This window comes from Anabrus simplex, chromosome 4 (genome assembly GCF_040414725.1).
Source record: "Anabrus simplex isolate iqAnaSimp1 chromosome 4, ASM4041472v1, whole genome shotgun sequence".
NCBI classification, from domain to species: domain Eukaryota; kingdom Metazoa; phylum Arthropoda; class Insecta; order Orthoptera; family Tettigoniidae; genus Anabrus; species Anabrus simplex.
The window spans coordinates 208,264,787-208,336,875 of record NC_090268.1 but is presented as its reverse complement, the minus strand read 5'-3'; the positions used below and the strand labels follow the sequence as shown (position 1 = coordinate 208,336,875).

The 72,089-nt window shown below is 43.1% G+C and overlaps 1 pseudogene; it reads right to left on the bottom strand.

Moving 5' to 3' along the window:
• Positions 1-24,251: 24,251 nt before the first annotated feature.
• Positions 24,252-40,990, bottom strand: LOC137500479 (casein kinase I pseudogene; annotated as a pseudogene).
• Positions 40,991-72,089: the final 31,099 nt, after the last annotated feature.

Here is a 72,089-nt window from a genome sequence, read left to right as displayed (position 1 = left end):
TGGTGCGTCACCACATTCTCTATGCGGTCCGTCCTTATGCGAAATAGCTCCTTTGGGAAGAGCTTCCGCATCCCTCTCCATCCGCATGGTCGTTTGCAAGACTACTTTTTATTTATTTATTCTCTCTCGACTGCGCGTCAAAATTTCTTTTTTATTTTATAACCTTCTCCATTTTCTACCTTGAGAGCCTTGCAGGCGGCCATGTGCCGGGGGTGACAGTGGCTCTTGAGCGGCAGTGGTCTAGCGTCGGGATGTCTTGGTATGACCGCGACAGAGTAACCAGTGCCGAAAGGAGATATGGGATTGCCTGGTGGGTTTAGGTAGGTTTCTTATAACTTCTCCTTTACGGAGGGGTGTACGTAGCTGGCAAAAGACAAGCCTTTGCACCTCAAGTTATTCTGTACTCTTGTACTAGGCTATGTTCCTACGCTAGTACTCGCTTGTCGGTCATTTGTCGAAACAGGTAGGTCACCACGGGCTGTGAGGCGGGGCGGAGCCTCACGGCACCCCCCCCCCCCAACCACCAACCAAAAGACACACACTAACACAGCTCTAGTCTCTTTATTTCACCTAGAAAAAGGCAAACTTTGTCGAGCTGGGCTGAGCGATGACCAGGCTTCCTGTGATTTCCATCTCTTCGGATCGTTGATGAAGCACGAGGATGAGCGTCATGACGTGGCTTCAGAAACGCTTGTTGATGATGATGGGCTTCAGAAACTGGAAGCAGATTTCTGTCTTGTCAACATCGATGTCTTGATATAGAGGATCAAGAGCTTGGATAAGAATAGGAACACCAATGTAATATCCGTCTCAACCAGCCAGACAAATCATCAAAAGCTGAGCACGCCCAATCAACGGGTCATGATATGGCGTTCCAAGATGTTCAACTACTACTAACAGATTTTCAGTCCTTCCTTGAAGAAGGAGGTGAGCGTCTTAGACGTTCACGCCTTCTCTCAGACCAGGAGATGCTTGGTGAAAGTGAGAGGGTAGGCGTTCGTTGCCTATACTAGGAACTGTCTCGGCATTCCACTTAGTGCAGGAGAATGGAAAACTACATTCAAGACAGCCGAAGGTCGGGACCAGCCTCTCTCCGTCTCCCGAATTCAGAGGCGTAGAGCCGTGGCCATCCCTCCTCTGCTCAGTTGGCCGGTCGGAATGCAGAGCTGTCGGACCACGAAACAGCCGTGGCTACTTCTGGGCCCGGACTAACCCTGCATCCGCCGACCAGATGTTCGAGCTCTAACCCACACTAAACACTACAGGTCTGGGATTATACGGGAAGCTGTGGAAATACGTATTTCAACAGAGGCACTCTGTCACTTAACCCGCCAATGCACGGGTTGGGTCTGTGAGACCCATGCGCTGGTATTTCCAACATTTTCTGATACACTGTGATAGCTGCATACTTCCGGCTTCTGCTACCTTCCTTTTATCACCGGTGTAGTATTCCTGCAGACGAACATGGAAGTGATTGCTTTAGTACGTGAGCAGTGGTAAGTTAAAGTGCTCTGTAGGCCTGTGAGACCCAACCCGTGCAGTCGTGTAAGTTTTTTTTTATCATCAGCATTTTAGTCTTTCCATATTAACCGTATACATAAAGAAGATTATAGGGTGATTATTACTTAGCGTCTTGTCCAAATTCGTGGTTTAGCTAGCCTGGCTGTCTTTCACCTTAGTTCCTTGGGTTTTAAGTACAGAGGTGACACTGAAAATGGGTAGACCTAGGCTAATGAATTAGTTTCTTCGTAGGTCTAAGAAAAAGGAGTGTTATGATGTCAGCAATCCACGTGATATGGAACGAGTTGCCGCATTAGTGGAGGAACCATTATCAGATGATGAAATTTACTGTGGTTTTCCTCTCGTCGATGCACAACGACGATAAAACTGAGGAAAGTATAGAAGGAAAGAGGAAGCCTGTAATAGTCACATTCTATAATTCAGGTAAGGGTGGTGTAGGCTGTGTAGACGAAAGGACGGCTCGAAACACTATAAGTTGGAGAATGGTCGTCTTCTATGCGTTGCTGAATATTACAGGCTTTAACGAATATTTAATATTCAGAGCCAACAACACTAACTCTCCGGACGCAAGGAACAGAATAATTTTTTTGAAGAGACTCTTGTTTCTTCTAACTGAAGAACAAATAAGAGAAAGAGGTGTCTCAAGATATCTTCCTAAGAGCATTCGCGATACTGCAAGAAGGATATCTGGCTTGACGGCAGAAGCAGGGCGTGAAAATACAGAAAATAAAAGAGGACGTCGTGCATACTGCAAGTCAGAAAAGACCCGCTACTCGTGGTGTTTGTGCAGAAAGTAAATGTATCTTGAACCCTCCGTATTTGTGTGCAGTGAATGTAAAGCTAAAATTTGAATGTTCCAGTGAACATTCTGGATCGTGAAATTAGTTTATGACGACTTCATAAATTTTGACTTGGTAAGTTCTGAATTTTGTGATCAAATAAAATATTGTGTGTAAATTTGCAGTGGTTAGAGAATTGCTTTGTAAAATGTTAAGTAAGTGTTAATCATCAAAGGTTTTGTGACGGCAATGTGTTTATGATGTTATCGGAATAGGAGGGAATGAATACTGAAAATTAAAATATATTAGCATACTATAAAAAAGAAATATGATGATGGGTCTGTGAGACCCAACCCGTTTACTCATGTAACTTTTTGTGACCCGTGCACTGGCGGGTTAAGTAATACGCGGTTGCCAGTCATTGAGGATTTATACAGGTAGTTCTATTACCTGTCCTTTCACTATTATTAATTCTTTCCGATTTTTTCCAAATTTGTATTCTCATCACGAAAGCATTCTTAAGTTCAAGTGATTCAAACCTTCATTCATTTGTAGAGAAGTCTTGCTCGTGAACAGACGAGATTACCATTTGAAGACGCAGAGCAAAGTTAGCTGTGAAAAAATAGCCCAAAAGCTTGTTATCGTATCTACATACAAACTATTATTATCTATGTAATGTCATCATCATTCATTGTGCAAAATATGTATCACTAATATACTGTATTTCAAGGAAAGTGTGTCGGTAGATGCAGAGTGGGTCTCGACCCTCAAGTGGCCACGGCTGGTCCGTGGACTAACAGCTCTGCAGTCCGAGCGGCCAACCGAGCAGACGAAGAGTGGCCACGGCTGTCCGTGGCTCTACGCCTATGCATTCGGGAGGCGGGACAGGGTTGGTCCTCACGGTTGGCCGCAAACTTCGGCTGTCCTGAAAGTGGTTTCCGTGGTTTTCCATTCTCCTGCACTAAGGCGAATGCCGGGAAAGGCCGCCACCTCCCTCACCTTCTCCAGCATCTCCTTCACGGTCACAAATCTCCCGGCCTGAGAGACGGCGTCACCATCTAAGGGGATCACCTCCCCCTTCTGGGGAGGAATGAAAGCATTTTAGTCGTAGTAGTGGAAAGTGTGTGTTTGGTGATTACTTACGCTAATGCCTGTATTTCATGTACATCATCCTTTAATTGGTCAATTTCATTTGTAAATAGTCTAAAGGAATGCAGTATATCAAGTTTCTATTGACTCAAGAAGCGTAACTGGGCAACCATCCTAAGCAAAATATGAAAAATTCCAACAATGCTTAGAATGAATGTATTGTCCACAGAAATACAAGCACTATGAAGGGCTCGAAAATGAAACTTGTAAACTCCCATCTTCTACAGTTAAATGGCTCTAACATCGATTTGCTAGCTCACTCTCACGCACTAAAAACGAACCTAGAACTTCGGAAATTTCATTTTTGTTATTAGTAAATATTTTCTGAAAATTGTTTTTCTGGTTCCTCCTCTGCTCTAATCTAACAATCGGATGCTTGTAAATATGTTCTCTAGCCAATCAATTCCGTGGTTGTGTACAGAAATCCGGCCTATCAGCCAGTGTGGTTCAATTTAATCAGGAAGCTTCCCCTTACGGAACTACATAAGCAAGGCATTTTAGGGCCGTCTTTTCTGAATTTCTCCAGTGCATAGGAGTGTGATTTGGCCGAGGCCTGGGAGCGGTCTGCTTGAAGAATATCCAGCGATACAAGGTAATGGCAGAATTTTCCTAAACATATGATAGCGCCTGCGGCTAGTTTCAGGGGAAGGGTTTAGCCGTTTTATTTTAATGTAATTTTGTATACTGGTGGTTTAAATGTAGGATATTAGGTGAAGTCTGAGGACTCTGTTTCTATTCCCTACCGGGAAATATGTAATGTACAGGAAGGAAGAGTGGCGACCCTCTGCCGTCTTCCAATCAACCATCCAATTGGATGACTAAAGTTTTTAAACTCTAAATTTTGTAAATCACGTCTCGGCATTAAAGGTTCCTCCTTTAGTCACCCTCTTGATGATGATGATGTTGCTTGTTGTTTTAAGGGGCCTAACATCGAAGGTCATCGGCCCCTAATGGTACGAAATGTCAACCAAAAATATAAAACATCCACTGAACAAAATAAAAAAAATCTCATGAAGAATGAATGGATGGACATGAACCCGGAAAAAACCAACAAACAAACAAACAAACAAACAAAGAACAGTGGATCCTAATCGAAAGAAGATCAAAATATAAGAGTATTACTGACCAAGGGACTACTAACAAAGACAATCTTGGAAAAAAGGATGCTTTGTGGCTAAAGGGGTCTTAAATCCAGGTCTAAGGCCCTTCAGAATGGTACTTATCGCTAGTAAAGTAGAACCATGGTATTTGTCAAGTTGGGGTACTAATCAAAAGTAGCGAAGACTCACGGTGGTCCATACATGATGGTACTACTCACAAGTATTGTACGCCGTACAGGTAACGCAGACCTATGGTGTTCTCACACAATGGCGCCACTCATAGCCAACGCAAACCGATGGGGTTCCTCACCAAGTTGTACCAATCACGGGCGCCGGTATTCCCATGGTGCTCCTCACATAGTGAGTACTAATCACAGGCAACGCAGACCCACGGTGTCGCTCATATAGTGGTACTAAGCACAGGCAACGCCCAGACCCGTGGTGTTGCTCACAGGGGTACGACTCATGGGTACTGGAAACCCACAGTGACCCTCTCGCTGCTGCTACTAAGCACAAACCTATTGTGTACCTAACATAGTGGTACTACTCGCAAGAAAAGGCGACCCATGGTTTTCCCCGCGTGATGGAAATAATCAAAAGTAGTTTCATGGTTCTAATTCCGTCATCCCTTGGTCGCCCCTTTTACTCGCCTTTCACGACAGGCAGGGGATACCGCGGGTGTATTCTACATGTGCGTCCCCCACCCGCAGGGGGTAGTGTGTTTGGTCCGCGAGAGGTATTTTATTTCCCTCAAGTCCGCCGGCAAGCCGGTTAGGTCCCCCCTATCCGCCACCTGGGACGCGCCACGTGGGAGTATCACCTCTTCCCCTGCTACGCCAGCGTAGCAGGTTCGTGCAGTCACCCTCTTGTAGTATTGGATTAACCCCTGTATCTTTGGGCCGTAAGCCCACTTACGTTTTTAGTAATTTCTATAAGGAGTGTTGGAGTTTCGCCTCCTTGCCTTTTGTTAATGGCCGGTTATATGCAACGTTTTCTCTTTTAGACTTAAGGCCATATAGTATTGGTAATTGTAATTATGCCCCTGTTTATCCTGTATTATCAATAAGGCAACTGTTCTTCGTTGCAGCTCAACACGCTCAAAAGGCTTTACATTCACTAAACCAACCATCGCAAAGGGGTAACATAAGTTTTTTTTTTTTTTTTTTTTTTTTTTTGCTATTGGCTATACGTCGCACCGACACAGATAGGTTTTATGGCGACGATGGGACAGGAAAAGGATAGGACTGGGAAGGAAGCGGCCGTGGCCTTAATTAAGGTACAGCCCCAGCATTTGCATGGTGTGAAAATGGGAAACCACGGAAAACCATCTTCAGGGCTGCCGACAGTGGAGTTCGAACCCACTGTTTCTCGAATAATACTGGAAACTGGCCGCACTTAAGCGACTGCAGCTATTAGCTCGGTATCATTAGTGGTAGCCCATGTCTTGGACTCAGCATACGCCAGTGGTTTAGAGACGCTGAGGTGAAGGAATTTAGTTCCGCGGGAGTTCTTTTACGTGCCAGTAAAGCTACCGATACGAAGCTGACGTATTTGAGCACCTTCAAATACCACCGGACTGAGCCGGGATCGAACCTGCCAAGTTGGAATCAGAAGGCCAGAGCCTCAACCGTCTGAACCACTCAGCCCGCCCCGACATTAATTAGTTTTTGCCCTAATCATTTAAAGCCTTCTGCGGAAACAGTGTTAAACGGTCGAAAATTTTTGACACGTGAAAACATTCGCGATAATTATTGTACCGGGCGGTACACCTCCACACCGTTTATTTAAAAGTTGCGCCAGTTGAAACTCCTCTTCTGGAGGAAGTCTGAACTTTATCTACGGTCTTAATTTCCAAATTTCTCAGATGATGTCACTACCTGGAAAATTTTGAGTTTGTGAACTGTGTCATTTTCGACGTACTTTTGTCTTGCTTGTATTAAGAAGTGTGAACTTTCTCTTCTAGAGGACACTACTGAAGATCAACAATAGTGCACCCCAGTGCGGAGTCAAAGAACTATTTTGGTGGAGAAAATTTAATTTCAGGAGTTTGTTCTTTGTTAAATTTCTTTCTGTCATTGTTTAAGTTGGCAATATTTACCCCTTTCTTCCCCTTGTTTTGAATGTATCCAATCACGATTTTTTTCAATTAATTTCTGACCAATCTGGTGTATCTTTCCCCAACTTGAATCTGTTGCGGGGTCCTACCCAATAAAATCTTTGTGGGAGGGTGTTTTCTTTCCCCTAACGCCTAGAACTTTCTGCGAGAGTATTTAAACTGCTGATTTTAGGGTCTCCGAGCCACTTCTGTTCCATCTTTCAGTGTATTAAGTACATAGCGGGAGGCGGGAAGCGCCTCTTTCCTCGGCAGCGGTCAACAATAAGGTAATGGCCGATTAATAAATTCTTTCTTTGCTAGCTCAGCAGTTTAACTTTCGGGGCGGGTTCTAAGCGTTCCCCTATGTAACCTTTTCCTAAAATGTAACTTCTCTTTTCTTCTATTCTCTTGTAAAGCTACATACTGGGATAGAGAGTGCTAACCCTCTCGAGCTCCCTCTCACATTGTCTTGAGGTGAACTTATTTTCTCAATCAATTCTTCCGTAATGTAATGTAAATATTTCTTTTTTAAGTCACCTCTGTAGTATGGGATTAGCCCTTGCATCAGTGGCCTAAGAGCCAAAATAGGTCTTAAAGACAAAGTGTATTAGGAGTGCAAGTTCGCCTCCTCTCAAATTGTTACCTTAGAGGTCATTTAACTAACCCTTTTTTTATTTCCTAGACCTCAGTAGATTGGGTATTTTACCCCTGTGTTTAGGTCCGTTGAGGACAACTTGAAGGTTGAGTTTGGTGTGGCCTGGGAGAAGGCTTAAATTTGAGAGCGTGTGGCTCTTTTAAAAATCAATTGTGGTATGCCTCGTGGAGGCTTATCGGTGTAATTTGGAGCAAGGGCTCCGAGGTATGAATGGGGTTTTCTGCCCCTCTGTTGAAACTTGTGTTTTGGAGGTAAAACTTGGCTGATTGCCCAAGCATTGTGTTTTCGGGGCTCGAAGCCCAAATTATGTGAATATTGTGACTCCCCTTTGATTTGCTACCTTGTACCTGCCATACTTGTTATTTCTTTGTTTTTGAAAAGAAAATATAACCTTGTTAAATTTTACATTAACTTTGATTCCGTAGTTTGAGACTCATTCACGCCCGCACCTTCTTTCACCTCTACCTACCACCAAAACACGGTAACAAGTGGTAGCAGAGCGTGGTTGAATGGGTCTCAATTTAGCCCCTTTTGACGGCTAAGCTCTGTTTTGATCCGAACTCTAACCATTTTCTCAGTTGCTGGAAATTTTTTATTGAGGTTTTTCAAAATTTTTCTGTTATCATGCCCGGCCCTCGCGATGTTCTCCTTCTTAACTATTTGCGTAAGGAGGAGTTGATCTATGAATTAACTATCAGAAATGTGCAATCTGGAGGCACGGTTGCAATAGACACTAACAAACTTAGAGAGTCCCTTGATTTGCCCATTTCTATCCCCAATTTGGGAGAGAAAGAAATTGACGACTCTCTTTCCACGATCACGGAGAATATTACTGGGCTAGCTTCTGTAGTTAGTTTTTTTGATGAAAATGATCCGTCTCCTAATCAAATTAAGCGTGTGCAAGGCAGGCTATATCATTTTTCAAATAGAGTTAATGATCTGTTGTCTCTAAAGGTGAATGACGTTCAGAGGAAGGAAGCTAATACGCTCCTTGAAACTATTTCTGAATTGTCTAGTAAAGTCACTCAATTGTTAACTGGGGAAGTTCCTCCCAAATCTGATCAACCCACCATAGTAAATGCAGGTAGTGAGGAAGCGTCTCCTAAGGGAGAAGTAAAAAGGAAAACCCCCACTGCTCAAACTATCTCTGCCCCATTGGACAACGAGTCTGAACGCCGTGCATCGTTGAGTAACATCCGTTCTGAATTAACTTCTTTGCCCCTGAAACCTCTACCTACTATGTCACCCGGGTTTAGCAGCTTGCCTCATCCATTGGCAATGTTGCTAAGAGGTATCTCTAAGTTTTCTGTCAATACCACCAGTGACGTAATTTCATTTTTAAGATTTCTGGTGGAATTTCAGGATCATGCCCTTGTTTTTTCTCTTTCTCCATGTCAAATCCTGCAAATTATCTATCCGTATGCTATTGGTATTCTCTCTGATAAAATCGTAAGAGCCATTGCCGAGCAATCATCTATTGAGGATTTCCATGCCCATTTGCTAGCTAACTTCATCCCTGCTAGGGCCAGATCCTCCCTTATTCAGAAGTACTATTATCGTGTACAGCGCTTGGATGAAAACTTGGCTGATTTCATACAGGACATTAAGTTTTATACTAGGGTGTTTGCCCTTCATTTTCCTGAAGATCAGATTGTACAGGCTATTGTAGAGGGAATTTCACCTCCCTATAGGTCATATTTGTGTTTCGCGGCGTGCCCGCAAACTTTCTCGGAACTTGAAGCATTGGCCGTCTCAGCGGAAGGAGTTAGATACGCCGATTCTTTGCGTGTCGCGAAAGAACCCCCGCCTTCCATTAGTAATACTCGGCCTCCACCTCGCCGATCAGTCACCCCCCGTAAAAGTTATGCTTGCGGGTCGCCTGACCATCTGCGCAATAAGTGTCCTCTGATCAAAACTAGTAGGGCAAATAATGGAGCTGGTTCATCACAAGGCTGTTTTAAATGTGGGGCTTTCTCACATATCGCAAAGAATTGTCCCAATTCGAATAGCACCCCCTCCTGCTCAACTTCTGGTGTAACTTCCAACAACAATCAAAAGTGACTAGTGGCTTCGGCTGAGTCAACTAATTCATCTTCCCGAGGCTCAGCCCCTGGTAAGCAGATCGAAAATCCTGGGAACGTTAAATCTGCTAATCTGTCCTTTGAATGCCCCAAAGAGTGTCTTAGGATTGCGGCGGATACCCCCGCACCTGTTCCTTTTCTTAAGATTGAGTTAAATAACGAGCCTATAACAGCTCTCTTAGATTCAGGCAGTGTTTGTTCGATTATTTCGGCTGAATGGTATTCTAAATTGAAAGCTGTTTGTAAACTACCTGACTACGTCTCATCTTCTATTCAATATGTTTCGGCTAATTCATCTCCATTAGAAATTCTAGGTTCCGTACTGGTCAAAATTCGTATTTTTAAGTTTACTTGGAAAATTAAATTGTTTGTGGCTAAGCACCTGTCTTGCCCCATCATACTGGGAGCGGACTTTATTTCTCACACTGGTCTTGTGCTCGATCTCCAGTCTAGGTAGTGCACATTCAAATTTGCTTCTAGTTGTAAAATACCACTATTAAAGTGTAATTCTGTGTCATGTTCATCTATTTCGCCTACCCAGGATGAGATGTTGTTAGACCTTAGACATCTACCTGAGGAGCAGGCTGATAGTATTCGTAAATTATGTCAGTCATTTCCAGAGGTCTTCTCTGATACTCTTGGTGTTACTGACCTTATTGAATACAAAATTGAGGTCACGGATTCGATTCCTGTCCGTTTTCCACCTTATAGGCTATCTCCACCTAAAATGAAGGCTCTGAAAGAAATTATCGATCAGATGTTGAAGGATGGTATTATTAGGCCCTCTAAGTCGGCGTATTCATCGCCTATTTTCCTAGTCCCGAAACCCCAAGGAGGCTTCAGGCCTGCCATTGATTACAGGGCTCTCAATCGGAAGGTGGTGTTGCAATCTGTGCCCCTTCCTGACCTTCATTCTTGCTTTTCATGGTTTCGTAAGGCCACGTTCTTCACTATCTTGGACTTGAATCAGGCCTATAATCAAATTCCCCTTGCCGAAGAGTCTAAACACCTTACAGCGTTTGCCACGGACTGGAATTTATATGAATACAACCGCGTGCCTTTCGGGCTCCCCACGGGGGCAGCTGTGCTCACTAGGCTACTAGATAGGGTCTTCTCCGACATCAAATTCGAGTACTTATATCACTAATTAGATGATGTCGTCGTATTTTCAGAGACTTTTGAAGAACATCTAGATCATTTGCGAGAAGTTCTCGATCGCCTTCGTAAGGCTGGGTTAACTGTTAAGTTGTCCAAGGTTGCCTTTGCTAAGCCCTCTATGTCATTCCTAGGGCATATTGTGTCACCCGATGGTGTAGCAGTCGATCATTCTAGAACACAGGCCATCCGTGATTTTAAACCTCCCAAGGACATTAAAGGCATCGCCAGGTTTATTGGTATGGTGAATTTCTTCAGAAAGTTCATTCCTAACTTTGCTAATAGAGCGGCGCCCTTAAACCTTCTTCGTAGGAAAGGTATCAAATTCGAGTGGGGACCTTCTCAACAAGCCGCTTTTGAAGATCTTAAATTAGCGCTTTGTAATGCCCCTGTACTTGCTATGCCTGATTTCTCGAAGAAATTCATCGTCCAAACCGACGCATCGTCGTCAGCAGTAGCGGCAGTCCTTCTTCAAGAGACTGAACTAGGGAGGCGACCTATCGCCTATGCCTCTAGGACCTTGTCGGCTCAAGAAGCCAAGTATTCCATCTATGAGCTCGAAGGTTTGGCAGTCTTATTCGCCTTAGAAAAGTTCCGTCTCTATCTGGAACACGTCAAATTCGACCTGGAGACAGATAATCAAGCATTAAGCTGGGTCTTAGGTAGGCCGCGTCGTACTGGTCGTATAGCCCGTTGGGCTATTCGTATTTCCGCCTTCCAGTTTGATGTTAGACATATCAGAGGTACCGAAAATGTTGTTGCTGATGGACTCAGCCGTATGTTTCATAACGACGTCGAGACCCACGAACCGGTCGACAGTTCATCACCTCCCGAGTCCATACTATCTGGTGTTAATGCCATCTTAACAGATGCTCCCATGCTTTTTAGGGATATTGAGAAATACCAACGTGAAGATCCGACGCTGGCTCCGATAATGGAAACCCTTTCTTCTGGGGAACATGTTGTCCCTTATGTTCTGAGGAATGGAGTTCTATGTTGCCCTTCGAGGCATGATAAGATGATGAAAGTTGTTGTTCCAGCGGTTCTTGTACCTATGATCTTCAAGTATTATCATGAGACCCCATTAGGAGGGCATCTTGGTATCTTTAAAACTCGTGAAAAGATTCGTGATATGTTCATCTGGAAGGGTATGGACGGTGAAATCCGTGAATTAGTAAAGGCATGTAAATCCTGTTTGCTTAGTAAACCGACCATGTCCACCAAGGTAGGCCTTTTGTCTTCGCATCAAGCGTCCCGCCCCATGGAACGTCTGTATATCGATTATGTAGGACCCTTCCCCCAGTCAAAGGGTAATGCTAACAAGTTCATCTTTGTGTGCGTAGATGGTTTTACCAGATTTTCTTGGTTATTTCCGACTAAGCTGGCTACCGCTCAGTCTACCATTACCTGCTTAAATTCTATTTTTGCTTCTTTTGGTCCGTGTCAATATATTGTATCTGATAACGCTAAGGCTTTTACATCTAATTTATTTCGTAAATTCTGTTTTGACTTATCAATCTCTCATGTAACTACTTCTGCTTATTACCCTCAACCATCTCTGGCTGAACGGGTTAACCGTAATCTCAGGTCCGCACTTATTGCCTATCATCATGAAGATCATTCCAGGTGGGACACGTCCCTGCATTGGATAGCTTTTGCTTTGAATTCGGCGGTTCATGAATCTCACAAGTTTACTCCAGCTTCTTTGATGTTCAAGTTTGTTCCCAACTCGCCGCTCTCTAACCTCTGGTCTCTGAATGACATTCTACCCGAGACAATAGATCCGGATAACATTAAAGATCTTTGGAAGAAGGCTAAAGCCAATCTTAAAGTGTCTCATGAAAAGGTTAGGGAAAGGTATGATCGTGGACGGAGACCCACCCCTTTGAAGGTAGGTGACCAGGTTATGGTCAAAAATTTTGTTCCCGCGGGCAAGCTTGCCCCCAGATTTCATGGGCCTTGTATCATTCTCGATTTTCTTACGCCGGTTACCTTATTGTTAAGTAATCCAGCCACCGAGAGGATATTTAGGCTTCACCTGTCCCAGGTGAAACCGGTGTAATTTTGTGTTAACTTGCTTCATATTATTTTGAAAGGATATGAAGGTTATATTTTTTTTGAGTTTCACTTTTATGGCATTCTGCCCCTTCTATAATATTTTGGTTTTAGATGTAAGCCTTTTGTAAAACCCGCCCCGATCCGTTAAACTGCCATCCTGTTCTTGCCACGGCCATTACCACGCTCCCGTCTCCTGCTCCACCTTACACTGTGGCTTCATAAGATTAAATGCCACGGATATCTACACGCCGCTGGCCCCTCAACCTCTCCATAATGCCTGTATATGTTCACCGCGGGCGCGGCGTGTTTCAACACTCTGCTCCCCTCATAGTGCGGGCGAGCGGTATCTCAGGGTACTTAAGGGGTCCGAGCGGCCTCCTTTTGGACGCAAGCTGCAACGGCCGGTCCGGCCATCCAACTTCATCAACATCAACTACATGGACAGTTACTATAAGAGATAACTACATTTGGGAATTCAACAGCAATATCTGATGGACATTGCAAATTTTTCCTTCACTTTTAAGTAGTGATGATGATGATGATGCTTGTTGTTTTAAGGGGCCTAACATCGAAGGTCATCGGCCCCTAATGGTACGAAATGAAAGATGATGATGATGCTTGTTGTTTAAAGGGGCCTAACATCGAGGTCATCGGCCCCTAATGGTACGAAATGAAACGACAAAGTAAAAGTTCAAAATCATCCACTGACCAAAATAAAAAATGTCGTGAAGAATGAATGAATGAAAGAATGAATGAATGAACATGAATTTAAAACAATCAGTGGATCCGACCCAAAAAATTATCATAGTTAATAGTATTACTGACCAAGGGACCACTTCCAAAGCACAATCCTGAATCGAGGATGCTTGGTGTCTAAATGGGTCCAAAACTTATCGCTAGTAATGTAGAACCATGGTATCTGTACTGTTGCGGTACTAATCAAAAGTAGCAGAGACTTGCGGTATTCCACACATTATTGTACTACTGAGAGGTTATGACATTCGACGTATAATACAGACCTATGTTTTTCCCACTTTGCGGCGTCATTTACAGGCAACGCAAAACCTATGGTGTTCATCACATAAGAGTACTAACCACAGGGACCTCTCCCTATCCCGTGGTGTTCCTCATGTAGTGGGTACTAATCACAGGCAAGGCAGAACCATGGTAGCTATCATCCCATGGCCCCGCTCATATGGTGGTACTAATCACAGGTACTGCAAAAGCCGACCGCGCGGTGCTCCTGTGTGCTACTAATCATAAAACTATTTCGTACCTAATATAGTGGTACTACACACAAGTAAAAGCGACCCTTGGTGTTCTCCGCGTGGTGGTACTAATCACATGTAGTTTCATGGTTCGAATGCAATAATCCCTTGGTCGCCCCTTTTAGTCGCCTCTCACGACAGGCAGGGGATACCGTGGGTGTATTATTCGTCTGCCTCCCCCACCCACAGGGGGTGTGTGTTTGGTCCGCGAGAGGTATTTTATTTCCCTCAAGTCCGCCGGCAAGCCGGTTAGGACCCCCCTATCCGCCACCTGGGACGCGCCACGTGGGAGTATCACCTCTCCCCCTGCTACGCTTTTAAGTAGTAAAAGCTTATCTTCAGAAATTCAACTTCTATAAACCTAAAGACTTTACTTCACCTCCAACAACAAATTTTGGAACCGAATTAAGAAATTTCTCAAATACTTCTGCAAGTTATCTTAATAGCAACATCAAAACTTGGAACTTATTTTCAAACAAAAGTTTATGTTCTTCTGTGTTACCCCGTGGAGGAACTTTTGGGGGGGGGGGGGGAGGTCTGTACCGGGCGGTACACCTCCACACCGTTTATTTAAAAGTTGCGCCAGTTGAAACTCCTCTTCTGGAGGAAGTCTGAACTTTATCTACGGTCTTAATTTCCAAATTTCTCAGAAGATGTCACTACCTGGAAAATTTTGAGTTTGTGAACTGTGTCATTTTCGATGTACTTTTGTCTTGCTTGTATTAAGAAGTGTGAACTTTCTCTTCTAGAGGACACTACTGAAGATCAACAATAGTGCACCCTAGTGCGGAGTCAGAGAACTATTTTGGTGGAGAAAATTTAATTTCAGGAGTTTGTTCTTTGTTAAATTTCTTTCTGTCATTGTTTAAGTTGGCAATATTTACCCCTTTCTTCCCCTTGTTTTGAATGTATCCAATCACGAATTTTTTCAATTAATTTCTGACCAATCTGGTGTATCTTTCCCCAACTTGAATCTGTTGCGGGGTCCTACCCAATAAAATCTTTGTGGGAGGGTGTTTTCTTTCCCCTAACGCCTAGAACTTTCTGCGAGAGTATTTAAACTGCTGATTTTAGGGTCTCCGAGCCACTTCTGTTCCATCTTTCAGTGTATTAAGTACATAGCGGGAGGCGGGAAGCGCCTCTTTCCTCGGCAGCGGTCAACAATAAGGTAATGGCCGATTAATAAATTCTTTCTTTGCTAGCTCAGCAGTTTAACTTTCGGGGCGGGTTCTAAGCGTTCCCCTATGTAACCTTTTCCTAAAATGTAACTTCTCTTTTCTTCTATTCTCTTGTAAAGCTACATACTGGGATAGAGAGTGCTAACCCTCTCGAGCTCCCACTCACATTGTCTTGAGGTGAACTTATTTTCTCAATCAATTCTTCCGTAATGTAATGTAAATATTTCTTTTTTAAGTCACCTCTGTAGTATGGGATTAGCCCTTGCATCAGTGGCCTAAGAGCCAAAATAGGTCTTAAAGACAAAGTGTATTAGGAGTGCAAGTTCGCCTCCTCTCAAATTGTTACCTTAGAGGTCATTTAACTAACCCTTTTTTTATTTCCTAGACCTCAGTAGATTGGGTATTTTACCCCTGTGTTTAGGTCCGTTGAGGACAACTTGAAGGTTGAGTTTGGTGTGGCCTGGGAGAAGGCTTAAATTTGAGAGCGTGTGGCTCTTTTAAAAATCAATTGTGGTATGCCTCGTGGAGGCTTATCGGTGTAATTTGGATGGATGATGGATGGATGATTGTTGTTTAAAGGGGCCTAACATCTAGGTCATCGGCCCCTAATGGTACGAAATGAGACGAAATGGAATGACATATTAAAAGTCTAAAATTCTCCACTGACCAGAATTCAAAAACGTGAGAACGAAGAATGAATGGATGGACATGAATTTAAAACAATCAGTGGTTGCGACCCGTAATGTCTCACATTCACATAAACAGACGTGACAATATCGTATTACTGACCAAGGGACTACTGCTATAGCATAACACGGAATCGATTATGCGTGCAGTCAAAAGGGGGTCCTAAATCGAAGTTATCGGCCCCTCATAACGGTACTGATCGCTATCAAAATAGAACCATGGTAGCTGTCCTGTTACGGTACTAATCAAAAGTAGCAGAGACTTGCGGCATTCCACACATTATTGTACTACTCAGAGCTTATGAAATTCGACATTTAATACAGACCTATGTTTTCCCACTTTGCGGTGCCATTTACAGGCAACGCAAACCTATGGTTTTCTTCACAGAAGAGTACTAACCACAGGGACCTCTCCCTATCCCGTGGTGTTCCTCATATAGTGGGTACTAATCATAGGCAAGGCAGAACCATGGTAGCTATCATCCCATGGTCCTGCTCATATGGTGGTACTATTCACAGGTACTGCAAAAGCCGACCGCGCGGTGCTCCTGTGTGCTACTAATCACAAACCAATTTCGTACCTAATGTAGTGGTACTACGCACAAGTAAAAGCAACCCTTGGTGTTCCCCGCGTGATGGCACGAATCAAAAGCAGTTTCATGGTTCCAATTTAAGCATCCCTTGGTCGCCCCTTTTAGTCGCCTCGCACGACAGGCAGGGGATACCGTGGGTGTATTATTCGTCTGCCTCCCCCACCCACAGGGGGTGTGTGTTTGGTCCGCGAGAGGTATTTTATTTCCCTCAAGTCCGCCGGCAAGCCGGTTAGGACCCCCCTATCCGCCACCTGGGACGCGCCACGTGGGAGTATCACCTCTCCCCCTGCTACGCCTGCGTAGCAGGTTCGTGGGGTGTAATTTGGAGCAAGGGCTCCGAGGTATGAATGGGGTTTTCTGCCCCTCTGCTGAAACTTGTGTTTTGGAGGTAAAACTTGGCTGATTGCCCAAGCATTGTGTTTTCGGGGCTCGAAGCCCAAATTATGTGAATATTGTGACTCCCCTTTGATTTGCTACCTTGTACCTGCCATACTTGTTATTTCTTTGTTTTTGAAAAGAAAATATAACCTTGTTAAATTTTACATTAACTTTGATTCCGTAGTTTGAGACTCATTCACGCCCGCACCTTCTTTCACCTCTACCTACCACGAAAACACGGTAACAATTATGGTTTGCTTTGTATTACCGTTCAATACTGTGCGAGAAGAACAAGCATTAAATTTGCAAACGTGTTTTCTTTAATGAGTTGTACCAAATTTATATGCTAACAGTGCATTGCACGAGTCATAGGAAACATACCCTGTCTGCTGGTTGTCTGCAGTGACCACAAGCAGGAATTTCTTCCAAACATCAGGACTGAGCCCATATCTCTTAATTAGTTTATATTCGCTGCTTTGAATTTTAGCCACAACGCTGTCCGTCAATTCATGTGGCATGGTGAACTTCAGCTCAAAACTAATTATTAATTCAACCATTCAATCATCCATTTATGCCTCTGAATTCCTGGGCTTTGCTTTATGTAAACAAGGTCTTACTCATATCTGGATTAACTGTATTGCTTACAACGTCAGCAAAGGAAGCAAGGTCATCCCCGCTAGTCAGCAAACTTCGCTTCGAACATGCACTCTCGAACGAATTACAGCAAACTCGGGCATTTTAGCTTACACGCTCCACTCTTGCGTGATGGCGGTTGCATATGCAGCAAGGCACATGTTGCTTCGTCTTGGTTACCTGTCTCTAGTTCGAACAGTGCACGGCACTAGTAGGTATCGGTACTTCTATGTCTGATTTTCTTGTGTTTATAGGAGTTAGGGTTTCTAGGTTCTCACCTAGACGTTAATTCAACAGTTCATCAAAATATTGGGCCCATCTTTCCAGTATTGCTTCCTCACTGCCCAGCATAATGCCATCTTTATCTGTACACAAACTTGTTCTAGGGTGGAAATCCTTACGACTTTTATTTAACTTCTGATAGAAAGCTCTCACATCATTCAGCCCTTTCAACCGTTTCATTTCTTATATTTCTTTCCTCTCATACTATCTCTTTCTTTTTGTGCAATCTCTTTTCTTCTCTTCTGGAAGTTCTATATTCATCCACTGCTTTTCGGGCGTGATTCCTCTGTTGCATTCTCTCGTATGCTTAATTCTTAAGGTTGTTGCTCGTGCACACTCTTCAAACAAATTGTTGTGCCGGACTTTCTCTTCCCTTCCTAAAACTTCATCTGCAGTTTTTAATAGTGCGTCTTTAAGATTATTCCAGATTTCATCAATATTCTCACTATTAGGCAAATCGGTCAGGGCCTCTTTAAGCAAGCTAGCATATCTGAGAGCAGTTTCGAGCTCCTTCAGCCGAGCACTGTTGAACTTTCTTGCATTGGATCCATGCACCTTTCTTCCATTAGATATTCCGCTCTAATAGTTGCTACCAGAAAGTAGTGGTCAGAGTCAATGTTGGCCCCCCTTAAATTCTAACGTCCATCAAGTAAGGGAAGTGTCTTGCATCTATTAGAAGGTGGTCAATTTGGTTAAAAGTACTTCCATCTGGAAACTTCCATGTCATTTCATGTATGTCCTTGTGATTAAAAGTTGTACTTCCCACTACCATATTTCTTGAGAATGCAAAATGTATAAGCCTGATTCCATTACCATTAGAAATAATATGCAAGCTGTATTTTCCAATACAAGGTCTGTATTTGTCTTCCTTTCCTATCTTCACATTCAAATCCCCGAAGATTATTTTACAGCCTACTATTGGGCACTCATTACAAACTTCATCCAATCCATCGTAAAATGAATCTTTAACTTCGTCGCGCTTTTCTTCAGTTGGAGTATGTGCACAGATAAGACTGTAATTGAAGAATTTCCCTCTAATTCTAAATCTGCACAATCTATGCGATTTTGCCTGAAAATCCACTATAAGGTGTTTTATATGCTCACTGACAATAAAACCAGTACCCAGCATGTGACCCTTTGTGTGGCAACTATAGAATACCATGTAATTTTTTCTCTATACCACTCCTTCACAAATCCATCTCACTTCTTGAATAGCAGTAATATCTAGTCGATACTCAACCAGCTGATTGAACAACTTTCCGAAGTTTCCAGCTTGGTAAAGACTTAAAACATTCCACGAACCAATCCTCAAGTCCTTTACACATTTTTGAGGTCGTCATAAAAAAGTCAGGTCGGCTATTTCTCCTTCAAATATCTTAACGCGAGTTTCTTACAGATTGGGTTGTCAGCCCAACGCCAAACCCCAGCAATCCTGGAGGACCGATGTATTCTTTCGGGATTGTCTCCCTTAGCTGGTGGGTCCCTATTTTGAAGTGTCGGGAACTCGCTTTCTCGTCCTTACATGACTCAGCCGTGTACACGCAGTGTATCCGTTGTCCAGGGACCATGGCGAGGACGTGCATGTATCGGATTTCGTAAGAAAAAATGGCATTTTCTGTGCTTCATTAGTACACTTCCACCAGCAAGAATTGAACCCACAGGACCACATACTACCCCTCCGGCCCCCCATAATGGTACTTATTGCCAGTAAAATAGAACCATGGTATATGTCATGTTGCGGTACTAATCAAAAGTAGCGCACTCACGGTAATCCACACATTATGGTACAACTCAGAAGTATTGTACGTCGAACAGGTAAGGCAGACCTATGGTTTTTCTCACATTGCGGCGCCATTTACAGGCAACGCAAAACTAGGGTGTTCCTCGCAGTATCCCGTGGTGTTCTCACATAGTGGGTACTAACCATAGGCAACGCAGACCCACTGTGCCGCTCATAAAGTATTACTAATCACAGGTACTGTAAAACCCATCCTGATTCACACACTGTCACTACTAATCCCAAACCTATTGTGAACCTAATATAGTGGTACTACTCGCAAGTAAAGGCGACCCATGCTATTCCCCACGTGATGGTACTAAACACCAGTAGCCTAATGGTCGCCCCTTTTAGTCTCCTCTTACGACAAGCAGGGGATACTCTGGGTGTATTCTTCGTCTGCGTCTCTCACACATAGAGGGTTGTGTGTTTGGTCTGCGAGAGCTATATTATTTTGCTCCAGTCCGCCGGCATGTCGGTTAGGACCCCACTATCCACCAATCCACCACATGGGATGATGATGCTTGTTGTTTTAAGGGGCCTAACATCGAAGGTCATCGGCCCCTAATGGAACGAGATGGACGAAATGACATATGATAGTTAAAATTTAAAACGTAGCCACTGATTAGAGTTTTAAAAAAATGCGATGAAAAATGAGTATGAAATTAAAACAATCAGTGGATCTAATTCGCAATGCCTTATTTTGGAACAAAAGAAGAAAAATTAGAGGAGATAATGGAATAAGGCATTGCCTGCTAGTACAGATATATATACATACTTTACATTGGACGTTAAAAGAACACATTAAAATACGCAACACAAACTAAAATGAAGTCAATAGGATAAGAGCGTAATTGACACAAAGATACAAGCACAAAGGACATCATTACACACGATAAAACAGACCGCTATCCCTCATAAAGCGGATGACGAGGTCTGCTGACTGCTCGTCATCGCGCAAGATAAGGGAGATAGTACTCGGAAGGTTAAGACTACGGCGTAGATCGACCAGGTCCACGCACTCCGTAAGGATGTGTACCACGGTAAGATGGTCGCCGCAGGTACACACCGGAGGGGGTTCTCCTTTCAGTAGATGGGAGTGCGTCAAGATACCGTGGCCGATCCGAAGGCGACATAATACCACGGCTTCCCTCCGCGAAGCCCGAAGGGAAGTCCTCCATACCTTCGTTGTTCCTTTTATCGCTCTCAGCTTATTGGGAAGTGGGATGGCCTGCCACTCCATCTCCCAATGAGACATAACCAGATGTCTCAGCTGAGAGCGAATATCACTTGCTGGAACCTTGAAAGGCAACGGGGGCAGTGTAACTGCCTCCTTGGCAGCCTGATCTGCTAACTCGTTTCCCTCTATGCCCATGTGGCTGGGGAGCCACACAAACGTAATTCTGGTGCCGGCATCCGAACACCCGGCCAGCAGGTCCTGGATCCGCTGCACCAGAGGGTGTCGAGGGAAACAGGTATCAATAGCCTGAAGCGAACTCAAGGAGTCAGTACACACGAGAAAGTGTCGGCGCTCATTGTCTAGTGCGTACCGCAGAGCCTCACAGATAGCATAGAGCTCTGCCGTGTACACACTACAGGTTGCCGGGAGAGCAAAAAGAAACCGATCATTGTCGACAACGAACGCACAGCCCACCTTCGTATCTGTCCTTGAACCATCCGTGTAAACGACGACTGAACCTGGATAGCGGCCAAGAACGGACAGATAGATCCTCCGATAAATCGAAGGGTCCGTGTCTCCCTTCGGGCCAGTGTGCAAATCCAGGATGATTTCAGGTCGTCGTACAACCCACGGAGGTACCCCACTTGGTTGTCTGACAAGGCAAGGAATCGAAGGTACGTCAAACAATTCATAACTGCTATCCAAGCGTATCCCAACCGGCCGCGTCGCACGAGGATGAGCAACGTACAACAAACGGTTGCCATTGCTGAATACGCAGGGATAGCTCGGATGAAGTGGCATCTGTCGCAAATTTGCAGCATACATAAGTAGTAGTTGCTGGCGCCTCAGGTGTAAAGGCGGCACACCAGACTCAGCGAGCAGGCTAGCGATGGGGCTAGTACGAAAAGCTCCCGTCGCCAACCTAACCCCGCTGTGGTGGATACTGTTCAGCTTCGCAAGAACGCTTGGTCTTGCGGAGCCATATGCTGCACTGCCGTAGTCTAACCGAGATAAAATGTGTGCCCGATAGAATCGCAGGAGCACCACGCGGTCAGCTCCCCAATTAGTGCTGCTAAGAAACTTCAAGAGGTTAAGCCTCTTGGTGCATTGCACTTTTAGCTCCCGCACGTGTGGCTCCCACGATAATTTACTGTCAAAAAGGAGCCCAAGAAATCGGTAGGTGTCAACAACTGGAAGAACGACATTACCTAGATAAAGCTCAGGATGAGGGTGAAGTGTACGTTGACGACAAAAGTGGACAACGGAGGTCTTTACGGCAGAAAACCGAAAGCCATGTTCTAAGGTCCACTTCTCCACCCTCCTAATAGCTTGCTGTAACTGTCGCTCTGCGACTGCCATACTGCACGAGCTATAGTGCAGAGCAAAATCATCCACATATAGGGACGGTATTACGGCTGGACCAGCAGCAGCGACAATACCGTTTATGGCAATCGCGAACAGAGTGACACTAAGAACCGATCCATGTGGGACTCCATTTTCTTGAACGTGGTATTGCGAATATGTCCTCCCTACTCGGACACGGAATAGACGGAGGGACAAAAAATTCGCAATAAATACCGGCAAGTTACCTCGGAATCTCCATTGATGCAGGACTGAAAGGATGCCATATCGCCAGGTGGTGTCGTAGGCCTTCTCCAAGTCAAAGAAGACAGCTACCAAGTGCTGTTTGCGGAGAAACGCATCCTGGATAGAGCTCTCCAGGCGTACCAAGTGGTCTGTGGTGGATCGAGCGGCTCGAAATCCACATTGGTACTCGGACAAGAGTCCTTGTTTCTCCAGACACCACACGAGTCTGCGATTTACCATCCTCTCAAATAGCTTACACAGGCAGTTGGTAAGACAAATCGGCCTGTAACTTCCTGCATACTTAGGATCTTTGTCAGGCTTGAGGACAGGAATGACTATGCCCTCTCGCCACTGAGACGGAAAAGCACCCTCCATCCAGATACGGTTGAACACACGAAGGAGATAGAGTAGACTTTCATCACTAAGGTGCTTCAACATCTGGTTGTGGATGTTGTCCGGTCCAGGAGACGTGTCCTTGCAAAGCGCTAGGGCGCTGCGGAGTTCCCACTCCGTAAAGGGCACGTTGTAGTCCTCTGAAGCTTGAGAGGCAAAACTAAGGTGATGACGTTCTGCCTCTCGCTTCACAGCGAGGAAATCAGGATGGTAATTCCCGGAGCCGGATACATCCGCGAAATGACTGGCTAGATGGTCAGCAATCAGGAGGGATTCAGTGACGATATTACCTGCAATGGAAATTCCCGGTACAGAAGATGATCCATGGATACCCGAAATACGTCGAAGCTTAGTCCACACTTGAGATGATGGAGTATGTGACGTCATAGACGACACATATCTCTCCCATGAAGCCTTCTTACTTTGGCGAATAAGAACTCGCGCCTTAGCGCGGAGTTTCTTGAATGTTATCAAGTTGGCCGCAGTAGGCTGTCGACGGTAACGTTTGTGAGCGCGACGGCGTTCTTTGATAGCTGAGGCTATTTCTTCGTTCCACCAAGGAACGAGCTTTCGGCGAGGAGTCCCCGAGTAGAACGGAATGGACTCCGCAGCAGCAGCAAGAATAACTCGGGTTATATAAGTTATTTCCTCGCCGACGGTCTGCCTGATATCATCGTTAAAGACAGCTAATGATGTGTACTTTGGCCAATCAGCATGTTTCAAAATCCATCGAGGGGGAGCCTCGACGGATTTTTGGTTCATCAAAGTAAGAATGATGGGAAAATGGTCACTGTCACAGAGATCATCGTGTGTATGCCACCGAAACAGTGGAACCAACGTTCGGCTGCATAGACTTACGTCTATGCGAGAATATGTGCCGTAACGTACACTAAAGTGAGTTGGTTCCCCCGTGTTCAAAATACATAAATCCAGCTCTGTTACTAATGTTTCCAGCTCTCTCCCCCTGGGGCAAGGCGTCTCAGAGCCCCATATGGGGTGATGGGCGTTAAAATCGCCCAATAAGAGGAAGGGAGGTGGAAGCTGATCTATAAGATCAGTCACATCAGGTATGTTAAGAGCGTGACCTGGTGGAAAATAAACATTACACACTGTTGTTATGACAGGCAGCGGAACGCGAACAGCTACAGCCTCAAGAGGGGTTCTTAATGGAACCTCTTCGCTGTAGCTATCAGAACGTACAAAAATGCCAACGCCTCCGGAAGCCCGGTGAGCATAGTATCGTTCTGTCGAGTATAGTTTGAAATTCCTCAAAACCGTGTGATGACCAGGTCGGAAATTGGTCTCCTGAATACAGACTATACTCGCTGCGTACTCACTAATAAGCTGACGTAACTCAGCAAGATGCCTGTCATAACCGTTACAATTCCACTGTAACAGTGCCATAGTGTGGACTATAAAAGGAGTGTTAGGTTATGAGCGACAAAATGCTCGTAAGCCTAAACACTATCTAGTTCTACATCCGTAGATGTAGAGGACAGCGCGACATCCATCCCGTCATCAAAAGATGGCAGGGGTGCCGCCCAGAACTTTGACGCTTTTCGGGCGCGAGGGGGTCCCCTACGAGGAGAGCGCGCAGGTTTGGGAGCAGGAGTGCCTCCCGGCGCAGATTCATATCCCCCAGGTGGAGGGCATGACTTCTCCTTCGCAGGGGAAGTCCGAGAGCGCTCAGGACGGGCGCTCTTCTTCCCCTTTTTCTTTTCAAGTTTAGACGGGCTGGGAGATGGTTTCCCAGCCCTGGTCAACGAAGCCGCCTCCGCCGGCTGGGGCACGACTTTCGTCGACCTCCTAGGGGGGGGAGACTTAGTCTTCCCCCCTTGCTGTGCCGGCTGGCAGTTCCCAGCCGGCACAGACTTCTGGTTGGTCGAAGGTGGGGTGGTCCCCCCCTTCGAGCTTTGACTATTTGCGACGTTGCTGGGAGCAGCAACAGTCGCCTTGGGCGCAGCGGTCTGGACAGGTGTCTTGGTCGTAAATGACGAACCTGGAAGACTCTGAGCTATCAAGCTATAGTCAAGTGTACGGGCAGGTATATTGGTAGAATTAAACTTACGGCGCGCTTCCTGGTAGGAAAGACCATCCAGGGTCTTGATTTCCTGGATCTTCTTCTCACTCAGGTATGTCGGACAGTTCCGATCCCGAGGAGAATGAAAACCGGAGCAGTTAGTGCACTTGTATGGAGTTGTGCACTCCTCCGCGCCGTGAGCTACTCGTCCACATGTACCACATACAGCCTGATTCGAACAGCGAGAGACCATATGTCCGAATCGCTGGCATTGATAGCATCGCATAGGAGGCGGGATGTACGGCCTCACATCGCAACGATAAGTTGTTACCTTGACTTTCTCTGGTAACACTGACAACTTGAAAGAGACAATGAAGGCACCAGTGGCAACGTCTTCACCGTTGACCTTGCGCGTAATGCGCCGGACGTGTGTCACGCCACGGTTCTTCATGTCGTCCATCAACTCGTCGTCAGTGTTCAAAATAAGGTCGCGGTGAAAGATGACTCCGCGAACCAGGTTCAAGGACTTATGCTCCTCCACTTTGACGGGGATGTCGCCAAAGTGCTCGCACTTAAGCAACTGATCAGCTTGCAGTGCTGTACGAGTTTTTAGAAGCAAACTACCGTTGCGCATCTTCTTTAGATCCTCCAGTTCGCCATAGACGCCTTCGATGTGTCTACTAAACAGGATCGACTTCACCAGCTTAAAATCGTGCCCATCGGTTCTGGTAGCGACCAGAAACCTAGGGAAGCTGGATCCCATTCCTTCACGCTGCGCATGTTCCCAGGGAGTTGAACCTCTCAGGGAAGCAAAAGTTAAAGACTTAGGTGGGCGACCACCTTGGGAGAGCCGACTTCGTTTGGAAGCCATGCCCGATAGCATCCTCCCCGAATGCCACCCACTCCGATCAGGGGTCTCTGTAGCCGAACCAAGCAGCCAAGGCAATACCCACCTGGTCGTAGCAGGTATTGCCCGGGGTCCGATGTTGAACGATGCCTAATACGGGATGACTGAGGCAATGAGCACTAGGACTCCCTTCCTCCAGTCACCCGCAATAGCATGTACCCCATAGCGTGTACAGAGCACTAACAATAGGAAAAATAAATAAAAATAATTAATAATAATATGTCCTTCTGGCATTCGGCTGTGCGGGGACCTGCGTTGTCAGGCGGATACCACTGCCCGGGTACATGATACTCCCACCCGCCGCGTCCTGGGTGGTTGCTGGCACGGGCTTTCGAGCGTAATCGCACACATAGGAGCTCCATCGCCGGGCAGCACGCACATCAAATTTTGAATGGTCTCCATCTGACCCTCGGAAAAATAAAAAAAAAATAAAGAGGGGACCATGGCCACATGACCCTTTAAGTCGCCTTCTACGACAGGCAGGGATTACCTATGGATGTATTCAGCCTCTCCCATCCACAGGAGGTCCATCACATTATACCAAACCGCAATCCATGTCCACGCCAAGGTCGCCCCTTTTTGTCGCCTCTTACGACAGGCAGGGGATACCGCGGGTGTATTCTGCATGTGTGTCCCCCACCCGCAGGGGGTAGTGTGTTTGGTCCGCGAGAGGTATTTTATTTCCCTCAAGTCCGCCGGCAAGCCGGTTAGGACCCCCCTATCCGCCACCTGGGACGCGCCACGTGGGAGTATCACCTCTCCCCCTGCTACGCCACCGTAGCAGGTTCGTGGTCCACCACATGGGACGCGCCACGTGGGCGTATCACCTCTCCCCTGCTAGCAACCAATAAAAAATATTGTGGATATTTTGATGATGAAGTTGATTATTTTTGATGTTTAAAGGGGCCTAACAGTTGGCTAGTCGGCCGTTATTGGCATGAGATGTAAATAACGATATGACAATTAAAAATTTAAAATATATTCACTGACTGGAATTTAAAATATATGATGAAAAATATTACGAGATTACAATAATCAGTGGATCTAATTCGCAATGATTTTCTAATTAAATTATAGAAAATATAGATTACAATGGAATAAGGCATTGCCTTGAAGTACAGAGATGTATATCATTCAAATTATAAGTTAATATAACATATTAATACACGCAAAAACGAACAAAAATAGAGTCAATGAGATAAAAGCGTAGTTACCAAAAAATACACTAATACAAAGTATATTATTACAAGCGATAAAAACGGCCGCTAAGCCTTATAAAACTGGTGATAGGTCTGCTGATTGCTCGTCATCTCATGGGCTGAGAGAAAAGGCATTCGGCAGTTGAAAACTACGGCGCTGATCAGCCAGGTCCACGTACTCTGTAAGGATGTATACCACGGTTAGATGATCGCCGCAAGTACACACTGGGAGGGGGGGGGGGTTCAACTTTCAGTAGGTAGGAGTGCGTTACCACCCATAGCTAATCCGAAGACGACATAGTACGATTGCTTCTCTGCGAGAAGCCCGAAGCGAAGTTTTCCATACCTTCGTGGTTCATTTTACCAATCTTAGTTTATTTTGGAGAGTGGTGACCTGCCACTCCATCTCCCAATAGGACATAACCAGGTATCTCGCTGAGAGCAAATGTCACTGACAGGAACCCTGTAAGACAACTCGGGCAAGCTAACAGCCTCCTTGGCAGTCTTTTCTGCGATCTCGTTTCCTTCTGCGCCCACGTCGCTGGGAAACCATATGAACGTAATTCCGGTGCCGGCATCCGAACACCCGCCCAGCAGGTCCTGGGTACGCCGCACCAGAGGGTGCCGAGGAAAACACCTTTTTCTAGATTGTAGCGCGCTCAAGGTGTCGGTGCACGGCAGAAATTGATGGCGCTCATCGCAGAGTGCGTACCGCAGAAATTCACAGATGGCATAGAACTCGGCTGTGCGCACACTACAGATTTTTGGTAGAAGATAAAGAAACCTGTCTTTGTCAACAACAAATGCACAGCGTACTCCCTATTCTGCCTTCGAACCATCCATGAAAACAACGAAAACAACGACCGAATACGGTATCGGCCAACAACGGACAGGAAGTTTCTCCGATAAATGGAGGGGTCCGTTTTTTCCTTCGGGTCGGGGTGCAATTCTAGAATGATTTCAGATCGTTATACTATCCAAGGAGGTACCCTACTTGGTCGGCTGATAAGACAAGGAACCGAAGGTACATCAAATAAATGTGACTGCTATCCAAGCGTATTCAAAACGGCTGCGTTGCTCGAGGGTAAGCAGTGTACAGCCGACGGTTTATATTGTGGAATACACAAGGATAGCTCCGTTGAAGTAGCATCTGTCGCAAAATTGCAGCTTAGGGAAGAAGCATTTGCTGGCGCCTCAACTGTAAAGGTGGTACATCTGATTCAGTGAACAGGCTTGCGATGGGGCTTGTACGAAAAGCTCCCGTTGTCAACCTAACTCCACTATGGTGAATGCTATTCACTAGGGATAGAACGCTTTGTCTTGCTGATACATATGCCGCACTGCAATAATCTAAATGTCTTAAAATACGTGCCCGATAGTATCGTAGGAGAACCGCGCGCTGTGCCCATCCAAGTAGAGCCGCTTCACGATATTAAGCCCCTTAGCGTATTTTACTTTCAACTGCCGCATTTGTGTCACCGACGATCATTTGCTATCGAAAAGGATCCGGAAAAACGGTAAGTTTCAACTACCGGAAGAGCGACTATCCTTAAATAAAGCTCAGGGACTGTGTGAAGATTGCGCTACCGGCAGAAATGTACAACAAATATTTTGCAGTTGAAAACCGAAAGCCATGTTCTAAGGTCAACTGTTCCACTCCCCTAATTGCTTACTGTAATTGTCGCTCTGCGACGGTCATATTTTGTGAGCTATAGTGCAGAGCAAAATCGTCTACATATACCTACGGTATTAATGCTGAACCATAGCAGCGACAATACCATTTATGGCGATATCGAACAGAGTGACACTAAGAACCGATCCCTGTGGAACTCTTTTACTGAACTTGGTATTGCGAATATGCCCTTCCAACTCGGACACGGAATAGCGGAGAGACAAAAATTTCATTATAAATGTTACGGAGTTATCCGTGGTAGATAGAGGTGATGATGATGATGATGATGATGCTTGTTATTTAAAGGGGCCTAACATCGAGGTCATCGGCCCCTAATGGTACGAAATGAAAAACAAAAAGTTCAAAATAATCCACTGACCAAAATAAATAAAAATGTCATGAAAAATGAATGGATGGACATGAACCCAAAAAATAACAAAAACAAACAAGAAACAAACAAACAACAGTGGAACCGACGCAAAAACGGTCATAAATAATAGTATTACTGACCAAGGGACCACTTATAAAGAAAAATCCTGAATTGATTATGCTTGATGTCTGAAGGGGTGCAAAAACCAGGTCCACGGCCCCTCAGTATGGTACAAGTCGCGAGAAGTAGAACCATGATATTTCTCGAGCTGCGGTACTAATCAAAGGTAGCGGAAACTCACGGTGTTCCAAGCAGTAAGGTACTACTCACAAGTATTGTACGTCGTAAAGGTAACGCAGACCTATGGTGTTGCTCACACAATGGCGCCACTCATAGCCAACGCAAACCGAGGAGGTTCCTCACCTAGGTGTACTAAGCACGGGTGCCGGCATTCCCGTGGTGTTCCTCACATAGTGGGTACTAATCACTGGCAACGCAGACCCACGGTGTCGCTCGTATAGTGGTACAACGCCCAGACCTGTGGTGTTGCACACACGGGTACAACTCACAGGCAACGCCCAGACCTGTGGTGTTGCACACACGGGCACGACTCACGGGTACTGGAAACCCACACCGAACCCCCCTCGAGTGCTACGAATCACAAAATTTGGAGTACCTAACAGAGTGGTACTACTCGCAAGTAAAAGCGACCGATGGTGTTCCGCGCGTGATGGTACAAATCAAAAGTAGTTTCATGGTTCTAATCCAAGCATCCCTTGGTCGCCCCTTTTAGCCGCCTCTCACGACAGGCAGGGGATACCGTGGGTGTATTATTCGTCAGCCTCCCCCACCCACAGGGGGTGTGTGTTTGGTCCGCGAGAGGTATTTTATTTCCCTCAAGTCCGCCGGGAAGCCGGTTAGGACCCCCCTATCCGCCACCTGGGACGCGCCACGTGGGAGTATCACCTCTCCCCCTGCTACGCCTGCGTAGCAGGTTCGTGGAGATAGAGGTGAAAGAAGGTGCTGGGATGAATAGGTCTCAACCTACGAAATTAAAGTTAATTTAAAATTTAACAAGGTTATATTTTCTTTTTCAAAATCAAGAAATAACAAATATGACAGGTACTCAGTAGCCTAGCAACAAATCGAGAATGTACAATTACAGTTATTGCAGGATTTGGGCTCCGAGGGCCAGACACACAATTCTTGAGCAATAAGCCCAACTTCACTTATATACAAGGTTCAACACAGGGGCAGAAAACCCCAATCATGCCTAGGAGCACTTGCTCCCCTTTACACGGTAAAGCCTCCTCGAGGCACACAGAAACCAAATTTTAAGAAAGAGCAACTCGCTCTCAAAGTTCAAGCCCATCAAAGGCTACAGCAAACTCCACATTCAAGCTGTCCTCCAAGTACAATAACACAGGGGTGAAAAATACCCAACCTACTGAGGCCTATTAAGTAAAGAAACAGGTAAATGACATGGCCCCAAAATACCAATTTGAGTGGAGGCGTATTTGCACTCCTAATACACTTTATTAAAACCTAATTTGGCCCTAGGCCGCTTATGCAAGGGCTAATCCCATTCTACGGAGGTGACACGATAGGAAAACTTTATGACATTACGAGTAGAAGGGAAACTTATGAAAACGTAGTCACCTCAAAACAAAATGAATGGGAGCTCGAGAGGGTTAGGCATTTTCTATCCCAATTTGTAGTTTAAAGAGACAGAATTTACACCGAGAGTCTTTTACATGTTAGAGGAATGTTACATGGTAAAAGGTATCGAACCTGCCCCGAGAGTTAAACTGCTGAGCTAGCAAGAAAAGAAGTTATTAAAAGGCCATTACCTTATTGAAGAACTGCTGCCCGACGAAAAAGGCGCTTCCCGCCCCCTGCTACATAATTTACACTACGATAGATGTTACTGAAGTGGCGCAGAGACCCGAAAATCAGCAGTTTATATACCCTCGCGGAACATTCGAGTCCTTTCATGAATGATAACACCCGCCCACAAGCATTTTATTGGACGACCAAAAGATTACATGTCAAAAACTGAAGAAGAAAACCAGGATTGGTGGAAAATTAATTACAAAAAATTACTCATTGGTCGAATTCAAAACTGGCGGAAAGAGAAGGGTTATACAGCCAAACTAAACAATGACTGAAATAAATTTAACAAAGAACAAACTTATGAACACAAAATTTCTCCAAAAAAAGCAGTTCTTTCACTTCGCACTAGGGTGCACAATTGTAGTCCTTCAGTAGTGCCATCTAGAAGAGAATGTTCACACTTCTTACTACAGGGAAAACAAAAATACATCGAAAATGACACAGTTCAGAACACTTCAAAATTTACTAGTAGGGACATCTTCTGAGAAACTTGAGAATTAACACGGTAGTTAAAGTTCAGGCTTCCTCCAGTAGAGGAGTTTCAACTGGCGCTATGTTTGAATAAGCGGAGCGGAGGTGTACCGCCCGGTACAATAAATACCGGCAAGTTACCTCGGAAATTCCACTAATGCAGGGTTGAAATGATGCCGTATCGCCATGTGGTGTCATACGCCTTTTTTATTTCGATGAAAACGGCCACAAAATGCTGTTTTCGGAGAGAGACCTCCGGAATAGAGCCGCCAGACGTTACAAGTTGTCAGTGGTCGAGCGAGCGGCTTAAGAACTACATTGGTATTCAGACAAAAGTCCTCCTTTCTCCAGGCACCGCACAAGTCGGCGATTCACCATCCGCTCAAAAAGCTTACACAAGCTGTTTATACGACAAATAGGTCAGTAACTTCCTGCATATTTAGGATGTTTTTCAGGCTTGAGGCAGGGGATACCGTGGGTGTATTATTCGTCTGCGTCCTCCACCCACAGGGGTAAGGAGAGAGAGAGAGAAAAGAAGAAAGAAGGGATCCGTCACTTCGAAAGATGAAGTAACGGACGAAGAAAGGCAAGGGCCACAAAGGGCGTGAAATGAAAGACTCCCTAGGCCTCGAATGCTCTAATACCGTCGGGGTCGGAAAAGAACAAGAGTTGACCAAGGGAGATCGTACAGGATAGACGAAAGTGAGGAGCCTGGCACAAGTGGAAGCAATGCCAAGACTCAGCTAAGGGCCCCGTGGTTGCCAATCCACACTCCAAAGTTGAGAGCCCCATGGGCCTCTGTTAGTCGCCTCTTACGACAGGCAGGTGATACCGCGGGTGTATTCTGCATGAGCGTCTTCCACCCGCAGGGGGTCATAAATATATTTACGAGTCTCATGAAATGTGTAAAATATCATACATTCCACGAGTCGCATCGAGCAGTTACGCTGGATTCAGTGAAACAATTTGTTGTTATTCAGCTACTGGTTGAAGCAGCTCCCTCTTGGGTTAACTCCCACCTTGACTTGCGGTGCCAGCATCAACGCCAGTTGCAGCACCGGTACGGGATGTCGCCGCTTTCTGTTTCAGAATCCTCCAATCAAATGTGTAATCGTATTGTTGATTCATAGTTCGGAACAGGATGCGGCAAAATTTTTCGGAGGTACATGTAGTCGAGCCCCTCCTCAAAACGCAGACCTCTGCGGTAATTGAGGTACATAGCAAATTTAGCAGGAAAGCCTTTACAAAGCACTCGATCAGATGTTGACATCTTCTCACTAATATTCCCATATATCTGCTTCTTTGTTGCTGCCTTGAGACCTTGCAAGGCAAACTGCCCCTGCTGAAGTACATGACGGCATAGCCTAAGGACTCCGTATTACCTCGGTGACTTTGTTCGATACCTATGTGAGCATTTATTGAAGCATAAAGAGCAGCGCCAGTTATATTCATATCTTCCCGATACATAATATGCTGGCGGGTGCGTGTGTCGCGATATTTTTGGCAAGTCCGAAGTCTATCAGGAACAACTTGTTCTAACGCCTTCCAGTACCCACAAGGAAATTACCGAGTTTGATATCCCGGTGGATAAAGCTTTTGCAGTGAATATATTCCATGCGCCCAATCATCTGGCCAGCGAGCATGAGCACAGTTTTGATGGTAAAACGACGTGAACAGAAGCTGAACAAGTATTCCAATGAGAAACCAAGAAGATCAATGACAAGTACGTTGTAGTCTCGTTCCTTCCCATACCACATGATGTGGGGAATACGAACACCACCCTGGAGGATTTTATAAAGTTTACTTTCGTAAAAAAGCTTAGTGTGCCTTGCTATAATAGATTCCAACTTTACAGCTACTTCCTCTCAATTTGTGATGTTGATACCGAGATATTTATCATCAAAGGAACCACTACCGATTTTTCGCACTAAACGATACTCTTCTCTGACAAAAACATCCTGTTTGGTAGCAATTTTTAAATATTTTAGTGTTTAGGAGTGAGTAACTTAGATACCCTGCGAGTCGCTTGGGAACCACGACCTTCTCTAATATTTCTCGTCCACCACCTCGTCGATCCTTCTCTCCCCGCAAATTTCATGCGTGGTAGATCAGCGGACCACCTAAGAAATAAGTGATTATGATGACGATGATTATGACGATGATGATGATGATAACGATGAAAATGCTTGTTGCTTACAGGGGCCTAACATTTAGGTCATCAGCCGCTAATTGTACGAAATGAAACGAAATGACAATTTAAAAGTGCAAAAGCATCCACTGACCAGAATTAAAAACGTGGTGACGAAGAATGAACGGGTGAATATGAATTTGAAACAGTCAGTGGATCCGACCCGCAATGTCTCACATTCCCAGAACTATCGTAAAACAATAGTACTACTTGCAAAGGGACTATTGCTAAAGCACTGTCCTGAATCTATGACGCCTGACCTCTAAAGGGGTCCAAAATCCAGGTCCTCGACCCCCTCATAATGGTACTTATCGCTAGTAAAGTAGAACCATGATGTCTGTCATGTTGCGGTATTAATCAAAAGTAACCTAGTCGGAAACAACCTTGATGATGATTCTGGTTATGAACTTATTCCTGAAATAGACTCAGATAGTGAAAGTGAGAGTGATGAGGAAATTCCGATTCCCGAATGCGATAGTCCTATAGAAGAAAGTGTAGTGCCTGATACATATCATCCTAGTTATTGTCCACCTATTCCACCTTTTACTGGGAATTCAGGTCTAAACGTTCAAATAAAAAATGAGCAGGATATTATGAGTTACGTGAGTATCTTCATGAATGACTAATTTTATCAGTATGTGTGTGAGCAGACGAATTTATACGCGAGTCAAGTGATAAGTGCGGCGCCCCGGCCTTTCACAAAGAATTCGATTATGCAATCCTGGAAACCGATTGATGTCTCTGAGTTGAAAAAGTTTTTAGGGTTGATGTTCATCACAGGTATAGTACAAAAGCCTGATATAAAAATGTACTGGACCGAAGACCCTGTTTTTCAGACTCCGATATTTTCTAAAACAATGTCCCGAACACGCTTCTTTCGTATTCTTTCATTTATTCGCTTCAGTTACAGTAATCATTACACCGATAGTACAGATAGGCTGTATAAAATTTGACCTATTGTGGAAATATTGAGCAATCAATTTTCAACGGCATACACTCCAGGCAAAAAGATTGCATTGGATGAGGGGATGCTAGCTTGGCGGGGACGTTTGAAATTTCGAGTCTACAATCCTAGAAAACTTACTAAGTACGGCATTTTAGTCAGGATGGTGTGCGAGTCTAGTTGAGGATGTATTTGCACTCTCAAAATTTATGACTGAAGTGGAATTTCACTCAGAGACACAGTGTTGGAATTACTGAATTCCTACCTTGACCAGGGGTACGCGGTATATCTATATATATAAAATAAGAGTTTTGTCTGTACATTGCTCAGAATGTGAAAAGAATGGTATTTCTGTATCGGTCATGTTCACAGTAACAAGGAAATGCACTTTTCACTTTTCCGTAATGTCTGTCTGTCTGTCTGTCTGTCTGTCTGTCTGTCTGTCTGTCTGTCTGTCTGTCTGTCTGTCTGTCTGTCTGTCTGTCTGTCTGTCTGTCTGTCTGTCTGTCTGTCTGTCTGTACACGCATCACTAGAAAACGGCTAAAGAGAATTTAATGAAAATCGGTATGCATGGTCGGAAAATAAGTCGCTACAATCTAAGCCATAAATAATTTTATTCACACTGATAGAAGTGGTAGTTTAGGGGAAGACCTAAAATTTTATTCTCAAATATTTATGTTATTAATGGTCCTATCTTAACGAAAATCAGTATTCAAAGTCGGAAAATAAGTCGCTACAATGTAGGTCATAAATACTCTTATTCATGCCAAAAGAAATGGTAGTTTAGGGGAAGGGCTAAAGTTAAATTCTCGAATATTTATCGTATTAGTGGCCCTATCTTAGTGAAAATCGGTATGCAAAGTAGGGAAATAAGTCGCTACAATGTAGGCTATAAATAGTTTTATTCATGCTCAGTGCAATGGTAGTTTAGGGGAAGGCTTAAAATTTAATTCTCAAATATTTGTGTTATTAGTGGTCCTATCGACTAATACTACATTACTAAAGTTATATAGTATTAAATTTCCGATCATTTATGTCTTATATATTTTTACCGTACCGGCTATGATAACAGAGATATTCATGAATGTGGATTTTTGTTGCTAAGTCCATATCAGCTCCAAGTCACGAGAAAATGGGTAAACAGAATTTAATGAAAATCGTTATGTGAAGTCGCGGAATAAGGAACTACGGTCTACACTATAAGTAATTTCGTAAGATGCCCTAATATCACAGAGTCGAAAGAAAACTAAATGTGAAGGCCTGCAATACAGAATGCTCGTAACACTGAACGACAATAACATTACATTGACCATTGTTGTGATGTGCTTTGTGTCTTTTGTTGCCAGTAATGTCCGATAGATGGGATTACCGCTGTATACCGAGTATATTTTTAATTTGCTTTCCATCACACCGACACAGATAGGTATTATGGCGACGATGGGATAGGAAAAGGCTAGGAGTGGAAAGGAAGTGGCCCTGGCGTTAATTACCGGTACAGTACAGCCCCAGCATTTGCCTGGTGTGAAAATGGAAGACCATGGAAAACTATCTTCAGGGCTGTCCGACAGTGGTTTTCGAACCCACTACCTCCCGGATGCAAACTCACAGCTGCGCGCCCCTAACCGCACGGCTAACTCGCTCGGTCGTATCGAGTATAACAGCCTGCCTGAATATTGGCGGGAAGTAGCCGGGGAGTTAGATAACTTTCTTCTTAAGCATGCCATTCCTCTGGTTCATAAATTTTCTGATGCTGCAGGTACTTAACAAAATGGTTCATCATAGCAGTCAATCCCTACCATGAGGCACTGATTGGAATGCGCAGTGTGTATGTTTAACGGAACAATGACAGAGGAGTGTTCACGGCTGTCTGCGGCCTGGTCATTCCAGCACTGGAACTTTGGACTGTTAGATCGGCATCGTAGTACTGTTCGTTAAAAGTGAGAACCTGTGCGGTTTTTCATTTGAACGAGTATTTTATATGATAACATTGCTTTTAAATGCTACATTCCTACTGACGTTTTTGTAATGCCTAAGTTAACTGTAGTTAAGAAAACCACAAAGACATTCTTTCTGAGAATCCCGTAGCGAAGCACGGGTACATCAGCTAGTATGGATAATTTCTATAACAGTGTAGGGTTCGCTAAGGAGTTGCGTGAGCGCAACACTACTGTTTGTGAAACAATACGGCAAAACAGGGGATCCCTAAGGAAGTCAGGGAACGACAGGAAAGTCTGAAGAGGGGAGAAAGGAGAAATAACTTTTATTAGAGATGGCGAGGTTCTTCTTCTTTCATGGATGGCCAAGACGGTCATAACAATGATTTCAACAATGCATTCAGCAGAAATGGCGGAAGTATCAACCTGCAATGAAGCAGGAATGTATTGTTGATTATAACGCACACATGCATAGAGTGGATATTGCTGATCAGTATCTTGCAATGTATCCATTCATGAGGAAAACAGTGAAATAGCCCAAAAAAAGTTTTCTTTTTCATTTTACAATGTGCCCTCCCCAGTACATTTAGGCTTCATCAAAAGAACACTAGAAACAAATCCCTCTCATTTCTGTTGTTCGTGCAAGCAGTCTGTAGATATCTGATACAAGATACGCAAATAATTCAGTCAGTATCTCCAGTTCCGTCTGAAGCATCTTCATCAAGTAGGAACACCTCTAAATCCCCACCCCCACAACAAGCACCAACAAAGGACTCAGTTTTCCAGCTTGATGGAAAAAGGAAGCAGTATGTTCTTGTTAAATTTCCCCCTGTAAAAAGTAAGAGCACCCTCCCAAGAAAGTGTAGAAAGTGCACAAGTGAAACAATACGGTACTGCAATGAGTGTGGTGGTCCTCTCCACCCTGGAATCTGTGACACCAGATATCACACCCTCAATATCTACTAGAGCTAAGCACAAAGTAGCATTTATAGTTCAGGAGTAATGGTAATATTTATTAAGTGATGCATGTTAAGGGAGTCGGGCATGAAAATGGCTGGTCCAGGCATTCAAGTGTCCCGCTGAGAAGCAGGTACTAAACGTGTTAAGAGTTTTCTATAAGGAGTTTAAGTGTTTCGCCTCTTAGCCTTTTGTTCATGGCTGATCATGATAAACCTTTTCCTTTTACATTAAGGCCATTTAGAATGAGCACTCATTGCCCCTGTTTATTTGGTAGTTGTTTATAGACCAGTGTGTAACACACTGTTGAGCAGAAGTGACTGTAAACACATTATTTGAAGTTTGTCAGGCATAACTTTTTTAGAAACTTATGCCTCTGAGAGGCCAGATTATATTAACTTTTGGAGCTCAAACTCCTAGACGATGTGAGTGAGTGGAGCAAACATGCTCTTATAAAAGTGTACCTACTCAGCGCTACAATGCTCATCCCCTAGCATATTATTTCGTTGATAATTCTCTCTAATTCTTTGCCTTATTTTGGAGTTTACAGCGTTGTTGTTGTTGTTGTTGTTATTGTTGTTGTTGTTGTTGTTGTTGTAAGAGCTGACGAGCTCAATTGTTGTTTTTTATTCAGATTTTCTCTCTATCAAATTTTAAAACAAGGACGGAAAGAAATGAAATTTCATAATTTAGTGCTTTAACTTACTCGTTGGTCATTTCCTTGTCCGCCCATTCACCTCGGCGCCTTCTTACATCTCTGCGTTCCACGAAATTCCCGTAACACTATATCTTTATTAATTTTTACTTTATTGTTAACTACGTTTTCTTCTATGGACTCTATCCTATTTTACTCTTTGTGTGCTTTACTCTGCTATTTTAATTGAATTATATTATTATTATTATTATTATTATTATTATTATTATTATTATTATTATTATTATTATTATTATTATTATTACTTCATAGGCAATGCGTTATTCTATTCAATCTAATTTTGTATCATTTTATAACAAAATTAACGCATTGCGAATTAAATTCACTGATTTTCAATTCATTATCAATGATTACTTTTTTTTATTCTAGTCAGTGGATCAATTTTAAAATATTAAATTATCATTACATTTGTCATACCATTAAAGGCCGTTGACCTAGATGTTAGGCCCGTTTAAACAAGTATCATCATATCATCATCATCATCATCATCATCATCATCATCATCGCTTCTAAATGGTGAAGTAACATCTGTTCCCTGCTACTGCACTCACTGACCTTGTCGTCTGCGGTCTTGAAGGCTCCCTGGTACCTAAACTACGCCACTCATTCGTAGATGTCACCTGCATATTCCAGACCTCTCACACCATAAACTCTTGCTTTGTCTTGGGTGTTAGATAAATAGATAGACAGATAGATAGATAGATAAAAGCCTTTATTTTCTGTGGGGAAGTCAGGGCTCTTGGCCCTTTCTTACACTTAACCACACACATATTATTATTATTTGTTAACGATGACACTGATTAACTTAAAATAATAAGAACTACAAATAACACTAATTTTTAAGACAAGAATATGAATATATACAAGCAAAGAAGAAAGGAAGGAAAAGGAACTGCCTAGATAATACAGATTTGAAAAAATACTCATTTCAATACACAACGAAAGAAATATTAATATAAATGTACCGGGCGGTACACCTCCACGCCGCTAATTCAAACATTGCGCCAGTTGAAACTCCTCTACTGGAGGAAGCCTGAACTTTAACAACCACATTAATTCTAACATTTCTCAGATGATGTCCCTACTGTAAATTTTGAAGTGTTCTGAACTATGTCAGTTTCGATTCGTTTTTGTTTTCTCTGTAGTAAGAAGTGTGAACATTCTCTTCTAGATGCCACCACTTAAGAACTACAATTGTGCACCCTAGTGCGAAGTGAAGGAACTTTTTTTTGAAGAAATTTTGTAGTCATAAGTTTGTTCTTTGTTAAATTTCTTTCTGTCATTGTTTGTGTTGGCAATGTTAATCCGTTCGTTCCGCCAGTTTTGAAATTAGCCAATCCCGAAATTCTTAAATTAATTTTCGACCAATCGGGGCTTTCTTCCCCAACCTGCTCTGTAACTGTGTTCGGTAACCAATAACATTTAGTGGGCGGGTTGTAATCATTCATGAAACGTCTCGAATCTTCCACGAGGATATATAAACTGCTGATTTTCTGGTCTCGGTGCCACTTGAGTAACATCTGTCCTAGTGTGATTATGTAGCAGGGGGAGGGAAGCGCCTCTATCTTCGGGCAGCAGTTCATCCATAAGGTAATGGCCTTTTAATAACTTCTTTTCTTGCTAGCTCAGCAGTTTAACCCTCGGGGCAAGTTCGAAACTTTTATCATGTAACCTTCCTTTAAAATGTAAAAGACACTTGATATAAATTCTGTCTCTCTAACTACAAATTGGGATAGAGAGTGCCTAACCCTCTCGAGCTCCCACTCATATTGTTTTGAGGTGACTACATTTTTATAACAGTGTCCCATCTCTTCATAATGTAATAAAGTTTTATTTCGTGTCACCTCCGTAGTATGGGATTAGCCCTTGCATAAGCGGCCTAGGGCCAAATTAGGTTTTAATAAAGTGTATTAGGAGTGCTGAGTACGCCTCCACTTAAGTTGGTATTTTGGGGCCATGTCATTGTCCTGTTTCTTTTCTGAATAGGCCTCAGTAGGTTGGGTATTTTTACCCCTGTTTTTTATGTGTCCGGAGGACAGCTTGAAGGTGGAGTTTGGTGTGGCCGTTGCTGGGCTTGAACTTTGAGAGCGGGTTGCTCTTTCTTAAATTTGGTTTCTGTGTGCCTCGAGCAAGCTTTACTGGGTAATTGGGAGCAAGTGCTCCTGGGCATGATTGGGGTTTTCCGCCCCTTTGTCAAACCTTGTATTTAGGTAAAGTTGGGCTAATTGCTCAAGAATTGTGAGTCTGGGGCTCGAAGCCCAAATCCTGTAGCAAACTGTAATTGTACATTCTTAATAGGTTGATATGCTACTGAATACCTGTTATACTTGTTATTTCTTGATCTTGAAAAGAAAATATAACCTTGTTAAATTTTAAATTAACTTTAATTTCGTAAGTTGAGACCTATTCATCCCAGCACCTTCTTTCACCTCTAACTACCACGGAAATCTCCGTAACAATAAAAATACTAGTAAGCTTAATAAAATTATTAAATGAAATCTAACTAATTGTATCCTTGCAATACAAGTTAAATACTGTAGTTACTACTAGCTATGTTTATGCTACTTCTACTTCGTAAATACAGTACGAATGCTTTTAATTTAAATTATCATATTAACTGAATATTTTATTGTACAATAATCTCATATCATTTCCACACACAATCACTCGTTCCACTCATACACGTACCTTGCTGGAAGCACTTAACGAGGAACTGCTGGTAAGAGGTTTTAAATATACTCTTTGATGCAGCATCCTTGATGTCCTTGGGAAAAGGGTTCCACCATCCCGAAGCGGTGATAGTAAATGATCGATGATATGTGGTTGTTCGGTGGACAAGTATTTCTAGAAGGGACACTGAGCGAGTATCATGGAGATGTAAAGAACCAAGGTGACGAAAATTGCTGGAGAGATAAGCAGGGATGCCTTCCGAAAGTACCTGGTATACAAGAGTATTTGAATGTAGTTTACGTCTGTCGTCTAGTCGTAACCAAGATAATTGTTTATTGTAGGGAGAAACTCGAGCGTAATACCGTAAATCCATAGCATATCTAAGACAAGCATTTTGAGTGCGTTGTAGCTTCAAGCTTAATTCATTTGTTATATCCGTACTTACCTTGTACTTAGTTTTGTCCATGATCTGCAAGTCCAGGTGTTGAGATCCTTCGCTCATATGCTGCAGAGCTTTCGTCAAGTAATCAGCACTTCTCCCGAGCAGGAAAATTTCGTCGACAGAAGATCAAATTTTTCAAACAGAGTATGAAAGCAGTTAATCTTTATCAGACTTATGGCTTAAAAGGAAATATCGTTTGTAAATTTCTACCAGGAGTAGAGTTTAAAATTGTCAAATTCGTTGATACGTGGCATATTATTTATTTGCAATTCACTGATGATATAACATGACAGGCCACTAGTGACAGCGTGACTTCAATAAAAGCAGCCTGTCATTGTACGGACGATGTCGAAGCCGGCGAACAATGAGCTGGACCTGCAATGCGGCACTCCACATGTACAACATAGCTTTTACAATTTCTGATGGCCGTGGTGATTATTGTTTAAGGGGAGATGAAATCTCCTATCTTCGAAATGCGAAATTTCACTACCTAACGTACAAATTTTGAGAAGAATATCACTGTGAAATTTAGTACACATACAACTTTTGTGTCAACGATAGCTTTTAGAGATTGAAATTCCACATTCACATGCCTGTTAATTCTTTAAATAACAGTACATATTCCTTAAAGAAGGACACGCACAAATGGAGAAATTTACATAATACGAATCAAGATTACATTCTAAATCAAATCAAAATCAATTTATTTGTAAATGAGGTGTCTACTTAGGTTGCAAATGGTACACTAAAATACATTATTATCAAGCACTAAAATTAAATTAAAAAGAGAAGACATTTTCCTAGAATACAGTATTATACAATTTACACAAACATTTTTTCCTATTAAACGCACAGCTCATCCTAAATAAATTTACAAAATTTTACTTATAATATCTCCTGTACTTACAAACATAGTCAACTCATATACAGTATGTGGAATTCCTTCAAATAATACTATACAACTGCTATAAGATTAAAATTTACATTGCATTTATTTATTTATTTATTTATTTATTTATTTATTTATTTATTTATTTATACCCATTTTGGAACCTAAGTAGCATAACGACCTGCTGCGTCTTAACCAGAGCCCATTTTACTACCGCTTAGCAGAGTTCCTGAAGGGCCTTCACAGCACCCGTAGTGGTCCCAGGGCCCTCGAATTCCCCACTGTTATTCACCCCTACAGGGAGTCCCCTACTTCGGCTGTCCAATTCCATAGATCAGCGGATGGAATTAATTTATTCACAAAAGTTTTTTTTTATATTTAAAATAACCTGCACTGGTCGAATGCCCTCTAACATTTCTTTTCTCGGTTGCTGTTTATTCTCTTCTTGAATATCTGTCCTTATTTTGGAAAAGGATCCAACACTACCCCTGGTAAACTCTTCCACTCCTTCACGCCCTTCCCAATGAAGGAAAATTTACCCCAATCGCTTCTGCTAAAATCCCTTCTAATTTTATACTTGTGGTCAGTCATGCCGATATAATTATTTTCCAACTGAAGCCTCTCACGCATTTCTCCCCATGTTTCCTCTCCTGTATAGGCTCTATATAATCCTATAAGTCTAGTTTTCTCCTTTCTCTTACTTAAAGCTTCCTACACAAGTTTCTCTAACATTTCTGATACACTACTTTTTCTCCTGAAATCCCCTGTTACAAATCTTGCTGCTTTCCTCTGCACGCCATCTATTTCTTTTATTAGGTATTCCTGGTGGGGATCCCAAACACTGTTTACATATTTCAATAATGGACGAACCATACGTAAGTAACTTTTCTCTTTTAATCATTTGTTACATTCTCTAAGTAGCCTCATTATGACATGTAACGATCTGTATGCTTTCCCAACAATGTCATCAATATGACCCTTCCAGTGCAAATTACTTTCAAATCTCACACGTAAGTGTTTGCACTTGCCATCTTTTGGGATAATTACCTCCAAAATCAGTTTTAAAGCTCCTGTTCATATTATTCTCTTCAACCCATTGTTGGATACTGCCAACTTCCCTTTGTAATTTAATTTGTAATTTATTTCCCTATGAACAATTATGTCATCTGCATAACATCTTATTTTTGATGTTATATTGTTCCCTAAATCGTTTGCGTATATTAAGAAAAGTAATGGACCGATTTTACTACCCTGTGCAATTCCCTTCCAAACTTTCTCTTCCTGTGATACATCATTTCTTACATTGACTTTCTGAACCCTTGAATTTAGAAATGCTCTTATCAACGTATAACCATTATATCTAATCCTATTCCCTCCAATTTATTTAATAATATTCCATGTTCCACTCTGTCAAAGGCTTTGGAAAGATCTATGGCTATGCAGTCTAACTAGCCTACTGGAACCAACTCATCTGATAAGTCCTGCTGAAATCCCACCATTTGTGCCTCACAAGAAAATTTCTTCCTAAATCCATAATGGCTCCTCATGAACCAATTTTTATCATCACATATCCTTCTGATGTACTTTGCTATTAAACTCTCCAGTATTTTACGAACTACACTGGCCAGGCTGATTAGTCTGTAGTTCTCAGGTTTCCTTTTATCACCCTCTCATTTATAAATTGGTACTATTATAGATTTCTTCCATTCCTTTGGTATTACACTATTATTTATGACATTTGTCCGCCAGTTGCATTCAATGCAGCAAGTTTTTTCTACATAGCGCAAGGTTCATTGGGTTCCGATTGAATTGAGACTACCTCTGTTTAACACAGCAAGTTTTCATTCCACCATAGGACATGCCCAACTCTGTCAACTTTTAATGTTATGCTGGTCTCATCGGACAATTTTCCCTCTACACTAATGTGGAACTCACGTCCAGAAATTTCCAGAAACATAGGACTTCGTATATACCAGATAGAACTTTAATTGTGCTACACAGGAGTTCCGTTAACCAAAGACTTTCTCATCAGAAGATTTTATGTGACATCACAAAGATTTTATTTGTCAATGTTAACGCATCTTTGCTACATTTATCGTATTTCATGCATACGGTTTTTCACTTTTGTATGTCATTCCACCACCATCCCATCCTTTTAGATCCTTTCTCATTTCTCCAAATTACTTCATTCTATTTTAAGACTATGTATTTTGCTTTTGTATTTTGGCTAGGCTGATGATGGTCCACAGTGGACCGAAACTAGTACCTGTTAATATCATTGTAATGTTTTTGTAAACATCAAATGATTTTTAGTATTGAGAAGGTGGAACATTAATAAATTTATATCTACTGTAAGTATTACACTATTATTTATGACATAGTCAAAGAGAAATTTTAAATAAGGCACTATGTACCACCCCATTGTCTTTAATACCTCCCCAGTAATCTGATCACTCCCTGCTGCTTTTCCTTGTTGAAGCAGTTGGATTTCTCTGAAAATATCCTCATTTGTGAATGAGAAGCTTCTTGTTTCCGTATGTGTCTCCCCCTCTCTATCTTCTGTTTCAGTTTCCAACTCCTGAAAATCTTCTACTGAATCTCTAAATTCCTGATAAATAGATTTGATTTCTCAATATCTGTAAAACCTGATCATCCCATTCTCCCACCATTGTGGGAATTTCGATTCATTTTCCTTTTTGATTCCTAATACTGTATATAAATACAGATTTTTCCATTTTCCTTTGTGGTCATTACCCTTTAGTAGTATGCCATTCATATAACTCTCTTTTGCTCCCTTTTTCACTCTATTAAGTCCCGTCATTAGCTGTTTTCTAGTTTCTCTACTCTCCCTACCCCCTTTGACTTTCCTGTTTACTATTCTACATTTGTATCTAATTTTCCTTGTATAATAAACAGGGTCCGAGGTCATTTTCACCCTTCTTAACAGGTACAAATATCTTCTCTCCTTCCCAAATAATTCCTTTAAATTTTGCCCCAAGTGTATCCACATTACTCCCTTCACTTATCCAGCAACTGAATTGTGATTTAAGGGAAGTCCCAGATTCACCAACTTTAGTATTTCTGTAGAATTTGTCTTGTGTGGCCCTCTTATTACGCCTTTTTGGTACCAATCCTACAGCCATTATTACAGCCTAATGGCAACTATTGCTTCAATTACCTCAGTTTTATCAACAATTTCCCATGGTTTAACCACAAATACATCTAGCAAGTTATTGAGATGAGTTGGCTATTGTACTACCTGTGTAAATCCTCCCTCCCAAATTAACTTATTTGCCAGTTTCTGTTCATGGACTTCATTTGCAGCTCCATTCCATTCAACTTCAGGTAAGTTTAGATCTGCCCCAATTATTACCAATTCCTTATTAATGTTTTTATGAGTATAATCTTATATTTTGTCAAATATGTCCATGTGTCCTTCCTTTCTTCCAGATATATATGTTCCTATAATTCCCATCTCCTTCATATTATAACAAACTAATTTTATCCCTAATATTTCATCCTTTTCATTGGTAAACCATTCATGTAAGCAATAACTTTCCTTCACCAGAATAAAAAAACCTATTTTATATTATCGGTCTCTACGGTAGACTGCATACCCTTCTGGAAATACTTCTCTATTACCCCCCCCTTTCTCACAACCATGAATCCACTCCTATCACCACATCAGTCTCATAAAATTGCAACCATGAACCGAATTTTAATTGTTTATTTACTACACTCTGACAGTTTACCAAGAGCAATCTCAGACCCCATTCCTCTCTAAAACTTGACTTTAATGCATACAGCACCATATTCTTGATCATTGGGGTTATCATCAACTTCCCTGGACCTTTTATGGTTTCTCTGTTGAGTACTCGATTCTTTGGAGAAGCAGACGCATCCAAGTCAGACGTTTTTCCTTCTCATATCATTCATTTATTTAAATATACAGAGGGTATTCATTCCAGGCATCCCTCCGCGGTGTATGGCTAGCATGCCTACCTCTTACCTGGAGGCCCCAGTTCGACTCCGAGACAGGCCTGTTTTAACCAGGATTTGAGGGATAATTCCAGGTCCACTTACGTGACTGCAATTGTGGAGATATCTGACGGTGAGATAATGTCCGCGGTCTGGAAAGCCTAGAGTAATAGCCGAGAAGTATTGCCGTGCCTACCACACGTCACCTCGTAATCTGGCAGACCTTCCGACTGAGCAGCGGTAACTTAATAGGCCATGGCTTTACATCTTTCATTCGAGAGACGGAGAGGGGATGTTCCGCACTGTCGTCTATCCTGAGTGAGGTCTTCTATTCTCCTGCAGTAACGGGAAGGCCGAGACTGTTCCTAGTTTAAGCCACGGCTGCCAAATCTCTCACCTTCTCCGGACATTACTTTCCACGCTCCAAACTTAATTAGTCTGAGAGAAGGTTGATGATGATGATGATGCTTGTTGTTTAAAGGGGCCTAACATCGAGGTCATCGGCCCCTAATGGTACGAAATGAAACGACAAAGTAAAAGTTCAAAATTATCCACTGACCAAAATAAAAAATGCCATGAAGAATAAATGAACGAACGAATGAATGAATGAATGAACATGAATTTAAAACAATCAGTGGATCCGACTCAAAAAACTATCATAGTTAGTAGTATTACTGACCATGGGACCACTTCCAAGGCAAATCGAGGATGCTTGGTGTCTAAATGGGTCCAAAATACAAGTCAAAGGCCCCTCAGAATGGTAGTTCTCGCTAGTAATGTAGAACCATGGAATCTGTCCTGTTGCGGTACTAATCAATGGTAGCAGAGACTTGCGGTATTCCACACATTATTGTACTACTCAAAGCTTATGAAATTCGACATTAATACAGACCTATGTTTTTCTCACTCTGCGGCGCCATTCACAGGCAACGCAAACCTATGATGTTCATCACATAAGAGTACTAACCACAGGGACCTCTCCCTATCCCGTGGTGTTCCTCATATAGTGGGTACTAATCACAGGTAAGGCAGGTCCATGGTAGCTATCATCCCATGGTCCCGCTCATATGGTGGTACTAATCACAGGTACTGCAAAAGCCGACCGCGCGGTGCTCCTGTGTGCTACTAATCACAAACCTATTTCGTACCTAATATAGTGGTACTACGCACAAGTAAAAGCGACCCTTGGTGTTCTCCGCGTGGTGGTACTAATCACATGTAGTTGCATGGTTCGTATACAATCATCCCTTGGTCGCCCCTTTTAGTCGGCTCTCACGACAGGCAGGGGATACCGTGGGTGTATTATTCGTCTGCCTCCCCCACCCACAGGGGGTGTGTGTTTGGTCCGCGAGAGGTATTTTATTTCCCTCAAGTCCGCCGGCAAGCCGGTTAGGACCCCCCTATCCGCCACCTGGGACGCGCCACGTGGGAGTATCACCTCTCCCCCTGCTACGCCTGCGTAGCAGGTTCGTGGTCTGAGAGAAGGTGAAAACTTCTAAGAGGCCCGTACCCTGAAGAGGAACGGAATAAAAACTACTTTAGTAGTAGTAGTACTACCTCATACGAGGAGGTCTTCTGCCTGCTCGTCATGCCACATACGAGGGCAGATCCGTCAGACTCCAATACACCGTATGGGCAGATACTACAGTCAGATATAGCTTCTGATATTAAGGCTTATATTTTACTGCAAAACATAATATGAAAAAACAATATTGAGAGCTGATTTTAATAGAGATTTATACAGTATATTTTAAAATATATATAAATATGGATCTGAACAATCGCACAAACCGTCTCCAAGAGTATAGTACTACTACGAAGGCTAGTACGTCAACTGGGAGATGATTTTTTGAACTACGAAGAAAATGTGACTGGATTGGAAGAAGAGAAGACTGACTACTCAGCTGTATCAGATCCAAAGCATACCTGAACTCTCGAATCAGCTTTATCTTCACCTTTTTTTTAATGCTATTTGTTCGGGGCGTCGACCTATAGAGAGATCTTTCCCCTACTTCGAACATGTGATATTAAACTGCGTGTAATTGGAATGAAAGAAGTGTAGAGTGTTGAATGTGAGGAAAGGAAAGTTAAGGACGACACAAACACCCAGTTCTCAGATCAGGGATATTAATCATTGACAATTAAAAAGCCCTGACCCAGCCGGGAATCGAACCCGGGGCCGCTGGGTGACACGCGAACGCGTTGCTCCCTACACCGTGACACCGGAATATCTTCACTTTACTCTACAATTTTTATGTTGTTTATTATGACGATGATGATGCTTGTTGTTTAAAGGGGCCTAACATCGAGGTCATCGGCCCCTAATGGTACGAAATGAAATAACAAAAAAAATCAAATTCATCCACTAACCAAAATAAAATAAAAATGTCGTGAAGAAGGAATGGATGGACATGAACCAAGAAACAAAAAACAACAAAAAACGAGCAAACAAAAAAACAGTGGATCCAACTCAAAAAAGATCATAATTAATGTATAACAGACCAAGGGACCACACATAAAGCACAATCCTGAGTCGAGGATGCTTGATGTCGATAGGGGTCCAAAATCCAGATCTAAGGCCCCTCAGAATGCTACATGTCGCGAGTAAAGTAGAACCATGGTATTTGTTATGTTGGGGTACTAATCAAAAGTAGCGAAGACTCACGGTGTTCCACACATGATGGTACTACTCACAAGTATTGTACGCCGTACAGGTAACGCAGACCTATGGTGTTCTCACACAATGGCGCCACTCATAGCCAACGCAAACCGATGGGCTTCCTCACCAAGGTGTACTAATCACGGGCGCCGGTATTCCCGTGGTGCTCCTCACATAGCGAGTACTAATCACAGGCAACGCAGACCCACGGTGGCGCTCATATAGTGGTACTAAGCACAGGCAACGCCCAGACCCGTGGTGTTGCTCACATGGGTACGACTCACGGTTACTGGAAACCCACAGTGACCCTCTCGCTGCTGCTACTAAGCACAAACCTATTGTGTACCTAACATAGTGGTACTATTCGCAAGAAAAGGCGACTCATGGTTTTCCCCGCGTGATGGTACTAATCAAAAGTAGTTTCATGGTTCTAATTTCGTCATCCCTTGGTCGCCCCTTTTAGTCGCCTCTCACGACAGGCAGGGGATACCGCGGGTGTATTCTACATGTGCGTCCCCCACCCGCAGGGGGTAGTGTGTTTGGTCCGCGAGAGGATGATGATGATGATGATGCTTGTTGTTTTAAGGGGCCTAACATCGAAGGTCATCGGCCCCTAATGGTACGAAATGAAAAAACAAAAATTACAAAGGCATCCACTGACCAAAATAAAAATAAAAAAATGTCATGAAGAAGGAATGGATGGACACGAACCCAACAAAACACAAAACAAACAAACAAAAACAAAAACCAGTGGATCGGATTCAATAGAGAACGAAAATAACATTATTACCGACCAAGGAACCACTTATAAGGCACAATGATGCTTGGTGTCTAAAGGGGGTGCAAAATCCACGTCTAAGGCCCCACAGAATGGTACATGTCGCGAGTAAAATAGAACCATGGTATGTGTCACGTTGGGGTATTAATCAGAAGTAGCGAGGACTCACGGTGTTCCACAAAAGATGGTACTACTCACAAGTATTGCAATACGTACAAGTAACGCAGACCTATGGTGTTTCGCACACAATGGCGCCACTTACAGCCAACGCAAACCGATGTGTTTCCTCACCTAGGGTACTAGTCACGGGTGCCGATCCCAAGGGCCCCGTGGTGTTCCGCACATAGTGAGTACTAATCACAGGCAACGCAGACCCACGATGTCGCTCATATAGTGGTACAACTCACAGGCTACGCCCAGACCCGCGGTGTTGCCTACATGGGTACAACGCACGGGTACTGGAATCCACCAGGCCAGGCTTTTTACTGCAACGAATCACAAACATACTTCGTACCATGTTGGTGATACTACTCGCAAGTACATGCAACCCATGGTGTTCCCCGCATGATGGTACGAATCAAGAGTCGTTTCATGGTTCTAATTCATTCATCCCTTGGTCGCCCCTTTTAGTCGCCTCGCACGACAGGCAGGGGATACCGTGGGTGTATTATTAGTCAGCCTCCCCCACCCACAGGGGGTGTGTGTTTGGTCCGCGAGAGGTATTTTATTTCCCTCAAGTCCGCCGGCAAGCCGGTTAGGACCCCCCTATCCGCCACCTGGGACGCGCCACGTGGGAGTATCACCTCTCCCCCTGCTACGCCAGCGTAGCAGGTTCGTGGTGTTGTTTATTATTGTCGTCAACTTTCCGTTCTAAAATTTGAACAATACAGAAACCTCCACGTGGGAGAATTAATGTTTCGATTATTGAACAATACCCTCTGTTACTTATCTTCACAACTGAATTTCATACCTTTTTTTTTCATCGTAATAACACACGGTCCGACAGCACGCTTGCTATCCCTCTCAGCAGGTCAGCAACACGAAGCCGTTTCTTTGTTGTGAATGGAGTTAGAATTTGGAACATTATAGCCGTAAATAGCTTAAAATTCCTTAAGTCGTGATGATGATGATGATGCTTGTTGTTTCAAGGTCATCGGCCCCTAAATTCCTTAAGTCGTCTTGCCATGAGCATCTTCTCGATACGTGTCTCCAGGTTGAACGAATATTGACGAGTAAATGTGTGTGTGTGTGTGTGTGTGTGTGTGTGTGTGTGTGTGTGTGTGTGTGTGTGTGTGTGTGTGTGTGTGTAGGCATATAGTGCATGTCCATGTTATCTTATTTAGTGTCATGTTACTTCTAAATTTTAACCGTATTTACAGAAATAATAATTTTGTTACATGAACACTGAAATGAAATAGCGTATGGCTTTTAGCGCCGGGAGTGTTCGAGGACATGTTCGGCTCACCAGGTGCAAGGTCTTCTGATTTGACTGCTGTAGGCGACCTGCGCGTCGTGATGAGGATGAAATGATGATGAAGACGACACATACACCCAGCCCCCGTGCCAGCGAAATTAACCAATGATGGTTAAAATTCCCGACCCTGCCGGGAATCGAACCTGGGACCCCTGTGACCAAAGGCCAGCAGGCTAACCATTTAACCATGCAGCCCGACACATAGACACTGTTGAAGACATATAAGAAAGGACTATGATTCCCTACTTAGCCGCTATGATGATGATTAATATTTATATTATTATTGTTATTGTTTAAAGGGGCATAACAGCTAAGTCGTCGGGCCCTAATGGTAGGAGATCAAACGGAATGATGTTGATTGTTGTCGATTATGATGATGATGATGTTTGTTATTTAAAGCTAGGTATCGGCCGCTAACGGTACGAGGTGCAATAAAATACAAGTTACAATTTAAAAAAAAAAATATATCCACTGACTAGAAACTAAAACGAATGGTGATGAAAAGTGATCGAGAAACATACATTTTCAGTGGATCCAATTCACAATGCCTCAATTACAGGGATGATGCTCATTATCTGAAGGGGTCCAAAATCCAGTTCACTGGCCCGTCGTAACGGTACAAGTCACTGGTAAATTGAACCACGATGTTCCTTCTGTAGTGGTAATTGTTACGGAGTTTCCCGTGGAACGCAGAGATGAAAGAAGGTGCCGGGCTGAATGGGTCTAACTACAATGTCAAGAATTGAATTTAAAACTTAAACTGAAGGATATATTTTCAGAATTTCAAACTTAACAATTTTTTCATGACAACATTACAGGTACAAGTAGCAATCATTCGACAAGATTGGGAAAAACCCAAGATTCAAAATCTTAACACTTAGGGCTTTAAGCCCCTAGCTTTACATTTTCTGAGCTACAAGCTCAAATTTACAACCGAGCACGAATTATTCAGGGGCAGAAATCCCCTAATTTAATAGCACTTGCTCTCCAAAATCTAAATATCCAGCCTTTCAGAGGCACTCTTTACAATTATAACATTTTGGAAAAGAGCTAACAAGCTCTCAGTTTCTTCTAACCTATTCAAGGCAATATCCGGACATTACAATCACTCGCCCATCAAGGCACAACTTACAAATTGAACGGTAATGTTATACAGGGATATCTATTACCCAACCTACAGGGCCTTTGTGGGAAAGAACAGGTTAAGTAAATGGCCCGAAACACAAACTGAATGGAGGCGTATACTTGTACTCCTAGACATGAACACTACAACAACCCAAGGGGCTCTAGGCCGATGAAACAGGGGCTATTCCCAAACTACTGAGGTGACTCGTATAGAATTTACATTACCACAGTACAGAATGAAAAACAGTTATGAAACGTAGTCACATCAAACCAAGATGAAGTTGAGCTCGAGAGGGTACATCACTCTCTATCCCCGATTTACAGTTAAAGATTTATGAAGTTTTTACATTTACCGGCAGAAACTTACATTTTTAGAAAAGAAGGTTACATAGTTAACGATTTGGACCTTTACCTCGGGTTAAACTGCGGAGTTAACAAGAAAGATGTTACGTGGCCATTACCATGTAGATGTACTGCTGACCGAAGAAAGAGACCGCGCCCCTCCAGCTTTGACACACACACTTAGTGAGATGACGATCAATTGGCCAAGAGACGTGAAAAGCCGCAGTTTATAAACCCTCAGGAAAGGTTCGAGATCATTCAAGATGAATCAGGACACGCCCTCTTGATTTTATTGGTTAAACACAAGGTGAAGAAGCAATTCGGGATTGGTTGGAAATTAATTACATAAATTAGGGTTGACTAGATTCAAAACTGGCGGAAATAAAAGGAAGAATTGCCAACCCAAAAATAAATGAGCATCAATCATTTACCAAAAACCTAGAGATACAAACTTCTTTAAATCATAAGTTCTTTCACTTCGCACCAGGGTGCATGATCATAGTTTTTGTAGTATCATCTGTGAAAAAAATGTCCAAACTTCTTGATGAAGGGCATACAAAACAAGGAGAAATTCACTCAGGTTATGCAACTGCATGATAACGAAATTATCTAATATTTTAGTGGTGACATCTTCTGGTTAAAGTTCCAAATTGGTGTACTTTCAGTTTCACTGATTTACCAATAGAGGAGTTCGTATAGGCGCTAGTTTTGAATGCGCGGCGTTGAGGCGTACCTCACGGTACAGTAATAATTACTGGTGGTATTAATCACAGGTAATGTAAACCCATGGCATGTCACACACAATAGCAACACTCGCAAATAACAAAAACCCACGGTTTTTTGCACGTAAGAGCACTACTCACAAACAACGCACAGGCACATATTGTTCGTCGCAAAATGGCACTTCTCCTTGGTAACGTAGACAAATGGTTTTCCTCGCAATATAGTGCTAGTAGCAAGTAACATCGAGCCATGGTGTTCCGGTCGTAATGGTAATCATCACAAGTAGGCTCATGGTTCTAATGGCGTAATCCCTTTGTCGTTCGGTTTAGTCATCTCTTACGACAGGCAGGGGATACCGTGGGTGGATTCTTCGTCTGAGTAACCCACCCAAAGTGGGTTCAAGTAAGTGTTGACCAAGGGAGGTCGAACAGGATAGATGAAAGTGAGGAGCCGGGCACAAGTAAGTGGAAGCAATGCCAGGACTCAGCTAAGGGCCCTGTGGTGGCCAACCTACGCTCCCAAGTTGAGAGCCTCTTACGATAGGCAGGGGATACCGTTGGTGTATTCTTCAGTTGTGTCCTCCACCCACAAGGGGTCACAGGTAACGCAAGCCGGTGGTGTACCGCATATAGTGGTACTAATCACAGGTAAGTTACTGTAAACCCACAGTGGATCTCCCTCTGCTGCTAGTAGTCACAAACCTATTGTGTACTTAACACAGTGGTACCACGTAATCGCAAGTAGAGGTGACCCATGGTCTTCCCCGCGTGGTGGTACTAATAGTTTCATGGTTCTTATTCAATCATCCCTTGGCCGCCCCTTTTTTCGCCTCTTATGGCACGCAGGGTATACCATGGGTGTAGTCTTCGTCTACGTCCCCAACCCACGTGATGAAGCGCTTTGATATGATTATCAAAATTCCAAAATCAAATAGACGACGATGAAAAATTGTTATAAACTTTAATACAATCAGGGGATCCGACCCGTAATGCACAACCTTCCCATAAAATAACAAAATAATGTTATAAAAGGAATAAGGGACTGCTTCCAAAGTAAAATCATATCGATAATTCTTATTGTCCAAATGTGTCCAAAATCCAGGTCACCGGTTCCTCATAATGGTACGACTTATAGATTATGCAGACCCGTGGTGTTCCTCACGGAGTGGTACCAATCACAGGCTACGCTCAGACCCGTTTTTCCCCTCATATAATGGTACTTATCACAGGTAACCTAGGCCCATGGTGATCCTCATATAGTGGTACTATTCAAAGGTAATGAATACCCATGGTGTTCCTCCCTTAATGATTGTAATCAAAGACCTATGGTTTTCCTCGCGTAATGGTACTAATCGCAGGTAATCTCATAGTTACAAAACCATCATCCTTAGGACGCCCTGTTTAGTCACCACTTACGACAGGCAAGGGACACCGTGGGTGTATTCCTTGTGTGTGTCCCCCACCCACAGGAGGTCGTTTCACTTTTTTAAAAAAATATTTCTAATGGCTGGAAAATATTGAGGTGTGACAAAGTGTTATATATTAGGCTAGACTATCCTTTATACTAGAAATAACAGGTCTCTTGGAAGGCTGTGTTTCCCATCGTGTTGCGACTTGCGCTTAAGCACCCACATGCCCTTTACGCGCATCGTGCTCAGATTAAAGCAGCTGTGATGTTAGAAGGGACATTGTAGGACCCGGCAAAGAAGTAATTCCGCTAATTTTAACTAGTGCGTGTTGAATCCTCCCGCCTCTGGGGTACAGCCCTCTCCTCCACGTTAATTTCGAACAATATTCAAACTTAACGGTCCCTCCAGGGATGTCCAACTTTTGCTGCTCAATTACGAGTATCTGATGGTTATTTGCAGAACTGTAGTTGGTCTATTCCTTCGTGAACAGCTCTATTTCTCGCGATACTTCGCGTGATAACAGTGGGTAGTCCGCTCATATTCCTCTATATTACTCATGATAGAAATTTGAAAGTTAGAAACTACTAAACTCATCATTACGACCCGCTGTGGCTAGAATAGCATCCACGGTATCCCCTGCCTGTCGTAAAAATCGACTGAAAGGGGACGAAGGACTCTGAACTTGGGAGCATACTTTTGTGACCAAGGGGCCCTTACCAGAGTCCTGGCATTGCTTTCACATTCATCTATCTTGTCCGACCTCCCTTGGTCAACTCTTGTACTTTTCCAACCCACGCCTTTCTTCTCTCTGAGTAGTGCCAATAGAGAACGCCTGCTCCGTTGTACTTCCTTTTGAAATAATAAAGACCACCACCACCACTACCACTCTTATTATTACGAACATTTTATGAAATTAATAACTGAGTTACTGAAAGAACTCCAAAATCCAATAATATTTCTTTTATCGTTCTCAGCTTATTTGGAAGAGTGATGGCCTGCCACTCTATCTCCCAGTTTGACTTAACCAAATGTCTCAGGAGACATTTGGTTATCAAGGTCTGGAATCTTTTAAGGCAACAGGGACAATTTGACGGCTCTCTTAGCGGTGACTAACACCTAATTACAAATATTTACCCATGATAAAGGTATTTAAAACAAACAAAAATACAAGAGTTGAAAACTAGAAATAAAATCCAACCAAACACCATGGCAGTATATAGTCCCGAAGGGCCATGGCCCGCCAAGCGACCACTGCACAGCCGGAAGGCCTGCCGGTTGCCAGATATTTGCGGTCACTAGGCCTCATTAGCTTGATCTCGGGATATCCCCGCTAAACTTCCTGAGCTCCTGCTTGCTCGTTCTAGATTATCATTCTGGATAAAATGTGATGGGAATCAGCATTTTGAAACATAAAATTTACTATAATTTCCCTATATGTACTCGAGTTCTGAGGTTGTTCATCATATAACCAATGATGATGATGATGATGATGATGATGACGATGATTGTTGTTTTAAGGGGCCTAACATCTAGGTCATCAGTCCCAAAATAATAACAATAGGACTACGGAAAATCCAATTATGCCATCGTTTTCCTCGCTTAATTTTAAGTTTTACTGTACATTAGGTTTGGAATTTGTGATTAAATTAATACTTTTTATCGCGGGTGAAATGCAAAAAGTACCCATTTTTAAATGTATTTTAGCCATGGGTCAATTTTAAGAAATAGTTCCTCAAAAACCCCTCTTCTGATCTAATCCAACTCTATACTTTGTGTTACCGTGTTTTTGTGGTCGTTATGCGTGAAAGAAGGTGCGGGGTGGTGAACAGGTCTCAAGCTACGAAAGTAAAATTAATTTAAAATTTAACAAGGTTATATTTTCTTTTCAAAATAAAGAAATAACAAGCATGGCAGGTACAGAGTAGCAAGTCAAAAAAGGTAGTTACAATATTTACAGGATTTGGGCTTCGCGCCCCGACTTCACAATGCTTGGGCAATCAGCCCAACCTTACTTCAAAATCAGTATTAACAGAGGGGCAGAAAACCCCATTCATGCTCGGGAGCACTTGCTCCAAATTACACCGAAAAGCCTCCACGAGGCATACAACACTCAATTTTCGAAAAAGAGCCACTCGCTCTCAACTTTAAGCCTCTCAAAGGCCACACCAAACTCCACCTTCAAGTTGTCCTCTCTGGACATAGACACAGGGGTAAAATACCCAACCTTCTGAGGTCTATTAGATAAAAAAGGGGTAATTACATGACCTCTAAAATAACAATTTGAGAGGAGGCGATCTGCACTCCTAATGTATTTGTTTCCAAACCTAATTTGGCTCTAGGCCACTGATGCAAGGGCTAATCCCATACTACGGAGGTGACTTTAGAAAAGAAACAAATTTACATAATGTTAAGGAAGAATAGGTTGAGAAAATAAGTTCACCTCAAAACAATATGAGTGGGAGCTCGAGAGGGTTAAGCACTCTCTATCCCAATATGTAGTTTAAAAGATAGAATAGATACAAGTTTCTTTATATTTTAAGGAAGGTTACATAATGGAAAAACTTCGGACCCGCCCCGAGAGTTAAACTGCTGAGCAAGCAAGAAAAGAAGTAATTAATCGGCCATTACCTGGTTGTTGACCGCTGCCGGAGAAAGAGGCGCTTCCCGCCCCTGCTATGTACTTTACACACTGAAAGAGGGAACAGAAGTGGCCCGGAGACCCTAAAATCAGCAGTTTATATACTCTCGCGGAAAGTTCGAGGCGTTAGGGGAATGAGAACACCCTCCCACAAACACTTTATTGGGTAGGGTACAGCAGCATATCCCAGTTGGGGGAAGATACATCGGATTGGTCAGAAATTAATTAAAGAAATTCGGGATTGGCTAAATACAAAACAAGGGGAAAAGAGAGGGGTATACAGCCAACTTAAACAATAACAGAAAGAAATTTAACAAGAAACAAACTTTTAAAATAAAAATTTCTCCAAAAAGCAGTTCTTTCACTCCGCACTAGGGTGCACTATTGTTGATCTTCAGTAGTGTCCTCTAGAAGAGAAAGTTCACATTTCTTACTACAAGCAAAACAAAAATACATCAAAAGTGGCACAGTTCAAAAACTCCAAACTTTCCACGTAGTGACATCTTCTGAGAAAGTAGAAAATTAATACCGTAGATAAAGTTCAGACTTCCTCCAGCAGAGGAGTTTCAACTGGCGCAAATTTTAAATAAGCGGCATGGAGGTGTACCGCCCGGTACACTTTGTGTTGTACTTTGTTTATAAATTGCAGAATTGTATGTCTTCAAAAACATGTCATGACTTGTTCTTCTCTTTTAGACACAGCCAGGTGACGATTCCATGTTGACTTTCCCTATGCTTTCTGTACATATAACCATTGTAATGTGCACAATGATTGCTGAAAGTATAAATAATGCGCGCGAGTGAAAAATATTGTTTTAGAAGCGATCGAGCAGGACCCCAGATGATGATGATGCTTGTCGTTTTAAGGGGCCCAACATCGAGGTCATCAGCCCCTGATGGTACGAAACAAAACAAAAGTTTTAAATCATCCACTGACCACATGAAAAAAAGATGACATGAAAAATGAATGGATGGGCATGTACCCAAAACAATCAGTGGATCCTACCCAAAAACTACCAGAAAGAAACAGCGTTACCGAGCAAGGGACCATTCTAAGGTACAATCCTGATGATGATGACGCTTGTTTTCTAAATGGGTCCAAAATCCAGGTCAACGGCCCCTCATAATGGTACATGTCGCTAGTAAAGTACAACCATGGTATTTGCCATGTTGAGGTACAAATCAAAAGTAGCGAAGAATCACGGTGTTCCACACATGATGGTACTACTCACAAGTATTGTACGCCGTACAGGTAACTCAGACCTATGGTGTTTCTCACACAATGGCGCCACCCATAGCCAACGCAAACCGATGAGTGATAGGTGTACTAGTCACGGGTGCCGGTATTCCCGTGGTGTTCCTCACATAGTGGGTACTAATCACAGGCAACGCAGACCCACGGTGTCGCTCATATAGTGGTACAACTCACAGGCAACACCCAGACCCGCGGTGTTGCTCACGTGGGTACGACGCATGGGTACTGGAAACCCACAGGCCAGCCTCTTCACTGCTACTAATCACAAACCTATTTCGTACCTAATATAGTGGTACTACTCGCAAGTACAGGCAACCCATGGTGTTTCCCACGTGATGGTACGAATCAAAAGTAGTTTCAAGGTTCTAATTCAATCATCCCTTGGTCGCCCCTTTTAGTCGCCTCTCACGACAGGCAGGGATACCGTGGGCGTATTTCTTGTCTGCGTCCCCCACCCAGAGAGGGTAGAGAGAGAGAAAAAAGAACAAAGAAGGGATCCGTCACTTCGAAAAATTAAGTAACGGATGATGAAAGGCAAGGGCCACGAAGGGCGTGAAAATGAAAGACTCCCTAGGCCTCGAATGCTCAAATACCGTCGGGGTCGGAAAAGAAGAAGAGATTGGACAGGATAGACGAGTGAGGAGCCTGTTACAAGTAAGTGGAAGAAATGCCATACTCCCCAAGTAGAGAGCTCCTGGGGCCCCTTTTAGTCGCCTCTTACGACAGGCAGGGGATACCGCGGGTGTATTATAAACGTGCGTCCCACACCCGCATGGGGTGTGTGTTTGATCCGTGAGAGGTATTTTATTTCCCTCAAGTCCGCCGGCAAGCCGGTTAGGACCTCCCTGTCCGCCACCTGGGACGCGCCACGTGGTAGTATCACCTCTCCCCCTGCTACGCCAACGTAGTAGGTTCGTGGAGCAGGAGCCCGGACAGGATAGCGGGGATACCCCGAGATTAAGCTAATAAGGCCCACCACCTGCTGCACTGACCGCAAATCTTCTGTGACTACTGGGGAATTTATGTTAGTGGCTACAAGTGTATGTCAGTGACCACACAAGTCCATGATTTTGTGGATACCAGCCTGCCGGTTACGAGATGTCATGTGTTCGGCTTTCTAGACCGTGGCCGTTATCTCACCGACAGATAGCTCCCCAGTTGTAATAACGTAGGGCGTATGGGCTTATAAGCTGCTCTCAGATAGATGTAAAAATTCTTGACGTGGCCGGGAATCGAACCAGGAACCTCCGAGTAAGAGGCATGGACCCTATAGCGCGGAGCCAGCGGACACTAAAAAGATAAAGATGATGATGATTCTTGATTTTTAAAGTGGTCTAACATCAACGTCATGGGCTCCTAATGGTACGAGATGGATCGGAATGATAAAATTATAAAATGTCTCCACTGATTAGAATTTATGATGATGATGCTTGTTGTTTAAAGGGGCCTAACATCGAGGTCATCGCCCCTAATGGTACGAAATGAAACGACAAAGTAAAAGTTCAAAATCATCCACTGACCAAAATAAAACATGTCATGAAGAATGAATGAATGAAAGAATGAATGAATAAACATGAATTTAAAACAATCAGTGGATCCGACTCAAAAAACTATCATAGTTAATAGTATTACTGACCAAGGGACCTCTTCCAAAGCACAATCCTGAATCGAGGATGCTTGGTGTCTAAATGGGTCCAAAATACAGGTCAAAGGCCCCTCAGAATGATACTTATCGCTAGTAATGCAGAACCATGGTATCTGTACTGTTGCGGTACTAATCAAAAGTAGCAGAGACTTGCGGTATTCCACACATATTGTACTACTCAGAGGTTATGAAATTCGACGTATAATACAGACCTATGTTTTTCCCACTTTGCGGCGCCATTTACAGACAACGCAAACCTATGGTGGTCAGCACATAAGAGTACTAACCACAGGGACCTCTCCCTATCCCGTGGTGTTCCTCATATAGTGGGTACTAATCATAGGCAAGGCAGAACCATGGTAGCTATCATCCCATGGTCCTGCTCATATGGTGGTACTAATCACAGGTACTGCAAAAGCCGACCGCGCGGTGCTCCTGTGTGCTACTAATCATAAACCCATTTCGTACCTAATATAGTGGTACTACGCACAAGTAAAAGCAACCCTTGGTGTTCTCCGCGTGGTGGTACTAATCACATGTAGTTTCATGGTTCGAATGCAATCATCCCTTGGTCGAGCCTTTTAGTCGCCTCTCACGACAGGCAGGGGATACCGTGGGTGTATTATTCGTCTGCCTCCCCCACCCACAGGGGGTGTGTGTTTGGTCCGCGAGAGGTATTTTATTTCCCTCAAGTCCGCCGGCAAGCCGGTGAGGACCCCCCTATCCGCCACCTGGGACGCGCCACGTGGGAGTATCACCTCTGCCCCCCGCTGCGCCTGCGTAGCAGGTTCGTGGGATTAGAATTTAAAACGAATGATGATGACAATTATTATTAAATGAAAATAATCAGTGCATCTAATTTGCAATGTCTGATTTTCTGATAAAATTATAGAAAACATAGATTAGAATGCAATGAAATGAAGTACAGTGATAGATATTGTACCGGGCGGTACACCTCCACTCCGCTAATTTAAAATGTGCGCCAGTTGAAACTCCTCTGTTGGAGGAAGTCTGAATTTTATCTACGCTATTAATTCTCTACTTTCTCTGAAGATGTCACCACATGGAAAACTTTGAGTTTTTGAACTGTGTCATTTGTGATGTGTTTTTGTTTCGCTTGAAGTAAGAAGTGTGAACTTTCTCTTCTAGAGGACACTACTGAAGATCAACAATAGTGCAACCTAGTGCGAAGTCAAAGAACTATTTTGTTGGAGAAATTTTTATTTCAAATGTTTGTCTTTGCTAAAAAAATTTTCAGTTATTGTTTAAGTTGGCTGTATACCCCTCTCTTTCCCCTTGTTTTGCATTTAACCAATCCTGAATTTCTTTGAGTTATTTCCGACCAATCCGATGTATCTTCCCCCAACTTGGATATGTTTCTGTACCCGAGCCAATAAAAAGTTTGTGGGAGGGTGTTTTCATTCCCCTAACGCCTAGAACCTTCCGCGAGAGGATATAAACTGCTGATTTTAGGGTCTCCGGGCCACTTCTGTTCCATCTTTCAGTGTATAAAGTACATAGCAGGAGGCGGGAAGCGCCTCTTTCCTCGGCAGCGGTCATCAATAAGGTAATGGCCGATTAATAAATTCCTTCTTTGCTAGCTCAGCAGTTTAACTCTCGGGGCGGGTGCGAAGCGTTCCTCCATGTAACCTTTTCCTAAAATGTAACGATCTTTTCTTCTATTCTCTTTTAAGCTGCATATTGGGATAGAGAGTGCTAACCCTCTCGAGCTCCCACTCACATTGTCTTGAGGTGAACTTATTTTCTCAACCTATTCTTCGTTAATGTAAAACAAATTGCTCTTTTCTAAAGTCACCTCGGTAGTATGGGATTAGCCCTTGCATTAGTGGCCTAGAGCCAGATTAGGTTTTTTTAAAACAAGTGTATTAGGAGTGCAAGTTCGCCTCCTCTCAAATTGTTATTTTAGAGGTCATGTAATTGCCCATTTTTATTTTATAGACCTCAGTAGGTTGGGTATTTTACCCCTGTGTCTATGTCCAGTGAGGACAACTTGAAGGTGGAGTTTGGTTTAAATTTTGAGAGCGAGTGGCTCTTTTGAAAATTGAGTGTTGTATGCCTCGTGGAGGCTTTTCTGTGTAATTTGGAGCAAGGGCTCCTAGGTATGAATGGGGTTTTCTGCCCCTCTGTTAAAACTCGTGTTTGGGGTAAAACTGAGCTGATTGCCCAAGCAGTGTAAAATCTGGGCGCGAAGCCCAATCCCTGTAAATATTGTAACTACCTTTTTTGATTTGCTACTTTGTACCTGCCATGCTTGTTATTTCTTTGTTTTTGAAAAGAAAATATAACCTTGTTAAATTTTAAATTAATTTTGCTTTCGTAGCTGGAGACCTATTCACACCCGCACCTTCTTTCACGCATAACTACCACAAAAACACCGTAACAGATATCATTCAAGTTAGAAGTTAAAGTGGTATGTTAAAATACACAAACACAAACTAAATTACAGTCCATGGAATAAAAGCGTAGTTAACAATAAAATAAAATGTAATAGAAAAACTCACGAGGTCTGATGACTGCTCGTCATCTCCTACGATGAGGGAAATGGTACACTAAGGCGCACATCGGCCAAGGTCCACGCACTCCCTAAGGATGATGATGATGATGATGATGATGATGATGATGATGATGATGATGCTTGTTGTGTTAAGGGGCCTAACATCGAAGGTCATCGGCCCCTAATGGAACTAGATGGACGACAGGATACATGACAGTTAAAATTTTAAAACGTATCCACTAACTAGAGTTTAAAAAATGGTGATGGAAAATGAGTATGAGATTAAAACAATCAGTGGATCTGATTCGCAATGCCTTATTTTGTAATAAAATAAGAGAAAATACAGGAGACAAAGGAATAAGGCATTGCTTGGTAGGACAGATATATATACATACTTTACATTAGACTTTAAAAGAACACATTAAAATGCGCGACACAAACTAAAATGAAGTCAATGGGATAAAAGCGCTATTGACACAAAAAAAGAGGACAAAGGACATAATCACACACGCGAAAAGAGACCGCTATCCCTCATAAAGCGGATGACGAGGTCTACTGACTGCTCGTCATCTCGCAAGATAAGGGAGATTGTGCCCTAAGGATGTGTACCACGTTAAGAATAATAGAAAGAATAATAGAAAGAACTGATAAGATTTCTGGGAATGTGGGATGGGATATACAAGATGTAACAGCAAGGCAGGCTAAACTTTCAGGACATATTCATCACACTTACGATAAGAAAACGTGTTATAGGAACATGTTAGAACTCAGTTTCTAGTACTCTATATGGTATAAAAGTCATAGCAAACACACACAGGAACAGAACGTAGAAGCATACCACACGAAACGATGTTTAAATGAAATGATCAAAATGCCCCGTTAGTACGCAATACGCCAGGCATACATCAGTGCATCTGGTATGGAACGTTAGCACGCAATGCAGCACCCTTAAAAATTTGTGTAACTGAACTGAAACATGACATATTTCCTCCAAATGTTTGCTGGCTGAATTTGAAATCTCGATCATAGCCCGTTTGATGGAAGATATAGCAGTTTTCTCACACAGCTGTCAATATTGAAAACAATCATACCGCTCTGTTTTATCAAATGAAAGTGCCGAGGGAAGGCTATTCTGTGTCTGTATATAACAACAACAGTGGCTTAATGAGTCATTAGCACTTCACAGGGTAGTTATTGAACAATCGGAAAACGAACGGGATTGTTTCACTGTAACACAACTCGAACACAAAAAATACAATGGCTAATGAAATCACAAGAATAAAACATGAAATACAGCCATTCTATGTTCAACGATTATTCGACTCCCATATCAGACGGGCAATTTCATGGTAAACAATGGGATATCGTTTTCCGTTACAGATACAACTGTTTACTACACCGGCTTGTTTAAAACAGACACGCGATTTAGACGTATAAGAGAGCACAGAATGAGAAAACGATGATGATGATGATGCTAGGAAATCGGCCCTAAATGGTATGGGATGTAACGAAAAGACAAGGTAAAATTTTGAAATATATCCGCTTAATAGATTTAAAAATAAATGATGATAAAATAATCAATGGATCTAATTCGCAATGCTTTATTTTCTAATTAAATTACAGAAAACATTGATTACAATGGAGTAAGGACTTGAAGCACAGATTTATGTAATTTAAGTTACATTAACACAATAAAATACGCAAACAAGAACTAAAATAGAGTCAATGGGATAAAAGCGCAGTTAACATAATTGCACTAACACAAAATACATAAGTACACACGATAAAAAAGGCCACTATCTCTCATAAAACTGATGACGAGATATGCTTACTGCGCGTCATCTTGTAGGATGAAGGAAATGGCACTCGCGAGTTTTAGACTAGAGGTAAGATCGGCCAGGTCCCCGCACTCCGCAAGGATGTGTCCCACAGTTCGATGACAAGGGGTTCACCCTTCAGTAGGTATTATAATCATAATAAATAATAATTTTAAAAAATCTTCAGTAGGTTGGAATGCCATGACCAATCCGAAGACGACATAATACCACAGCTTCTCACCGAGATGATGATGTTTATCGTTTAAAGGGGCCTAACATGAAGGTCATCGGCCCCTAACGGTACGAAATGAAATAACAAAAAATTAAAATTCATCCACTGACCAAAATAAAATGATGATGATGATGATTGTCGTTTAAAGGGGCCTAACATCTAGGTCATCGGCCCCTAATGGTACGAAATGAGACGAAATGAAATGACAGATTAAAAGTCTAAAATTCTCCACTGACCAGAATTCAAAAATGTGACAACGAAGAATGAATGGATGGACATGAATTTAAAACAATCAGTGGTTGCGACCCGCAATGTCGCACAGTCACATAAACAGACGTGACAATATAACATTACTGACCAAGGGACTACTGCTATAGCATAACACTGAATCGATTATGCGTGCAGTCAAAAGGGGGTCCTAAATCGAAGTTATCGGCCCCTCATAACGGTACTGATCGCTATCAAAATAGAACCATGGTAGCTGTCCTGTTACGGTACTAATCAAAAGTAGCAGAGACTTGCGGCATTCCACACATTATTGTACTACTCAGAGCTTATGAAATTCGACATTTAATACAGACCTATGTTTTCCCACTTTGCGACGCCATTTACAGGCAACGCAACCTATGGTGTTCATCACAGAAGAGTACTAACCACAGGGACCTCTCCCTATCCCGTGGTGTTCCTCATATAGTGGGTACTAATCATAGGCAAGGCAGAACCATGGTAGCTATCATCCCATGGTCCTGCTCATATGGTGGTACTCTTCACAGGTACTGCAAAAGCCAACCGCGCGGTGCTCCTGTGTGCTACTAATCACAAACCAATTTCGTACTGAATGTAGTGGTACTACGCACAAGTAAAAGCAACCCTTGGTGTTCCCCGCGTGATGGCACGAATCAAAAGCAGTTTCATGGTTCCAATTTAAACATCCCTTGGTCGCCCCTTTTAGTCGCCTCTCACGACAGGCAGGGGATACCGTGGGTGTATTATTCGTCAGCCTCCCCCACCCACAGGGGGTGTGTGTTTGGTCCGCGAGAGGTATTTTATTTCCCTCAAGTCCGCCGGCAAGCCGGTTAGGACCCCCCTATCCGCCACCTGGGACGCGCCACGTGGGAGTATCACCTCTCTCCCTGCTACGCCTGCGTAGCAGGTTCGTGGCCAAAATAAAATAAAAACTGTCATGAAGTATGAACGGATGGACATGAACCGAAAAAAACACACAAAAAGGAAACAAAAAACAATGGATCAGACTCAAAAAAGATCGTAAATAATAGCATTACTGACCAACGGACCACTTATAAAGCACAATGATGCTTGATGTCTAAAGGGGTGCAAAATCCACGTCTAAGGCCCCACAGAATGGTACATGTCGCGAGTAAAGTAGAACCATGGTATTTGTCATTTTGGGGTACTAATCAAAAGTAGCAAGACTCACGGTGTTCCACACAAGATGGTACTACTCACAAGTATTGTACTTCGTACAGGGAACGAAGACCTATGGTGTTTCTCACACAATGGCGCCACTTATAGCCGACGCAAACCGATAAGGTTCCTCAGCTAGGTGTACTGACCACAGGAACTCGCACTATCCCGTGGTGTTCCTCACATATTGGGTACTAATTACAGGCAACGCAGACCCACGGTGCCGTTCATATAGCGGTACAACACACAGGCAACGCACAGACCCGCGGTGTTGCTCAAATGGGTACGAAGTACGGGTACTGGAAACCCCCAGGCCAGCCTCTTTACTACTACTAATCACAAACATATTTCGTACTTAATTTAGTGGTACTACTCGCAAGTACAGGCAACCCATGGTGTTACCCGCGTGTAGGTACGAATCAAAAGTAGTTTCATGGTTCTAATTCAATCATCCCTTGGTCGCCCCTTTTATTCGCCTCTCACGACAGGCAGGGGATACCGCGGGTGTATTATTCATCTGCGTCCCCCACCCACAGGGGGTAAAGAGAGAGAAAAAAGAAGAAAGAAGGAAGAAGAAAGAAGGGATACGTCTTTTCGAAAAATGAAGTAACGGATGAAGAAAGGCAAGGGCCAAGAAGGGCGTGAAAATGAAAGACTCCCTAGGCCTCGAATGCTCTAATATTGTCGGGGTCGGAAAATAACAAGAGTTGACCAAGGGAGGTCGGATAGGTTAGACGAAAGTGAGGAGCCTGGCACAAGTAAGTGGAAGCAATTGCAAGACTCAGCTAAGGGGCCCGTGGTCGCAATTCCACACTCCCAAGTTGAGAACCCCTTGGGCCCCTTTTAGTCGCCTCTTACGACAGGCAGGGGATACCAAGGGTGTATTTTACATGTGCGTCCCCCACACGCAGGGGGTGCTTCTCACCGAGAAGCCCGAAGCAAAGTCCTCCATACCTTCGTTGTAAATTTTACCGCTCTCAGCTTATTTGCGAGAGGGGTGGCCTGCCACTCCATATCCAAATGGGACATAAGCTGATGTCTCTACTGAGAGCGAATGACACTGGCAGGAACCCTGTAAGGCAACGGGGGCAAAGTATCAGCATCCCTGGCAGCCTTGTCAGCTAACTCATATCTCTCTACGCCCACGTGGCTTGAGAATGAGAAAAGTAACAGAATGCATTTATACAACCCCAGTGATTGAACGTCGTATACGAGCACGGAACAAGATGCGCGAAGAATTACCTCATCCACTTCCTGCGGCACCGGTGGAGATTCAGGCAGAAAGTTTTAGTTACTGCATTGGTGGGGTGAATATTCCCTACGGGGTTCACTGAAAGACCTAGGTGTTAATATGAGGAAAAATCTTAATTGGATGGGCTGAGTGGCTCAGACAGTTGAGGCGGTAGATTTACCGGCACGTAAAAGAACTCCTGCGGGACTAACTTCCAGCACCTCGGTGTCTTCGAAAATCAAAAAGTAGTTAGTGGGACGATGGTGATCTAGGTCATCGGCCTCTAATGGTACGAAATGAGATAACAGAAAACGAAAAGCATCCACTGACCAAAATAAAATAAAAATGTCATGAAGAATGAATGGATGGACATGAACACAATAAGAACAAAAAAAAGCAGTGGATCAGACTCAAAAAGGATTGTAACTAATAGCATTAGTGACCAAGGGACCACTTATACAGCACAATGATGCTAATGGCACTTATCGGTAGTAAAGGAGAACCATGATATTTCTCAATCTGCGGTACTAATCAAAGGTAGCGTAAACTCACGGTGTTCCAAACATGAAGGTACTACTAACAAGTATTGTACGTCGTAAAGGTAACGCAGACCTATGGTGTCACTCGTATAGTGGTACAACTCACATGCTACGCCCAGACGCGTGGTGTCGCTCACACCGGTACAACTCACAGGCAACGCCCAGACCTGCGGTGTTGCACACATGGGCACGACTCACGGGTACTGGAAACCCACACTGAACACCACTCGAGTGCTACGAATCACAAAAGTATAGAGTGATGATGATGATGATGATGATGATAATAATTGTTTAAAGGGGCCTAACATCTAGGTCATCGGCCCCTAATGGTACGAAATCAGACGAAATGGAATGACATATTAAAAGTCTAAAAATCGTCGCCATAAGACCTATCTGTGTCGGTGCGACGTAAAGCAACTAGCAAAAAAAAAAAAAAAAAAAAAAAAAAAAAAAGTCTAAAATTCTCCACTGACCAGAATTCAAAAGCGTGAGAACGAAGAATGAATGGATGGACATGAATTTAAAACAATCAGTGGATGCGACCCGCAAGGTCTCACATTCACAGAAACTGACGTGACAAAATAGTATTACTGACCAAGGGACTACTGCTACAGCATAACACAATCGATTATGCGTGCAGTCAACAGGGCGTCCTAAATCGGCCCCTCATTACGGTACTGATCGCTAGCAAAGTAGAACCATGGTATTTGTTCTGTTGCGGTACTAATCAAAAGTAGCAGAGACTTGCGGTATTCCACACACTATTGTACTACTCAGAGCTTATGAAATCCGACATAGAATACAGACCTATGTTTTTCTCACTTTGCGGCGCCATTTACAGGCAACGCAAACCTATGGTGTTCATCACATAAGAGTACTAACCACAGGGACCTCTCCCTATCCCGTGGTGTTCCTCATATAGTGGGTACTAATCATAGGCAAGGCAGAACCATGGTAGCTATCATACCATGGTCCTGCTCATATTGTACCGGTAACGGCGGTACAAACTAAGTCCCCGTCATAGAAATTTTAAAACTTAACGTGTTATGCTCCGGGCCGCTTACGAAGGACTGACTGGACAGCGAGCAACAGCTGTGCACGTGTGACGTAGTGAGCGGGTGACGTCACAGCATGCCTCGCAGCACTACAGAGCCTAGACTGATGTAGAATGTTCTTCAAGTTTCGAAGGGTAATAACTTTTCCCACGATAATAATTGAACAAATTGAACAACATCTCCATATAACTTGATCCTTTAGCTATGTTCCTGCCGAATTTCACGTGAATCTGACTTGGGACGATAAAGTTATGGAACAAGGGGTGGAGGCCCGGATCAGATCTAAATACGTACTGCTTCGCTCAGCAGACCAGTGTGTGTTCCAGCATGTTACAGGGTGCTGCAGTGCGCTGCAGTGTGTTACAGCATGTTGCCAGAGTGTGATGCCGCTATTAAGTTTCAAGTCCGTAGACTTTAACCTAATCGTGTTGAATAAGGACTTATGCAGATTTCTTTATACTGTGACAACCTTTTACTCCGATAGGACGTGAGATGAATTGTGTATCGTCTGGACATTATCTATTGACTGTTACTCTATACGAGTGTCTAAGACACGCAAACGTTTTCGAGTGCTCGAAATTGAAATTTTATGTCATGGACAGGACTTAGAACTGATTGCTCCTTGCTGAGTACTAAATACTTCGAGTTATAAGACTGTGTTTGAATCCAAATTTAATTTACCATTACATGAACTGTGTCGATATTTTAGGTCGTGAACTGTGAACTGTGCATGTGTGAACAGTGCATTTCAGTTCTAATAAACAGCACATTTCAATTCTGCGAACATTTAGTTTACGAACAGTCGAACCAAGGACTGTCAGTACTCGATTAATTTCGTCTTTTGATTTCATGTTATTTTCAATACGTGAATGAGTTCTAATTCACGAGTGGAACATCTTTATTTTCAATGAATTATGTTGAACAGTGCTTCAAAGAACTAAGTCATGCGGCATTGCCTTACGTTGTACCAAGTGCAACAAACTTTAAGTGACTCTGTTAAACTCGACGATCAGTTCCGAGTGGACTTTTATCTTATGAGTATTAACTTACATTCTTTCACTTAACACGGGACAAAATTAAGTGACATTTCACCGTGTGATAAAGATACATTTTGTGTTTGAACTTTGTTAAAAGCATTTATAAACGCTCCTCTCATCTGTGCAGAAGCAGCCTTTACATTAACTCGCCCCAGGGCTTAACGATGTTCATTCATGTTCACCATTCACAAGGACTACCTCAACGCCATGGATCTTCAAGACACCGAATGGATTTTCTATAACTTCCATCGGGGGACGAATGGTGGTTCGCTGATATGGAAAATGGAGCTGCCGAAATCCAAGGACATCGCCAGCCATAGGACGAGGAACATTTTCTACTGTATCCGCTGTACAGAGGTGACATTACTTTCAATTTCTTAATAAACTCTGGAAATTTTTTTTTAAAGATTTATTTAAACAAACCCTCTCCCTCTGTATGCACTTCAACGAATGGTACACGCCCTGCGTCTCATCTCTACCGAAGTACCACATTTACTGTTACAATATGGTGGTACTAATCACAGGTACTGCAAAAGCCGACCACACGGTGCTCCTGTGTGCTACTAATCACAAACCAATTTCGTACCCAATGTAGTGGTACTACGCACAAGTAAAAGCAACCCTTGGTGTTCCGCGCGTGATGTTACTAATCAAAAGGAGTTTCATGGTTCTAGTACAATCATTCCTTGGTCGCCCCTTTTAGTCGCCTCTCACGACAGGCAGGGGATACCGTGGGTGTATTATTCGTCTGCCTCCCCCACCCACAGGGGGTGTGTGTTTGGTCCGCGAGAGGTATTTTATTTCCCTCAAGTCCGCCGGCAATCCGGTAAGGACCATCCGCCACCTGGTACGCGCCACGTGGGAGTATCACCTCTTCCCCTGCTACGCCTGCGTAGCAGGTTCGTGGCATAGCTTTTTTATTCAAATTTCCATGTGTAATGCTTAGTCTACCAATAAAGTCGGGTGGGTGTGTCTACTCATTCTTGAAAGGTCTCGAATTTTCCACGAGGGTATAGAAACTGCTGATTCTCTTGTCTCGGTGCCACTAGTATAACATCCATTCTGTGTGTGTGAATATGTAGCAGGGGGTGGGAAGCGCCTCGTTCTTCGGGCAGCGACTCTTCTACAAGGTAATGGCCTTTTAACTTCTTTATTTTTTTCGCTAGCTCAGCAGTTTAACTCTCGGAGAAGGTTCGAAACCTTTAATATGTAATCCATCTCCATAAAATGTAAATATTTTTTTTCTGTCTATGTTAAAACTACTATTTCTTGAACTGTAATTCGGGGATAGAGAGTGCTTCACCCTCTCGAACTCCCCTTCATTTTGAAATTGAGGTGACTACGCTTTTCTAACCATTTCTACTCTTCCTGAAAGTGTTTAAATCTTTCAGACGAGTCACCTCCTTAGCTTGGGACTAGCCCCTGTATATCGGCCTAGAGCCACCTAGGTTTTAATATGTAGAGTTAGGAGTGCAAATTTACGCCTCCATCCCCTTTGCTTTGGGCCAGTAACTTAACTTGATGTTTTGTTTTCTTCATGCGTAGGCCCCGTAGGTTGGGTATTAATTACCCGTGTTTCCTTGTGTGCCTTAAGGGCAGATAGAAGTGAAGTTTGATGTAGCCTTGATAGGCTTGTAAAATTGAGAGCGGGTCTGCTCTTTTCCTTAACATTGTAATTAGGAGCAAGTTCTCCTTGGCATGATGGGGTTTTCTGCTCCTTTGTTCATTTTTATAGCTTGGTAAAGTTGGGCTAATCGCTCAAGGATTGTGATTGTGGGGCTCGAAGCCCAAAACCTGGTAAAAAAACCCCTGAACGGGAAAAATTATTCTGTACCTGCCTTTCGTTGTTATTTCACCTAGTGGAAATTGTTGAATATTGTTATCTGTTATTTGTTGATTTTGAAAAGAAAATATAACCTTTGTTAAAGTTTTAAATTAACTTTAATTCTGTAGTTGAGACCTATTCCAGCCTGCACCTTCTTTCACCTCTGCTGTTCCACAGAGACCTCGGAACAGTAATAATCACAGGCATGGCAAAGCCGTGGTGTTTTTATGCGTATAGTGGTACTAATCACGGGTGCACTAACACCCATACTGATTCACCCTCTGTTGCTACAAATCAAAACCTGTTGTTTATCTAACAGAGTGGTACTATTCGCAAGTAAAGGCGACCCATGGTGTTCGCCGCGTGATGGTACTAATCACAAGTAGTTTCATGGTTCTTTTTCAATCATCCCTTGGCCGTGCCTGTTCATCACTTCTTACGACAGGCAGAGGAATCCCTTGGTGTATTCTTCGTCTGCGTCACCCCCACACACGGGGTGTTAGTGGAACGTAAAGCTAGTATCATTATTATCATTATGGTTCCAGTTGTAAGAACGACGGAAAGTAACC